The 60,948-nt window shown below is 46.2% G+C and overlaps 4 protein-coding genes across 6 annotated transcripts in view; 1 reads left to right on the forward strand and 3 right to left on the reverse strand.

Annotated features, from left to right (window-relative positions):
• dhx29 (DEAH (Asp-Glu-Ala-His) box polypeptide 29) overlaps positions 1-6,161 on the reverse strand; it is a 15,122-nt gene extending 8,961 nt beyond the window's left edge. For both annotated transcript variants that reach the window (XM_080017318.1, XM_080017317.1), the window contains exons 1-14: positions 5,897-6,161; positions 5,143-5,216; positions 4,798-4,911; positions 4,559-4,688; positions 3,942-4,081; positions 3,703-3,852; positions 3,464-3,590; positions 3,213-3,377; positions 2,824-2,989; positions 1,845-1,965; positions 1,343-1,747; positions 962-1,228; positions 293-436; positions 1-153 (exon numbers count right to left, since the gene is read on the reverse strand). The exon at positions 1-153 is cut by the window's left edge and continues 24 nt beyond it. In XM_080017318.1, the coding sequence (XP_079873444.1) occupies positions 1-153; positions 293-436; positions 962-1,228; positions 1,343-1,747; positions 1,845-1,965; positions 2,824-2,989; positions 3,213-3,377; positions 3,464-3,590; positions 3,703-3,852; positions 3,942-4,081; positions 4,559-4,688; positions 4,798-4,911; positions 5,143-5,216; positions 5,897-6,047 (2,307 nt within the window). In that variant the 5' untranslated portion in view covers positions 6,048-6,161. The remainder of the gene's footprint in view (positions 154-292; positions 437-961; positions 1,229-1,342; positions 1,748-1,844; positions 1,966-2,823; positions 2,990-3,212; positions 3,378-3,463; positions 3,591-3,702; positions 3,853-3,941; positions 4,082-4,558; positions 4,689-4,797; positions 4,912-5,142; positions 5,217-5,896) is intronic.
• Positions 6,162-7,799: 1,638 nt separating this feature from the next.
• mtrex (Mtr4 exosome RNA helicase) lies at positions 7,800-22,466 on the forward strand. The gene is made up of 25 exons (XM_080017788.1): positions 7,800-7,860; positions 7,946-8,008; positions 8,127-8,239; positions 8,565-8,739; positions 8,833-8,923; positions 9,057-9,181; positions 9,295-9,393; positions 9,530-9,650; positions 9,745-9,876; positions 11,393-11,472; positions 11,976-12,086; positions 12,908-13,009; positions 13,919-14,044; positions 14,703-14,853; positions 15,290-15,462; positions 15,553-15,621; positions 15,837-15,962; positions 16,060-16,170; positions 16,278-16,466; positions 18,946-19,109; positions 19,311-19,416; positions 21,160-21,216; positions 21,351-21,513; positions 21,608-21,712; positions 22,116-22,466. The coding sequence occupies exons 1-25, from the start codon at positions 7,807-7,809 to the stop codon at positions 22,166-22,168; spliced, it is 2,859 nt and encodes a 952-aa protein (XP_079873914.1). The 5' UTR covers positions 7,800-7,806; the 3' UTR covers positions 22,169-22,466.
• A 187-nt stretch (positions 22,467-22,653) lies between these two features.
• On the reverse strand, positions 22,654-33,625 carry plpp1a (phospholipid phosphatase 1a). Of its 2 annotated transcripts, none has more exons than XM_080017789.1 (6): positions 33,269-33,625; positions 31,155-31,309; positions 28,015-28,298; positions 25,597-25,654; positions 24,003-24,179; positions 22,654-23,912 (listed from the first exon to the last, which is right to left on the reverse strand). In XM_080017789.1, the coding sequence occupies exons 1-6, from the start codon at positions 33,324-33,326 to the stop codon at positions 23,796-23,798; spliced, it is 849 nt and encodes a 282-aa protein (XP_079873915.1). In that variant the 5' UTR covers positions 33,327-33,625; the 3' UTR covers positions 22,654-23,795. The 2 variants fall into 2 exon arrangements, with proteins under 2 accessions (XP_079873915.1, XP_079873916.1); XM_080017790.1 differs by lacking the exon at positions 31,155-31,309 and adding an exon at positions 29,430-29,581 and having other exon boundaries at positions 33,269-33,623.
• A 1,611-nt stretch (positions 33,626-35,236) lies between these two features.
• Positions 35,237-60,572, reverse strand: csgalnact1a (chondroitin sulfate N-acetylgalactosaminyltransferase 1a). The gene is made up of 8 exons (XM_080017391.1): positions 60,483-60,572; positions 50,724-52,104; positions 48,720-48,936; positions 46,161-46,262; positions 40,988-41,166; positions 40,801-40,895; positions 40,484-40,565; positions 35,237-37,912 (listed from the first exon to the last, which is right to left on the reverse strand). Exons 2-8 carry the CDS (start codon positions 51,505-51,507, stop codon positions 37,626-37,628), a joined length of 1,746 nt encoding a protein of 581 aa, XP_079873517.1. The 5' UTR covers positions 51,508-52,104; positions 60,483-60,572; the 3' UTR covers positions 35,237-37,625.
• Between the last annotated feature and the right edge of the window lie 376 nt (positions 60,573-60,948).

The raw sequence follows: 60,948 nt of genomic DNA on the forward strand, positions 1-60,948 counted from the left end.
AATAGTGACGACGGGGCAGTTGCTGAAGTAGCTGGAGAACTTGTGACAGTCCACCGTGGCGCTCATCAGGATCAGCCGCAAATCGGACCGCCTCATCACGACGTCCTTCAGGATGGTCAGCAAAAAGTCAGACTGGACGCTGCGCTCATGCACCTGAACAGGGGACGGAGGGAGGACAAATTTAAGGGTGGGGTGACGAGGATGCCTGCGAAACGGACGGGAAGGAGTGACGGCAGTGTCTTCTGACAACGGTCAAGACACGTTTTTAAGTGTGTGCACTCCGGTCCAGTACCTCATCCACTATGATGTGTGTCAGGGAGCTGAGGTGGTGGTCCTGCTGGAGCTTCCTGAGCAGAACCCCTGTGGTGCAGTAGAGCAGACGGGTCCAGTCCCCAGACCGGTTCTCCATCCTGATCTGGTACCCACACAGCGACGTCTGGAGCAGCATCATGACAATGGACAACGTGACATCAGACAGTTACCTTAATTGATCAAACATTTTAACACACTTAGTTGTTCATTTAACTTTGGCATACTGTACTGCTCCCTCTATATATTCATTGTGTAAAACATTCCTGTGTTCACATTCGTTGGCTGTGTGGCTATATGTAAATAGCCCCACCACTAGAAAGAGGTAAAACTTGATCTGAAATTCACTTGAGATCAAGAGCCAGATTGGACTTAATACTACCTAATGTGGGTGGATGGGACGGTGGTGTAACAAGCTTTCGCTTAGTATTTACTTTCAGTGTTTGCTGTATTAGCGGGGAAATCGCAATGGCAGGACACGTTGGCAGGACACGACACCCCTGTCCTGCACCACCCGTGAACTACAGCCACATGCATGAATCGTATCATACAAATATCAAATCAAAACTTGCATATCTCATACATCGGCAAAACATTTGTTTTGCATGGAAACGCGAATGTGCTAGTGTTATGTCTTTTTCTTCATTTTCACCTTGGAGCCCGGCCCCTCCTCACAGCCCAGCTCCTGGCTGACTCTGCTGGCCAGGCTCATCGCTGAGATCCTGCGGGGCTGCGTCACCACAATGTTGCAGGGGCGTGCCGCCTCGCCCCCCATCAACAGCTCCTCCAAGAGGAACTGGGGTATCTGCGTACTCTTCCCACTGCCGGTCTCACCGGCCACCACAACCACGCGGTGGCGCTGGAGAGCTTCCAAAACACGATGTCGGTGTTGGAAGACCGGGAGCTGCTCTCGATCCAGCTTGAAGGCAGAAAAGATTTTTTTTTTTTTCCAGTTTGTGCACTTGTACCAAGGAGCGCAACAGACAAGTAATGTGAAAGTAATAAAATGCAATGCACATCAAGGTGTATTTACCTTCAGTTTTTGGGCTAGCGGGGATTTCCGCAGCTTCATCAGGAGCTCTCTGAGCACTTCGGGTGTTCCTCCCTTTTCCCTCGTCCTCCCTGAATCTCCTTTGTCACCCTGGTCCCCTCCGTCCTCCTCTCCAACATCCAGTCCAGCCAGGCTCTCCCAGGACTCCTCAGGCTCATCGTCCGCAGCCGACTGCTGCCCCAACTGGGCTTTGGACCCAGGCCTTTGCGTGGGATTATAGGCCTGGCTCTGGTTCTGATGCTGCTTGAGCTTGGTGAGGAGCCGGGAAATGAACTGGTCTCGGGGCTTGTTGGCGGCGAGGCGGCTTTCCTCCCGTTTCTGCTGATCGCTGTCTCTCCACTCCAACCACACGTCCCTGTAGGTGGAAGGGAGGAGCTGGTGCACTGACTGATGGAGAGAAGGAGGACGGGTAAGGCTTAAAAAACAATTAATGTCCTAAATAGCACAGATACTCTGTAAATGAGGGCCATGTGGGAGGAATTACCTGTCCTTTGACCAGGTTGTAGAGAGCCAGCGTGGCGCCCAGGTGCTGGGCCTGCATGCTGTCCTCAGTAAGGATGGTTGGACACACCTCCAGCACATCCTCCAGCTTCTGAACACGCACCCTAAAGTATAACACCAGATCTTACTGAGGTACATACGGATCTTCTCGACAACCGAACAATAGTTTTAAATGGAAACGTGGCATGTTTACAACACTATGTAAAAATATATAAGGGAACAAAAACATCTTGTGAACAAACACCAAAGCTGAGTTGGTCTTCCAGCCGTAACTCCCATGCAGAGCAGTGCATGTTACACTTTGACGCCTGGGAACTTTTTTGTGTATATCTGTATATCTGAGAGTGCACAAGGTACAACAGCCAACTATCGTGAATCCATTACTAATGGATGAATGGAAACAATGTTATCAATAATCTACAAGTAGGGCTGCAATGATAAGTCTAGTAATCGATTTTTTGCCAATTATTAAATTAATTGGCAACTTTTTTGATAATTGATTAATTGTTGAGCGTCATTATTTCAGGAGAAAATTCCCAAATTCCAGCTTTAAAATGTGAGTATTTTCTGGGTTCTTCAGTCCTGTATGACAGTAAACTGAATATCTTTGGGTTGTGGACAAATCAACACACTTGAGGACGTCACATTGGGCTTTGGGAAACCACCTTTTCAGCATTTTCTGACATTTAATGGACAAAACAACAAATCGATTAATTGAGAAAATATTCGACAGATTAATCCATAATGAAAATAATCGTTAGTTGCAGCTCTATCTACGGGACACGACACAATGGCTACATTCAAAACAAACTTAAAAAGTATATGTGAATGTATCAACAAGATGCTGTCTGTTTTTTTTTGGTTTCTTAATTTAGTTTATTTCCAGAATAGGGGTCAAAATTGTCAATATTGTTACAAAATTATACACACGCAGTTAACAGAGCAGAAAGACAAACACTTACTTGCATCTCCAGTATCTCCCGGCAGCCACCTTGTGAAAAGCTGGAGGCGGGCTCTTGGGTAGGTTCTTACGAACCCAGTCAATTAAAAACTGTTTGGGAGACTTGCCAGTCCAGCTACGAGCCGTGTAGTCAAAATTGCGAATGTCCTTGGGCTCATTCTTTTTAACTGCAGACACATCCACAATTAGCGGTTATAAGAGTTCACTGATATATGGTGTGTATATACACACACACACACACACACACACACACACACACACACACACACACACACACACACACACACACACACACACACACACACACACACACACACACAATACATGTAACATTAAAAACATGTATCGTAGTGTAGTCGGACAACTACGATGTTTGAGTTGGAGATGAACCTTTATCGGGAGGAGGTGGAGGAGTTTTCACTTTCTCAAATATGTCGACCTTAAGGTCCTCTTTCTCCACTGCGGTGGGAATTGGTTTCTTCTCCTTTGGAGCCACGACATCCACGACCTTGATAGCGGGGTTGAACACTGGATGGGACTCCAGAGACTTCATTTCTAGAAGCGGAATCGACGTTTCATTTACCGTCATCAGTCAAAGGTGAGGGTGAGGATGAGGTTTTTTAATTGACCTTTTCACAGACCTTGCTGTATGATGCGTATCCTGTCCTGTGCCATTCTTTGACCTGCCTTGTCCTTTTTGCTCTTGGCACACACTGCCATTTCCTTGGTGTCATACAGCTGGGCACTCAGCACCAGATACCTTTCATTCTACACACACAAGAAAAAACAGCCTTACACAGCAAACAATGGCAAAACACATTGGAAGATATGACTAATGTATAGTTCAATAATTCAGTATTTTTGATCCCGCGCCTCTTACTGGGTCAAACTTGACATCTTGTTCAGGATCGTGACCCGTCTTTCCGGGGGTCGTGTCCAAAATCCCCCCCTCTTCCTCCTCCTCACTGCTCTGCTCTGCATACCTCAGGATCCAGTCCTTCACGCTGACCTCCTCGTCCTTTGCCATGACCTAAACACAGCCTCACGCTCATGAGCTACAGCTCATTATTAGAAGCGATCGATCCATCCCGACACCGTTTCCGACACACACGAACATACCTTTTCTGTTTCCTTAGGAGGTTCGCTGGGCGCCTTGGGGCTGGGGGATGCTGGCTTCTGCTGGACAATGGGTTGGAATTTTGGCTTGGTCCTTTGGTTCTCCTCCTGCATCTGCTGGCTGAAACCCTCCGGGAGCTCCTCTGATGAATTAAGAATGAAGCAAAACCTACCTGAGTACGACTGAAAGAAATAGCATGAGACATATCCTGGAGTGTCCCATCCAAGACCGAACAGAGTGAGCGAGAGCAGCCGTGCCGTCCTTCAATACTAAGGGAAATAAAGTGCAGGCGTAAAAACGAGGGATGTCCCAGCATCCATTGAGAGATCAAAACATTGCAATGGGGAGAGTATGGAGGAGTAGGAGGAGGAGGGGACAACCCTTCTGTAAATTTGCCAAGTGTAATAACATTATACAGATATTCAGTTGAATCTCCTTTCACCTCGACACTTCACTTTGAGTGGTCATTATCGTCACACCCTGAAACCTTCAAAACAAATGTCACTCAAAACATGGGGGGGGGGGTGTTTAAGGGCCAAATTTGGTACTGGGGGTGTGTTTCCTCTGTGTACATCGCCGTCTCAATGACAGTGCTGGTAGAGGGAGCGATCAGTCTTACCATCCTTAAGGTTGAGGCACAGCCAATCGAGCGCAGAGTGGAGATCACCTCCATAAAGAACACTGCTTTTCATCGCCTCCTCGATGTGTTCGGTCTTAAAGTTGAACTTCTGCAGAGCTGTGTATAGGTCCTGCAATAATAAAAGATAAAACCTTGAAAAAAAACTTAAAAAACTGGTCACATAGCTGGACCGTATGTGTATATAGATTATAAAAACAGTAATATAGAGTATTATTTACCAGCAATTTCTTATTGGTGAGTCTTCCGGATATCGGCCCCTTGTCTCCATTTTCTTGTCTGAAGTCATTGATCAACTTGATGATCTTCTTTTCCAACTCAGCTTGAATGAAAACCTGTTGGATGGAGGTTTCAACGACGCCAATCGTTAACATCATGTAAAATTGACTCGATGAATTCAGCTAATTTGGATAAAATGGACCGAGCTTATTTGTGTATTTCTCATGCTTTGGGTTTCAATGCGGATGTAATAAAAGTCTATCAAGGATTAAGTTAATGATGTGAGTGTGACTAATTTGAGTGAGCATCAAGCAAATGTTAGGAGAAACATTCATTGAGCAACTTACTTTAAGAATGGATTTGTCAGCGACGCCCCCAGTGTCAACCTGGGCAGTGTTGGCGAGGCTGTAGGTCCTTGGACCTAGAGGTCAGGAAGACGCAGCGGCTTAAGAATTTTGTTGGAAAATTAAATACATAGTAAACATACTATGCAGATTCGCTGAAAAGGGTGGGAATGGACTGGAATGGGAACTGAAGGGACTATTTGAGAACATAATTTAAATTATTTAAGTTAAGGGCACATAATGTTATACTGTGTAGAACAACGGGTCCAACATGGTAGAAGTTATAATTGGGGGTGAGGCAGTGGAGGGCAAGCGTGGAGCTCAGTTCACATCCAAAGAGAACAATAACAACAAACTTGTAAGAACAGAAACAGGAAAAAAAAAATGGCAATACGCAATAAACACAATAAACCTACGTATTGACAAAAATACGAAAGAAAATGGCTATTACAATAACAATAAAAATAACTTCAAAATAGAATAATCGACAATATACAGTGAATCAAAAAAAATGAACAATACACCTCAGAATCAAAAACACAGTTTTCATAGCTATAGCGTGGATATGCTGTGTTTAACACATGATGTGACATGTGTTCATATACTGTGTATCCCTGTAGTACACATGATGGGAGGTATGCACATGTACTATGTAGAACACATGCAGCTCAGGGATAAGAACACGTTGCGGTGCAATGAGATGACTTTATTACTGGTTCTTGTGGTTTCCGTGGGCCTCACGGGGGGCGAAGATCACCTTTGGGTTTGTTTTCTTTCACTGGTTTCACCGGCTTGCTCGGCTTCTTCGCGGCGGCGGGGTCCTCTGCCACGGCGCTCCCAGCCGGAGAGCTAGCCGCCGCCGGCTGCGGCGCCGTGGCGGCGGCTAGCCTCTTCTTCTTTCCGCCCATCGGGTCACAACGCACTCGTGAACATCGGCAGGATACTCAGCATCGGTCGGCTCGTCTGCGATGGACCGCAGCGACGACCGTCCCACGCAGCAGGAAAGACGAACACCGCGCGGTCGGTGGTTTTGGACCGGTGCGGTTGCCGTAGCGGAAGAAGAGACGCAAGACACGCAAACGATTCGTTAGTCGTGAACGAATCTGCTAAATGAGTCGGGCGCGGGAGTCGCTCCGGCAAAATGCGGGCGAGCGAATGGCTCTTAAGACTCGCAAATAATAATAATAATAGTAATAACAACAAAAACAACAATAATAATAATAATAATAATAATAATAATAAAGCATTTGTCATAATTTACATTTATTCTGACTGGCACTAAACCAATTACGTCAAGTATGTTGAGTGACTCGTCAAAAACCGAATCTAAAAACAAAGTCAAACCTTTTATGACTAAGCGGAAGTAAAAACCCTTTTTTTTTTTTCCTCGTTCGCGTTGCATTGTGGTTAGCGGGCACCGCGTCATACCCGTGTGGAAACATGGCGGACGCGTTTGGGGACGGGCTGTTCAGCGTGTTCGATGACGACAGCGCCGTGTCTAACAACAAGACGCCGGCCTCTTCGTCGCCACACGCCGGGTAGGAAAGGAGCGAACGTGTCCTCTGCGATGGATTTTGTTTGAGCAGAAGAGGGAGCTGGAAAGGAGCGGACCGGCTCGGCTGTGCGCAGACAAGCGCGCTCGGAGCATCACACATGCGGCTCTGGGTCCTTCTGAGCGGGGCGGGGAGCGCTGCTTGACGCGGCTTATTCAGCGCAAATCTCCTTTATTTGCGTTGTTTTGCACAGCTAGCAGACAATTCAACACATCTGGGATATTTACTTCGGAGTCGTGCGGGCTGTAATGGATCCTACCGGGCGTCTGCGTGTCCTTAAGACGTCTTCGTCTCTTAAATTCGGTTTTATTTTATGTACAATTATGAAGCCTTAAAAGCCACGAAATAGTTCCAGATTTGAACTCGTCAAGTCTTCATTTCAACATGAACACTTCTGGTTTTATTTATTCCACATTTCACGTCAAAATGTCTCAAGTTCTTCTGCATCAGTCCTTTCTAATCTGATACTTACCTCTGCCCTGCACCGAACATTTAGTAGTACTCACCAGCCAAACCGAACTGAATAAGAGAGATGATTTGTAAAAAAAAAAAGAGTCTACGCTTGTATTACAAATTCGCTTAAAAGTATTGGAATATGTGGTAGTTGTGAAAATGGAAGCGCTGCTCTGATGTTGGTACGTTGAGTGTGATGATCTCTTCTGGCAGCTCTGACCTTACTCCCACTCTGTCTGTTGCTCTGTCAGCACTCAACCCATTGATAAACATGATGTGGACACCGCCAGGGCCAAGAGGGTGGCCGAAAACAATGGCGAGGAGGAGGAGGAGGAGGAGGTGGTCTCCAGTAAGAAACCCCGCCACGACGCATCCTCCCATGACGTAAAGTAGGTTCAATCCCCACCCTCGTGTCGAATGTGAGAAAGTTGTCGCAGTCTTATCAATGTCCCTCATGTATGTTATCGTCACTGAACAAGTGATGTTGTGTTAGTAACGCAATTGAAGACACTTGTCTCTTGTATGTATCATTGCCAACGCATTACTTCAACTATTTTTATTTATTATTTTCTTCCTTTTTCTTGCTTCTTTTCACAAAATTGTGAGATTGATTTGTATGGTTCAAATTGTTTTGACTTTTCCCCTCAGTCTTGCAGACTTTATGCCCCAGGTAAAAATTGAGCAAGTTGAGACTGTGGAAGGATGCACTCATGAGGTAAAGGACCTTAATAGTCTTATCAATTTTAAGTCTTCATGTTTTGTAAATTCAATACCTTTAAGCTTGGATTGCCTGCAAACAGGTGGCTCTGCCTGCCAGTGCCCAGTACGTGCCGCTGAAACCCAGAGTTGGAAAAGCAGCCAAGGTACAAATGTTACGCTGGAAACAGTTGGAGAGACTGCACACAAAGTGCCAGTATGAAACATTAGAGCAGAATGCTGCTTATTTAAAGTCATTTTGAATCTTCCTTCTTTCTCTTGTAGGAATACCCCTTTATCCTGGATCCATTTCAGCGAGAGGCTCTCCTGTGTATAGACAACAACCAGTCTGTACTGGTATCTGCACATACCTCTGCTGGCAAGACTGTCTGTGCTGAGTGAGTGCCGTTGCTGTAAAGGCAAATTCTACCCTTTGCCTTAAGCACTTAAAAAATGCCCTAATTATTCGGTGTTGAAAGTGTCTCTCTCATGACACGTAAAATTGGGAAAGAAACTTTCAAAGTGCACATTGATAAGTTCTGACGGTGGAAAAAGGTGCTTGTGTTTGCTTGGCATCCCATACACGTTGTCCCCCAGGCTCACAATCTTACTAAGCCGATATAGACTATAGACCACTGTGAACCCAAACAGAATTAAGCTGGCAAAGAGAACTGCATAGATCCCTGAGAGCTTACTGATGTATCGCCTGTCCCCTCCGCGTAGGTATGCCATCGCATTGGCACTGAGGGAGAAGCAGAGGGTGATCTTCACCAGCCCCATCAAGGCCTTATCCAACCAAAAGTACAGAGAAATGTACGAGGAGTTTCAGGATGTCGGACTTATGACCGGAGATGTAACCATCAACCCCACCGCCTCATGCCTTGTCATGACCACAGAGGTGAGACGGCGGCGATGGCTTGAAAGTGTGGCGCGCTGGTGGTTTGAGCTGGGTTTATTAAGTGAGTTGTGACGTGGTGTCCTGACATTGTAGATCCTGAGGAGCATGTTGTACAGAGGCTCGGAGATCATGAGGGAAGTGGCCTGGGTCGTCTTTGATGAGATCCATTACATGAGAGATGCAGGTATGATCAAAAAATAATAATAATAAATAATAATAATAATAATACATTGACACAATGATACCCACTATGTCCATATTTGTCATGATGATGAAGAGATAAAACAACATTTCCCTGTCTTTTTTGTGTGTTTCAGAGCGTGGAGTTGTCTGGGAGGAGACGATCATCCTACTCCCTGACAATGTCCACTATGTCTTCCTGTCGGCCACTATCCCAAATGCCAAACAGTTTGCCGAGTGGATTTGCCACCTTCACAAGCAGGTGAGTTGGAAAAAGCTTCACTGGAAGAGTCACTCCATGTGTGGTTTATTTGAATTAATTCAGTCTGTTTATAAATCGTTAATTATGAATATTCTTTCCCCGTATTCCTGTAGCCCTGTCACGTGGTCTACACAGACTACCGTCCCACTCCTCTTCAGCACTATGTCTTTCCAGCAGGGGGCGATGGACTCCACTTGGTTGTGGATGAGAACGTGAGGACATTTACAAAATAACACTTCTCGAGTGTATGTCTCTGGGTGGTTGTTTTTAGAAAAGTCTCATTTTGGAGTGATGGGTACATGAGAGTGACTTTTTTTTCCTCATCTGCTCTACGTATCTGCTCTCAAGGGGGACTTCAGAGAAGACAACTTCAACACGGCCATGCAGGTGCTGAGAGACGCTGGGGACTCTGGAGGCGGCACCGGGGGGGCCAAGTGGGACCCAAAGGGACGTAAAGGGGGAACGAAAGGTGTGTTTGGCAGTGCGTGTGGCTGCTGTGTTGATGGGTGTTGTGTTAAGTTCTTCATTTTTATTTAAAGAGCGTGTTTGATACTCTTCCCCAGGTCCTTCCAGTGTGTTTAAAATAGTGAAGATGATCATGGAGAGAAACTTCCAGCCTGTTATCATTTTCAGCTTCAGTAAGAAAGAGTGTGAAGCCTACGCTTTGCAGGTATCCAAGCTGGACTTCAATGGCGGTGAGTGCATCTTTGCCTACATGGGTCTGTGTTTGTCTCTTACACTACCTTACTTACTCTGTGTAATATGGCCAATCTTAACAAAGACATAGCATCTGTGTTGAACTCTAAACATGAATGGTGTGGTTTCGGTTATGGTAAGGGTCAGGGCTTATTTTTTCCCGCATTGGACTCTGCTGCTTACCATCTGACCTGTCTGTGGTCAAGTTCTTCTTCCTCTGTTTTTTTCTCTTTAATAAAATAGGCCATTAAAAAGACCTTTGCTAATCCTGTTTGCTGCTCTGTTTACATGTTGTAGTGGTGTGTTTCGGCCCAGGGCCAGGGAATGAGGGGGGTGGGGGGGGGCAGCGTAGCGCCATTTGACATTTATTTTATTGAAACGTCCAACCAAACTGTAGCACGTGGGGAAAAAGGGAAAACAAAAAGGCTCGCTGGAAAATAACAGAAGAGTCCACATGTATTAATACATATATACATAAGTTCAGGGCTTAGTCCTGTCGGTGCAGGTTTCATTCTGCGCAGCGTCTCCTCCAAGCACCCATCCCTGGTCTGGGATCGGAAGAATCAGGGGATGTCCTCCCTTGATCCGCCCGATCCCCAGCAGCTGGGCAGCCACAGGATGGGAGCCTTCACCACCTGTCTGCAGTGGCGGCTTGACCACGCCCACTTGGTCTACCACACATACATTAAATACATCAAATACATTATTATTTTTTCCATATTCATGGCAGTAAATGATGGCTTCATCTTGATCTAAGTGGCACACATACTAAGGGAGGCTTAGTTAGTTCTGACACACAATGCACAATGTGTCTGTTGAAGGGTCTTTTTTTTATCTATTGGTTGAGAGTTGTTTGTATTCTGTCAGCAAACATCTGTTCTAACAGATGAGGTGCAGTGTCTACCCGGTACCAGGTTTTACTGCAGACTACAGGGGTTTAGGAGGCTTATTATGAATGGACATCAGCTCTTTATTAATCTGTTAATAATGGATGTTGTTTATTAGATTTTCTTGGGAATTTTGCCTCAAATAAATCATTTGAATGTTGTATGTGAAGCTGTTGCTTGTGTGGACTCAGAGTCACGCTGGGAGCCACGTAGGCCCTCTCCCCCTTTCCCACTTTAACTGTCTCTCTTCTCTGCGTGACACCAGTTCAAGTCTTGTCTCTCTCACACCATTTGACACATAAATTCAGAGCTTCGTTTGTGGGATGCTAATGATTCCTCCGACTCCAGGGACTGACTGGTGCTAGGAAGCAGGTTTAGAATGCTGCTCCATATAAATAAAGGACAGTTTGGCACTTTATTCAGATTACACTGATGACAGTATGCTCACTAAATGACAATATATTCTTACAATTGGGAGTTGTGGTTTTTATAAACTTTCTTTGGTCTCGTATATTTGTGTCTGCATCGTTCCTCGGAATCGCTTTTATTTTAGTGATTAGTTTAGTTCTGTGGAATAACGCTCACGTATACTGCTTCCCTCCCTTTTTTATTTATTTTTGGGCTTCAGATGAGGAGAAAAGGCTGGTTGAGGAAGTGTTCAACAATGCCATTGATTGTCTTTCTGATGAGGACAAGAAACTGCCACAGGTCAGAACAGTTTTTGTATTTCTCTCCGTGATTGTTTACATCATGTCATTTATTGTCAGTCCAGTCCGTCACACTTTGAAACAATAGTTTACTCTTCCTTTGGGCCTTGTGATACATTAAAACACCCCTACTACCTGATAGCCATGTAGTCTGAGGCAGGACAATTAAAGAGCCTTGGGGGAAACAAACACATACATGCCACAAATGTCACTCCTGTAGTGATCACGTGCAGTGTTCATGGGATCCATTCACCGAAATCAACCTTGTCCTGAGGAAGAAAGTGTTTATATTTGGAAGAAATCTTCACACGCCATAAAAGGCACTCAAGTCTGTTCAATTAAACTTAAAATGTGTTCTGGCAGACATACAATTGTCATTGTTACCCTTCCTGTCCCCAATGGTCTTCTCACAGAAATCCATTCATTTTTACTATTGATGTTCATTCATTAATTATAATAGTGGTGATAAACATAAATAAAATGGGTGATGTGTATGTTGTCCAGGTGGAACATGTGCTGCCTCTATTGAAGAGGGGTATTGGTATTCACCACGGAGGCCTTCTACCCATCCTGAAGGAGACCATAGAGATACTGTTCTCTGAAGGTTTGCTCAAGGTAAAATAATCACTGTACATCAATCACAGCAAGTTGCTCATTTTACTATTATGTGACCTATGACCTAGGGTGGGATGAATTACTGCTGCCTAGACTAAGGCTCACTAGGTTTCTCAATATTTATATTATTGTTATAAATCAAACGGTTTTTTTTTTGGGGGGGGGGGGTGGGGGGGGGGGGGGGGGTTTATTGGTATTGATATTCAGTATTTTTTATTCTTTGGCATTCAGAATCCTACCAACCTAATACTTCACATTTCTTGTATCTCTGGTATTTGTTACCTCATTTACTTGTTGGATTGATTGTTTGTTTTGTACAGATCTTGGAACAGATTTTAATCAAGTTTTTGTTTGACAGGTTCCTCATATCACATTTTGAGATTCAGATTGCGACTAATTATATTAATTAAAGTAATGGCATCTACTGTGTTTATCCACTAGGGGGCTCCAGCGCCTTAACTAGTTTACTTCACCATGGAGCAGCATTTTACCAGACTCTTATAGTATATTATTACCCAGTGGGGTTGTGACGAAAACGTGCTGGCCTTTGATACTTGCGTACTCCACTTAGTGTCTTATTAGTTGTCTTGTGCAGCATTTGTGTGTATTAAAGAAGCTTTACTAATCCTGGAGGTTTAAGGATGGCTACATGCAGTTCGCTTTGACATAGCTTCAAGAGTTTGGGATATTAAGTTCCAGCAATAAAATACTTTTTTTCTGTAAAACTATCAAAAAACAACTAGACAAGACTAATAAGAACTGATGGGGAATATTATTGACATAAGGACGTCAATTTCCCATGACGATTCTTTTTTCCGCAGGCCCTGTTTGCTACAGAGACCTTTGCAATGGGTATCAACATGCCGGCCCGCACTGTCCTCTTCACCAGCGCACGCAAGTTTGATGGAAAAGCTCACCGCTTTGTAAGTAAAAAAAAAAAAAACCACAATCTGTGAGTTCCTACACATGTAATAATACACATAATAATGGGAATTTGTTTTCTCATAACGCCTTTTTTATGTATATAAAACCCTGGAAACTCTTCTTAAGTTTGGTCCAGTGGAGCCACGCTGCTGAGAGGCTTTATAAGGCGCGCTGTCTGTCCCGTTTATATTGTCACATAAACAGTCACATATTGTTTATTGTGTCCGAGGCCATGGATCAAACTGCCCTCACTTAAAAGGGACCCTTCATCTTTTACTCCGTGCATGTAAACCTGCAGTTTAGAGGCACACACACACTTGCTCATAAACATTCGTGTGCACATGGTTGCACAAAACCTCACTGCAAGAACATTCGACCGAGAAGTTCATCAGGAACATCTGGAGCCTCGGACGCTGCCAAGCTCCACGCAGGCACGCTCACTTGCAGCACTTTTCTCTCCTTCTATCACACTCAGTTCCGGTGTCTGAGTCAAGAGCCCCGATGTAAACCGGGGTTATTTGAACGCAGATATAAAAGGATCTTAATTTTTTCCATGTTTGTTAGCCAAAGACGGAAAAACAAAATGTGGTTTTATCAAATCCTTGTGTGGTGCCGGAAATACTGGGATTAGCTTCAAACCATGGTATTATTTTCTATATAAAATTAAAGGTTACTAGAGATTCACTTGTACAGGCCTGGATGGACTTAGCTTTTGATATTTTGCAATCCACTATAATGTGTCTTTTACTGCAATATTCAGCCATGGTACGGTAGTTGTCATTTAGCCGGATTAGTTTGCCTATCTGGCGGTCGATCAGAACAACAAATGTGCACTTTTATTTCAATTAAAATGGCAGCCTTTGCAAAGCCACCCCTTTTGTGTTGTTGTCTTTGCCCGTGTGGTCTAGATCACGTCAGGTGAGTACATCCAGATGTCCGGCCGCGCCGGGAGGAGAGGGATGGACGAGAGGGGGATCGTCATCTTCATGGCGGATGAGAAGATGAGCCCCGCTGTGGGTAAACAGCTGCTCAAGGTATGATGGATACAGTGCGATAAAGCTACCACTGGCAATTTGCAAGATGTCGTCGTTTATTTGACTTTGAATGTCCGGACACTTGTTAGCAATCGACGCATCAGGTGGCGGTTATCACTTCCTTTTTTTCAAGAGAACTGGCTGTACAGTTCTGCTTTCAGAGTCTCGTCCAAATGTTCACCAGAGAACACGCTGTGGCCTTATCTAGCCGGACGCCTGTGGGTGGCTTGTAATTAATGCCGGGATAGAACAATGTCTCTATTCTTGAGCCGTCGATCCGAGATAAAATGTCCTAGTTTCGATCCCTAACAAAGCAATAAAAAAAGACACCCACACACACTTCCAATACCAAATTGGATAGGTGCTGGATCAAAAAAGTCTGCAAGATCTGCACACCAAAATAGCTTCCGGTTAAAGGATTTATTCAATGCGGTGACCTTTCAAGCACCTCAGACTTGTGATGCACCAGAGAGTCGTCATCTTTAAATTCCCTTGTTACCCCCAGTTTCCATCCCCTCCTGCTCCCCGGGTTCAGACGGTTGTTCTGACCCATCACCCCAATCAGAGTGATGAGGTTGTTTCCCCGTGGAGTTTTATGAAGTTCCTATTTGTTGGTTTATCTGTTATCTATCTGTCCACCCCCTACTCTGTGGTGCAGGGCTCTGCAGACCCCCTGAACAGTGCCTTCCATCTCACCTACAACATGGTGCTCAACCTGCTGCGCGTGGAGGAGATCAACCCGGAGTACATGCTGGAGAAATCCTTCTACCAGTTCCAGCACTACAGGGCTCTGCCCGGAGTTGTGGAGAGTAAGTCGGCCGACGTGGCGACTTTCTACTGAATGTTTGCATTTTACCTCGTATTTTTCAGGATTCCCCCGTCCAAGGCAAAAGTATCATCCAACCTCTTGGTGCGTGATTCCATCTAGTTTTAAAGTTCTCATTAGAGGAGATTAGAGGAGAGTATTTCTCTATACATTTGATGGTTTGAGCCAGCTGGTGGGTTTTCCCTGATGTCACTTATGCATTGTAACAACTTGCATCCCATCCCCCAAAAATAACCAATCCTGACAAAATCAGGAATGAATAATAATTAATTTGTTTTAATCATATTGTGCATACCAAAACATCTGGTGTTTGCACTGTAAAAATGTGAATACTGCGTCGCCTCACTGCCATGAATGGACTTTGGCGACCGCTCGGGCTGTCAGCCTGAAGAAGTCACGTGTCTGGTTTCTCCGCGTAGAGGTGAAGAAGTTGGAGGAGCAGTACCACGGCATCGACATCTCCAACGAGGAAAGTGTCATAACTTACTATAAGATCCGGCAGCAGCTGGCCAAGCTGGGCAAGGAAATCCAGGAGTTCATTCATAAGCCCAAATACTGCCTGCCCTTCTTACAGCCCGGGCGGCTCGTCAAGGTATGGTTCTCGCACGCCCAGACACAACGAGTGAAACGCATTCATAACCGCTGCTCACGTTTATAAAGAGGAGGCTGTGGCGTTCAACAGGTAAAGCACCGTGACGCTGACTTTGGATGGGGAGTCGTCGTGAACTTCTCAAAGAAGTCCAATGTTAAGGTATGTTCATTTCACACCACCACATGCACGCTCTTTATGTTGCTGTACGTACTGAATGCGGAGGGGAAGCCCCGAGACACGCCGGACCCCTGGAACCGCCCGATCGGTCACCGGTTTACGTTTTTGCCGGTTTGCGTCCGTGTTGCGCCACGCGGCCACCTTCCCCGCAACGAAAAAATGGATTGGCATTCCCTGTGTTTCGTTTGGCTGTCTAGGCCGCGGCCGACGCGGAGCCGCTGTACGTGGTAGAGGTTCTGGTCCACTGCAGTAAAGAGAGCGTGAAGGATGCCGCCACGGAGGCCGCCAAGCCCGCCGCCCCAGGGGAGACGGGAGAGATGCAGGTGGGCCGCCAAGTACCCCCTGTTGTGAATATGCATTCTCCATTTTGGGTGTGGACGTTATTTAAGGCGATTTTCATTTGCGTTATCATTGTACCAGGTGGTCCCGGTGATGCTGCATCTCCTGACCTCCATCAGCTCTGTCCGTCTCTACATTCCCAAAGACCTGCGGCCCTACGACAACAGACAGCTCATGCTTAAATCCATACAGGTACGAGCACGACAACCTCGAGGGAAGCGAACTGTGTAAGAGGAACGACAAACAGGAAACGGGAAACCCTGTTCACATTGTTTGTTCCCCTTTCACCTCCCTCTCAGGAAGTGCAGAAGCGTTTTCCAGACGGTGTTCCTCTGCTGGACCCAGTGGACGACATGGGCATCAAAGATCACTCGCTAAAGAAAGTTATTCAGAAGGTGGAAGCCTTCGAACACCGCATGTACTCCCACCCTCTGCACAGTGACCCCGCCCTGGAGTCCGTCTACTCACTCTGTGAAAAGAAAGCCCTGGTGAGGAAGTGTGTGTGGGTGTGGGTGTGTGTGTGTGCGCGATTAACATCACAATGCTGATTAGCTAAGTCCTTACATTTAGGAAGTGGCTGTACCAGTACAGACAAAGCTTCTGTAAGTTTAACTATAGAAAAGTACAGCCACAGTTGTTGACAAATATGCTTACCATATGAAATTAATTTGGGTTATTGATGTAATTTTAAATTGAGGACACAAATTACAGTTGGCCTGAATTTGCTTTAAACAGATTTGGAGTAATTTATGAATTACGTCAATATAATTGACCTTATCAATCTGTTGTTAAAATACAATTATGCAGTAGCAAATTAAAATAATCTTTAATATTCCTCTGATATTAAAAACATATTATTGGGAAACATTAAGATAGCACTTCCTGGAGCCTGAATTTGGGCAAAATTAAAATTGTTATTTACCAATGGTATTCTAAATACTACTAAGAAAAACACTCCTGGAAGAGTGCCATTTGCTGGTACAACGAAGGAATCCATGAAGCATTGTTTGTATTGTGTTGGTGTGGGTCTGTCATGTTGGAGCAGATTACTCTGATGTGGTGATAGTCAGGGATTAGCCTTCACTTCTATTAGTATCTCCAATCCCTGGATGGCCATCTGGGAAAGAGCTGAGGCGACACCTTCTAAAACACGCCCACTTCAATATACCACGCCCACAGCTAACAAATCGGCCGCAACCTCCTGTTTTGAAACTGAAACGTTCAGAAAGCTGTCTACCGTTTCTCAGCAGTAAGTTAAACGAAGGTGTGTGTGGGTGTGGGTGTGGCTGGGGGCCAGATAAATGAGCGGGGAGGGTACTGCATTGTGTGTGTGATTCAATGACGGAAATAATTCCATAGAAAACAATAGCGTGCATTTATTGAGTATTTAAACTACATCCCTCGGATTGGACCAGATGCTACGACCTGTGGTTCTGTAAGCCCACTCTGTAATCCCTCTCCTCTCACTCAACATCCACTGATAGGCAGAGCACTGAGCGCTACTTTACTATCCACCGAAGTGTAACGCTGCATTGTGAGGTAAAATGGGAAGTGGGAGAGTTATAATAAAAGCACAAAAATGTGACCGTAATGTTAGCATACAAAACATGAGTTGCACCGATCGATCGGCCGGATGACCGGAATTGGCCGGTTTTCACCGGCCGATCAGCGTCAGATATATTTTCAGAATCTGTGGCGGTCAAATGTACACGGCCAATACCGTTCTCATGAACTGTACTCCTAAAGATACTCCCATACTCCAACCCGGTACAAACGTAATGTAATGTAGTTAACGCTCAAAAATGAGAGTGAAAGAAAGAATGTCTGCTGTTTGGAGGTACTCCAAGGTAATCAAAGAAGATTAGATCAATTATTATCAATTATGATTATGATAACCTGTCAATATTCTAACAATGTGCAGACTGTGTACCGCTGTCACAGCGTCACTCTGCTCGTGATGAAAAGTTTGACTCTTTTTTTTTTTTTTTTTTTTTTTTGGTTATTTTTTGGTTGACGAGTCACTCAGTAAAACGAGTCGTTCAATTCTATTCCGCTGATTTAATGCACAGTGAGCGAAGGAGGACTTCAGTGAACAAGAGTGTGAAGGGTTCATTCATTTAGTTAATTTGTTTATTTTTTTGTATGATTGCAATTTATTTGCAAATTTACCATATAAATATAATATAAATGTATATTTGCACTTAAAGTTAAAAGGGACTTTGATTTGAAGTTTGAACTGGACATCTCCGGTTAGTTATATGTGGAGTCCTACTAAAACTCAGTGAGAGTCACAGGTTGAGTTATACTGTAATTAAGTGACAGTCCCATATCCTGTTTTATTGGAACTCAGTGACAGTTCCGTGTTCTATTATTGTTCCATTAGTGAATAATAAACCGGGTCAAAATCAGCAATCTCACTATTGTGGTCACTAAAAATTGCAGTGTAGTCTGTATGTGCAGCTGTCCTGTCACGTGAGGGTCATCAGATCACATGATGTGTTTGTCGTTGACGCGCAGCAGATCTGGATCTGCAGGTCAAACTTAAAGAAAAAAAATAAAAATAATAATCTGGAATAGGAATCAGCCAAGGAAATTGCAATCAGTGTATCCGTCGTTGGTAAACATGTTCAGTAACTTTACGACATGATGCATTTCAAGGCGTATATCCTAATGACATAAATTACTATATATATATATAGATAGATATAGTTAGTTAGCCGTCGTAGCTTGCATACGCTGTGATGAGCCTCGTTACGAGACGCTACGGTGTGACTAACTGATGGAGTCATTTAGCTGGAGTAACTCAAACGCAACAGAGACCCTGTTACACTGTACACACAAAGTATTTTCCCAAGGTTGGCAGGCCCTTCAATGTGAAATAGCTGGTAGTTATTAAAGTGCATTTAATGTACTTCTACATAATTATATTCGGGCTGAAATGAGTTTACTCTGTGTTCTTTGTCTCAGATCGCAGCGGACGTCAGGTCTGCCAAGCTGGAGCTGAAGAAGGCGCGGACGGTGCTGCAAATGGACAAGCTGAAGTGCAGGAAGCGGGTCCTGCGGCGGCTCGGCTTCGCCACGCCGTCGGACGTCATCGAGATGAAGGGAAGGGTGGCCTGTGAAATCAGCAGGTGTGAAGGAACCCCCGCCCGCGAGGGTTTCAAAAATACCCCGATTAGGAGGCAGGACGATGGGCGGCAAAAACCAAAACACCACGGCAAATTATTCAAATTCTGTTTTTGTTTATCTCTGTATACATCGACCTTTGTGAATGTGATCGGACTCGACACGTGCAGTTTTTTTTTTTATTTGTGCGGTGCTTGTCTCTGCAGCGCTGATGAGCTGCTCCTGACTGAAATGGTGTTCAACGGCCTCTTCAACGACCTGACGGCAGAGCAGGCCACGGCGCTGCTGTCCTGCTTCGTCTTCCAGGAAAACGTGCGTGCGCACACACACACACACACACATACACAAACACATACACACACACACTGTCATTCCTTTAAGGTATTTCCCCCCCGTCATACTCGTACACACACACACACACACACACACACACACACACACACGTTCTTTTACAGCGCGCGCGTGCTGATAGAGAACCTGTTTTCCTCCCCACATATCTGAGCTCCTAAATGCCTTTTATGGCCTCCAGTCTTCGGCTAAAACAAAAAACTTGAGTTTGAAATGTTTGTCTTTCCTAATGAAGTAGTTTGACTTAAGGCGTCGCTCCCCGCGTCCAAGCGTTCCAACAAACCGCGGCGTTGGCTCCGTGCAGCCGCCTGCTCTGCCCGGGTGCTGTGCAGCCGCTCACTCCAGCGCCAGAACAGAGCTTTGGACTGACAGAACCACTTTGCCTTATTCCCTGTGTGTTTGTTCTTGTTCTGCTCTCTCTCTCTCTCACTTTCTCTCTCACTCTCTCTCTCACTCTCTCTCCCTCCCACTCACTCTGTCATGCACACGCACGGTGCATGTGGCAGCTGCTGCTCTCCATGTGCTGTTGGTTTAGAGAGCAGCAGCTGCTTTCAGCATATTCGTTGCGCTATTTTCTGCCTCTGGATCTGTTTTATTCGCCAGCTGCATTTACATATAATGGGAATTCTGGTGAGGTTTTGTGCATTTCTCCAGGCAATTGGCATAAAAAGCTAAATATTATTGGAGAATAATAATACAATTAAATTGAATAAAAAGTGAAGTAAAGATATATACAAATAACCAAAAAACGGAAAAGTCTTGCCTTGACATCCTTGTACGCTGGAATTATTTCACAGCACAATGGAAACCGCTTATGAGGGTCAAAAAGCTTGGGACAGAATCATTCCTTTAAAAATGCTATAAGTGTGCAGCAGTGGTGTCAAAGCATAACAGAGAGGGAGCAGCCGTTTCTCATTTCTCACCCCAAATTAAAAAAAATATATATATATTTTCCTCCGTTTCCGAAATTGAAGGAAACAAAAAAAGCCCCGTGCGTCCCATGTCAGGCTCCGCAGAGCCATTGATACTTTTAGACGGTTATTTGCATTAGAAATAAAGGAAAAGGGAAGGGGGGGTCATAATAATCATCCGCTTATAGTGATCAATTTGACCCGGACGGAGGTGATCACTTTAAGTGGTTCCCACTGTGTTTGAGTGTAATGAAAAGATCTGCACTTTTCACCGAGGTAACCAGTTTTTTGTTTTTTTTCTTTGACGCATTAAATTCCTTCAGCTGTGTGCGCATCGGTGTTAACAGTCAAGTGTCGAAGAAACTTGAAACAAACATCACATGACACACATCACACATCATTGTCAACGTGTCCTGGAAGATTTCAATTTCAAATATTATCAGTGTTTACTGAGCTTAAAATCAACTGATGAGCCGGCTCTTATAGAGAATGACATCATCAAGGCGTGTAGACGTATAATATTTTTTATTGAATATTCAAAATTAAATAAGTCCCGTCAGTTTACGCCATTTCAAAAAATTTAAAAGAAATTAAAATGACGAATATCACTACTTGAAATCAATTAATTTCCGTTTGCGAACAATAAGTAACACGTGCGGATACATTAATGTTTTACTAAAATAAAATTTGGATCAAATCAAAAACGGAATAAATACGGTCACGGGGTAAGTCAGTCAAATAAGTCACGGGGCCCATTAAACAGTTCTCGGGTAATATTGTTATGGTTGCCTTCCAGGCCAGCGAGATGCCAAAACTGACCGAGCAGCTCGCCGGACCTCTGAGACAGATGCAGGTATGACTTCAAAGAACCGTTCGTACTAGACCCAAGTTGTTATTTTTATTATTATTATTCTTTTTTTTTTTGCTTTAAAAACTTCATGCGAGCGTTCAGCCCAACGGTCCCTCCTCCGGCGTGCTCTTCCTCAGGAGTGTGCCAAGCGCATCGCCAAGGTGTCGGCGGACGCCAAGCTGGAGGTGGACGAGGAAACCTACCTCAACCAGTTCAAGCCCCACCTGATGGACGTCGTTTACACCTGGGCCAACGGAGCCTCCTTCGCCCAGATTTGCAAGATGACCGACGTCTTTGAAGGTGTGTGTGACGTCACGGCCGCGCATGACGAAAGAAGATAAATACCGTTTTTTGTATTTAATATACAGGTAAAGCGGTGTTTGTCTCCCCGTAGGAAGCATCATCCGCTGCATGCGTCGTTTGGAGGAGGTTCTGAGGCAGATGTGCTCCGCAGCCAAGGCCATCGGCAACACGGAGCTGGAGAACAAGTTCGCCGAAGGTGAGAAACCGTCAAAACCGGATTTAGAAACAGAAAACCCAAACCTCCAACCGCTGTGGGTCTTGGTTCCGCTAAACTGCTGGGGGGCGTCGCATCTCTGCTTCAGTAGCTGACGGAGCAGACGTTGACCCCGCGGGGTCACAGGACACTTCTGCGATATTTTATGTATTTTCAATGAAAATTGTGGGAAATATAGGTTTGAAATATGATCATTTCTATCAACCCGTTTGGAGCTACCTCCTGCGCCCTGTGACTTAATAAAAAAGAGCCTGAGTGATCATGCTGGGCCACGGGCCCCAAAAAAAGAAAAGGGTTGAGAACCCAAGAGGAAGCGCTTAAATGTTTATATTTTCAACAATGTTCACCGAAGTTAAGATGTCCCCTTTTGACTGTGTGTTTGCAGGGATTACCAAAATCAAGAGGGACATTGTTTTTGCTGCAAGTCTTTACCTGTAAAGTGCCTTCCAGCTTCCCGATGCAGAAAAGACCCGTGTCCAGGCAAAGTCCTTCCCCCGTTTCTGACTTCTCTCTGTGTCCAAAACGTGGGTCGCTTGCTGCAGCGGTGGCTGGAAAACTCATTTTTCTAATTTCTGTCGTTTCTCTGTGAGATGATTAAATGTCCATCTTCATAAGCAATGGATGGATCCTAGGAGCTCAGTGTGGGCTGTGTTTGTGAACACCGAGCGAGTTATTAGCCCTCAATGTCTTCCATCTTGTTGAGTATGTGCGTGTTTCGTTGAGTTTTCCGAACCCTTTGAACAGCGTATGTCATAGAATTAGGCGATATCACGTTAGAAAGGATTCGCCTTTTTTTTTTTTTTTTTTTTTTTATGATACAAAATGATAGTTTTTGATTTTACAGTTTTTAATTTTAGGAACGTGAACTTGAAACGATATGGCTTTCATTGTAACGCATAACTATAATTTCCTGTTTGAAGCGGTTTGTCATCGCATCAGCAAAATGGCTTTATTTTGGTTGTTCAATAAGCAGAGCATCAACCAGGAATTGTAAATATTTGTAACACAATTTCAATAAAAAAAAGGTGTCTGTTTGGGCATTTCACTTTTTACATAAATTGTAAAAAAGAAAAAAGTCACGTGTTTTTTCTTTAGCTTGTACAGACATTGATATTTATATTAATTCTGAGATACACATGGAGCAGCAGTAGCAGTCCAGCCAAGGCAACATGGAATACAAACTAGTTTTTAACTAAACAACGGACAATATCGAAATCGAGCTTCCACTTCAATCATTCGGAACGAGTATCGGAAAATCATTGTCCCGGCGTTCAGCAGCTCCGTGTGGGTGTAACCTCCAGCATACTCCCGATTACTACAAAGGATTTTTCTTCCTTGCCCTTGAAGGAAAATTACAGGATTTTAAACCTTTTATTTTTCCATCTATGGGAGTCAACCCGAGTCACTTAAAGATTCTGATGCAAATCACGCGGGTTGACTCCCAAAAATAAAGTTTAGCTAAAAAAAAACAACCAAAAACTCTGGGGAGTTTTCCTTTAACTTATTTCACTCTATACTTTTTCAACTAATTGTTACTCGACGCAGAGTTAATTATGACAGCTTTAGTGGAGGTGTGGACACCAGGGCAGGAGACGCAGAAAGCAGGACAACGTTCACAGGTTAGCCTCCTCCCGCGGCAGTGGTTAGACCCTTCAGTGGAAGCATGCAGCTCAGCAGGTACACGCTAAATATGGCTCCATCCCGGCTTTTGGGCCCCCCCCCCCAGACAACTTTTTAAAAAGTCCACAGGTCTGAAATGTGCGGATAGGAGTGACGTCCCCTCTGTACCTCAAGAGAGGGGGGCTTAGTCATGAAGGGCCGCGTCTTAAAATGTATTTTAGGGAAGCAACGCCCGTTTCGCCCGGATGCGCGCTCACCCGCCAGCGTGCAAGACTTAAAAAGCAGGGGGTGATTGAAAGCATTCGTAGTAATACTGTTTTTTGGGGGTTTTTTTAGGATTCCATGCAGGTTATATGATGAGACCGTCTGTAGCCGGAAAGCTGGGGGTCGAGGGTGTGTTGGGACAAGATAAGAGTCAGGTTCTCTTAAGTTTTTTCGGTGGCGCTTAGTTGGGGCTGTCAAAGTGGTTTCCGTTCGTGGGGTTTTCCTGCAGCGTGGTGTGGGGGATCTCCACCTTCATCGGCTCCACCCGCTGCTTGAAGAAGTCGGACACGAAAAAGACCTAAAGGGGAGAAAGAGGGTGTTTGTCTCGGTTCGCGCGAGATGTACTGTCTATCCCGCCGCGGCCGGCGCCAGAAGGGATGCCGCTTACCACCAGGACGGCCATGAGGGCGCCCTGCAGCAGCCCCGTCAGGACGTCGCTCCAGTGGTGTTTGTAGTCGGAGACCCGGGACAGCCCCGTGTACACGGACGCGGCGACGAGGAAGAACTGGAGGGTGGGGCGCAGGAGCCGCGCCCACTTAGCCTGGAGCCTGGCCTGGAGGTACAGCTGAGACGCGGAGAATTGAGAGGCGGTTACCGACTCGTTCTCCGACACATTATGCAAAAACACACCGCGGTCGATACAGGTCGTTCCTCTCTTGGCTGCAAATACGAAGAATAATAACCGTCATTAGCGTGTTTCCTCCTTTCCCCCCTCTGGGTGTATTCACACTGTTCTAAATATACTGTCCCTGTGAAGCCACTTGAGACTCACTGTCTCTAACACTATGACTATAATTTTACCACTATAATAAAGGATATAGTTCCAAATTAGACCGCCTGTTCCTGTGTGTTATGTAATTATTCGAATACAGTGGTACTTTGACTTACGAGTTGATTTCGCTCCGTGACAGAGCTCGTAATTCAATCAATTTTCCCCATTGAAATTAACTGAAATGCCATTAATCCGTTCCAGCCCCCAAAAACACACCCCAATTTTTTTTGTTACGTTTTTAAGTAAGGACAATGTATTTATAAATAACAAATATTGTATAAAAACATAAAAGAGAATGTAAAGGAAAAAAAAAAAAAAAATTCTATGATTTCAGGCTTTAATTCAATCCTCATCCGCTTCTTCTCAGCACTTACTTACTTAGGACCCATGGTTCAGAAATTATTTATTTTTTTGGCAAAATAACTGCACAAAAACCACAAAACGCGGGCACCAAAAACACAAAAGAGATGCTTCCACGGTCAGGTAACCACGTGAAGTGAAGGAGTGAGACGCGGGATGCTGGCCACATTCGCTCGCCACGCCAACTAGCGGCGGCGTACCTGAAGCTCGCTCCTCGTAACTCACATTTTTGCTCGCAAATTAATACAAAAAAATCGACGGAGCGACGGCTCGTAACTCGGAAAACTCGTATGTTAGTGCATTGGTAAAGCAAGGTACCACTGTACATCCTTTTCTACCCCTGAGGAGAGTTATTAATTCTTAAAAGCCTCCACGGACTAGACTATGGAATGTAATACCTCAGTAACTTCATGTACCGTATTCCTTACTCTCACCTCCATTCATGACTAACTCGTGGAATAGTGATCTGACAATCCTTTCTGAGGTTCTCGTAATAAGAAAATACGACGCGATCTGTACACGTCAGCATTTCTGCAAGGGGGCGGGGGGGGACTACAATCTCTCATATTTTCCAGTGTAATAGAGACGTTATTCTGTGTTTTCACAGTGATCGATGAGGACGACTGCACGGAAAGGCGGGCGCTGCCGTCTCCTGCGAGTTTGTGAGTCATTTCTTCTGAAATGGCAGTAAATGAATTAGCCTGTATCACAATTACCGTTGTTCTATTTATATCCATGGGTGTGCGGTGAGTCAGCAATCCGAATGTTATTGTTAATTATTTACAACCTCCGTCGGAACACGGCGGCTCATATTTATTGACATTGAACTAATGCGACACAAGATACTTACTGCCAGGAACAACATGCAGTACATGGAGAAAGAGGAGTGGCCTGAGTAGAAAGATAACCTGCAACAGATAGAACATTTAGAATACAAGTGAAATTATTTGAAATAAAAACACAAAAAAGAAAAACGGGGATCGGGAGGTCCCACGGGCTCTTTTCGTTTTCCCCGACGTTCCTTTTAAAATGATGACGTAAGAGAGCCGCTAGAATGCACGACGTCAATGTCAATGTTCCGGTCGCCGGGACCGTCCTATCCAACCTGCTTTGGTTACTGTGCACGTGGTGACTTGTTGGGAGTCTTAACATGTTTTGCCAAGCAACTGGCATACTGTAAACACACACACACACACACACACACACACACACACACACACACACACACACACACACACACACACACACACACACAGAGTATAATATTACTGCACAGACTATTGTGTTCCATCCTGCTCTGCGTGGATCCTTTTAAAAGTCGAGCCGCAGTGTCAGCCCAAGGCCTCCACAGCTTCAGAGGCCTGGTGTCGTTTTTATTTTATTTTTTTAACCCAGTCAGTCGTCGACACGGCTCACAGGCTGGGAGACTCTCACTGCCTGAATGAATAAGATGGACGCAGTTCGGGGGGGAAATCGATTCGATCTCCGGTATTGCAAATGAAACGCTGGCATAAAGGTAAAGTCCAATAAAGTCGCAAAGGGGACAAAGTCTTTCCAAGGTTTTACGACGATGAGCGTCGGTGGCCTCAAAGTCCAAAGTAACACAACACAGAGTTACAGCGAAAAACCCCTTCAGCGAAAGACGACAGGCGTGTAAGAAGACACGCAAACATGCACGTTCATTCCAACCAAATCGAGCATGAATCGACATCGGGGTGTTTGATCACGGATTTCCTCATTTGCTACATGGCATGACTTGTCATTAAAACACCACATTCAACACACTTTGTGCAGCTCCAGACGAGGGCCTCCTCCCCCTTGCGGAGCCCGCTGGACCCACGTGAGGGCTCCGGTTACGGTAAGACGATCTGCACCGGGTCGCTCTCCGTTTCTCTCCCGCTGCGCTTAAAGCCGGCGGACCAGACGCGCACGGACGCTGCCAGCGGATATGACTTGGCCCGGGAAGACCCCGACGGAGAAAGGAATTTGAGTGTTGTCAAGGGGGGGCCCCGGATCGGTATTTTGTTCCCCTTTGGCTGTTTCACCTGAGTAGAGCTGGCCGCCAAGGACGGAGCGGGAAACTTAAAAAAGTCCCGCCGTCGCTTGGCGGTGCAGCTCGACTGCTTTACTTTCGCTTCTGGTCGTCGCGCCGGGTTAGTGAATCCGCGGCGGGGGGGGGGGGGGGCTTTAAACTTTCGTGAACCCGGAAGTTCCGGCGTGACGCCCGACGCGTCGCCGACCGAGGAAATCTGCACGTTCATGAAAGCGACCAGGCAACAACACGCAAGCCAGCGCGAGACAATAAGTCAACCATTAACCACGTAGCTTATGTCGCTTTTTCCATCTCCCGTTATGCAAGCAGGGAGGTCATGTGAGGCTGACGGATGGGTCGTTGAAACGGGGGGGGAAAAGTCCCTCGTGAGATGCATCATTGGCCTCTCGTCGCGTTGTAAACACTCAGTTGATCGTATCCCGTCCTGCGGAAATTCGACTTTTGTCAATTATTTAGCGCAGAACGGTGCGGCTGTTTACAGCGTACGTGGTGAGACGAATATATATATTTTTTTTTAATATTCGACTCTTATTTTATTTCAAATTGTTTATTTCCTCCTTATCTTTGCCTTGTTATTTTATCTTTTTATGCCCGCTACGCAGTTGTTGCCTGTCACGCCCCAAGAATTTCCCTGTACCGAATGACCTTGTGTTGTACTGTACACTTGACAAATAAAACACTCTGAACTTTGAACAATGGTCCCACGTTAGAAAAGTTTTTTGTTTTTTTAAATTACAATCATGATGTCAACATTTTGAATTTAAATGTTACGTTCCATTATTTACTTAAATAAAATGCAGTGAGTGAAAGTGACTGGTCGAACAAACCCTCCCGAGCAGCCTTCAGTGCGCACGGCAACCACCGGCGTCACTCACTTTGTGCTTCTATAAATATCGGCTCTAAATGCTGCCGACTGAATCATAGCGAGGCGTGGACATCCTCCCCTCCCTCTGCAGTTTCCTCTGCTCCTCGCAGATAAGGGACAAGGAATCCGTGTTATTATACTGGAACCTTTTACCTCCCGGTGCGTTCATGCAGCCCCCCTGCGTCCGAGCCGCTCCCGCTTTGTTGGTTTTTACCGGTTCACTTTACGTCAGTTGTTTCGAGGTGCAATGCTGCGAGACGCCGCCACGCTCTGAATCAAAAAGTTCCGATTGACACAAACCGCAACTATCCCACCTTCACCGATGGTTTCGATAAACAACCCCTATTTACCTGCCCTGGTTGACCGCTTCCTTGTTCCCGGTGCAGGTAAAGGCCTCGATGTACCCTCCCACCGTGCAGTTGATTTGGCTCCAGTCCGGCTTGCAGACGTCCAGGAAGTGGGGCCTGAGGCGCCCGATGGAATATTTGGCGATGTCGGTCAGGGACTGGCTCATGGCGGCGCCGAACAGGAAGGTGCCGACGGCTTTGTAAACGCACGCCATGTAGTTGTTGCCGAACGACGACCTGGATTTGACGCACTTCAGATAGACCCAGAGGCATTCCCCAAAGATCATCTGTGGCGGGAGGGGGAGGGAGGAAGGTCAGAGGTCGTCGATTCATGAAAATATACATTAAACACCAAGCGCTCAACATGGAGACTTCATCAGTCGTGCAATGCTCTCCAGTAACTGTGCACACACTTATAAATGGATCTATAATGTTTGTGTTTGTCTGACAGAACGGACAGTTTTACTTGTCGGGGCTCCACATTTCTAAATACAGTAGGTGTTGGTAGAGAGGCATAAACCAACCAGGTTTGATAAAAATATGTCAAATATTTGAGACGTATGTCCATCTGAGAGAATTCGATGAATCCCTCTTCCGAGATTATTTACTTCCGCTTACTCTACCGCATTAAAATGAACAGAATTAAAAGATTAATATGCTAAAACAAGATAGATATATATATTTTTTTTTTGCCAGAGAGTAATGTCCACTTAAAAGTTGTTTTTTTTTCTGATTTAAAAGAACTTTTAGCGAAGACTGATTTGGATCCCAATATATAAACATTTTCACCCGCTTCATATATTTTTGTTGCAGTATCTAGTGTTGATCTGTGATGATGTCTGACGGACTATTAAGTGTAATAATCAGTATTAAGTGCACATACGGTATGGGGGGGATGGAGTACTAAGGTCTGCATGACGATTTATTAATGATAAAATGTGCTTCGGCCAATAATAAAATGAAATCATGAAGAGAGCTCTTTACGAGGTGGATAAACATGGAGGAGGTTCCTCAGCGTTGGGGTGGGGGGGCGCTCCACCGTTTTTATTTGAGCCTGTTTTACTTGGTGCCCTGAGCTTTTACACTTTAAAGGTCACGTCTGATTTGGAGGAAGAGTTGGCCTGTAAGTCCAGCCTATGCTCTGGTTTGACATCCACTACACTGATAATTTAGACATATGCATGTGGGGGGAAAAAAGTGACGTAAAGAAAGCCGTGAAATAGTCACACAAATAGCATTAATGGATGGAGCCAGCTGCTGAACTACATTATTAGAGCGTAATGCATTTATGAGCAAACAGGGGTGAGGAGAGAAACGGACAAACTGCCGACAACTAAAAGAAGCCAAAGGGAGGAGCAACGAAAGAGGAAGGAAAAGGGAGGAGGCGTGTTAGTGGAAAACTAATGGGATGCACTTACAGTGAGTACGGAGACGGGAATCATAATGCCCGCTAACAACTGATAGGAAATGGTGTCTTCTTTAAAGGGGTACTTGATCGAGTCATCGTTACAGAAAAAGCCTCGGTGGAAAGGTTTTTGCCGGCCTGTGAGTATTGCGAACGGTAGTCCAACTAGCGGAGAGGCAGTGAGAGAAAGGGGGGGGGGGGAACAAAAAGAGAACAGGTTACTCGAGCAGATCCCTCAAATCGCCGACCCCCTCCCCGGCGGCGGGGCTCGAACCGCGGCCCGTCCGGGCAGAAAGTCACCGGGAAGGTCGGTTTCCACAACTCGGCTCAACTCTTCTCCCTTTACGAAAACACACGTAGGAATTCAAAAATAAATAAATCCCACTTTCAGGAACGAGAGACGGGGGGGGTCATTGCTCCTCCTGATGAACAGAGAGTGTTAAAATAAGTCAGCGAATGTTGTTCACATAATAGCCCCAAATTCACAGCAGGTTATAAAGTCTCAAATGGCTTCAGTTATTCCACTTCCAAAGCGGTGTGGCGTCTCGGCTCGTGTAGGACGGGGGCCGTTGTTTGGAAACACCGCGGTCCTGTCGGCGAGCGACATGTGATTACATGTCGCTCGCCGACGGGATCGACTCTTAAGCGGCTGAATCTCCCCCGGAAAACACAGATCCCCATTGTATCGTCCTTCATTTCTCTGTTGCTGATCTCCGGGAAAAAATATGTAACCGTCCCTCCCTCTGCTTGTGAGCCTTCAACTGTTTTATCTCCTCCAGTAAACTCTGGTTTTCACATGAAAAGCTACTTCAATTATTGTCATTTGTAATGTGGTTTTAAGAACCATGTTACCAAATACATATACGACATTTGAAAGTGTGTGTGTGTGTGTGTGTGTGTGTTTACATGACTTTATCTTGGCCCAAATCATTCTAAAATGATTTGGGCCAAGAGGTGGGGGGTGAACCATTTTTAACAGATGCATAATCACGTGCAAACTCCTGCTTTTATCACAAGTTAGTAGACACACACACAAACACACACACACACACACACACACACACACACACACACAAAATAATTTCTTGTGGTGCCAACACAATTTCATTTTGGTATTCTCCACAAAGATTCTGCAACAACTTAACTTATGCCAGCGTTCCTGGAGAGGGTTCAAGCTATTTTTTACTACTGTTACTGTTTTGTCCCAATTAACAAAGACGCTTCCTCTGTTATTGTGACGGCGAGACGCTCTCACACATCGTGGACTGTTGTTGGGCGATCACAACCAAAACCAACCTCACCATCCGTCCGTCGTCCTGCAATTACACGCAGCTTGATGCTAGAATACCGAATAAATGTTGGTGAAATATACTAATTGCTTTGTTTTTTTTTGTTGTTTTTTTTTTTTAAGTGGACATCCTCCTTGGCTCCCGCCATTTATAATGATAGAATAGAACTGGGTGGACATCCTCGGTGTACAAACCTCGCTCACCCTGTGGAAGAATAGCTGAACTGTGGAGACCCAGACAACCACCCTCAGCTTCAATGTCAATAACCGACAGCTGTTCTTTGGTCATAACCATGTGGCGGCCGAGGTTATTTTTAACAACGGATGGATGGCGTTCCCTGGTGAACATGCTCTAAATTGGGTGGGAGAAAAGCGGGTCGTGTGCTGCTTTTTTGCCGTGTGTCTGTTTCTTACCCCCACAGCCCGCAAAGCGGTCTCTTGTTTACTTACACAGCTAATGGGCAGGGCGAAGCCCACGGTGTAGAGCACCGTGGAGGTGACGGTGCCATGGCGGAAAGGGTAGCTGATGCTGTCGTCGTGACAGAAAAAGCCCCTCTGGTAGGGACGGATCTTAGCGAGGTTAAAGGCTGCTAGAGGCAAACCGCCTGTGGAGGGAGAGAGGTCAGAGGTCATGACAACACGGCACAGAGTAGATCAGACGGGCGGAGGGGCGCGTTGAAAGGAGAGACCCCGACCCTCCCGCCAGTCAGGCATGTGGAGGACAGCAGTAGTATTAGTATTAAATATTAGTATTAAATCGGACGGTTATGGTTCCTGGCGACCGTTCAACAACCTCGCTGTCGGGTGGGTTTTTGAACGGAGAGCATCGAGAACGTCTCGGCCAATGGCGCTTTGGACCTACGCCTATCTCAGCACTCCCTTGAACAAACACTATAAAAGATAACAGTCGATCCCGGTCGGTTTGGACGGTTCTAAGTCCTGACTCCGGCGTTGCCGTCCCCCAGTGGGAGCTTCATTGACCGGGGTCTCTGTGCCGCGCCGTCCAAAGTGACATGACGTACGTGCACAGTGTCATAAACATTTTAATAACGGCACATCGGCAGGACAGCACTCACAAACACACACACACACACGCGCACACACGGTAAAGAAAACGTTGTACATCTGTGCGCGCGCCGGCGTCGGCGTCCTCTGCGGTCAAGAAGCCGCAACAGCTGGAAAGCCCAGGGAAGCGTTTGAAACAACACACGAGAGCCAGCGCCACATTCCCCAAATCACTTTGTGACGAAGCAAGAAACAGCTGTTGGCGTCCCCCGCCGGCGCACACAATTTGATACTCGATACGTGTGTGTCCGAACACACACACACACACACACACACACACACACAAAGAGAGAGAGAGAGAGACGGGAGAAACAGAACGACAGAAAGGGACTGACGTAAACAACACTTTAAGTCATTGTTGAGAAACACTTTACGCAATGATGTCTTCACTGGAGGTTTTTGGAGCGTCCTCAGTAATAACAGTCATAGGGGGTCACGACATTTATGCATTTGTATACTTTTTGGAAGAGCACGAGCCTCAGATGTGAAGGTTTAGAAACGGACCACCTCAAGAACACCGTTGTAACTGCGTTGGGTCTTCGACAGGCCTGCTGATATGATATTATATGGTTTTATCACCTTGTGTTAGACATACGTCATGACATTCGGAGCCGTTTGCATATTATATTACTATGCAAACTGACCTCTCGCCAATGAGGTTTTGCTAACTCTGAAATTATTTCGTCGATTGCGGATATTCAAATATCAATCATCTCCTAAGCTAAATATGTTTGGGGGGGGCGGGGTTGTGTTTTTATATTTTTTATGATAAGACCCGCAGTTGTCACATTAGAGTTGAAGAGACGGAGCGGGATAAGTCAGGTCCCCGCGGACGGGGACATCTGCACAGCGTGAGTCACCTCCAATCTCCCTTATCATTCATAAGCAGGGTTAAAAATCCGACCTTGGCCTGGGCGTAACCCGCAGGCCTCACATTCAATATCCAATGTGTCGTTATTGCCAAATACGCGACAGCCCCGAGGGCGAGGGGACACTACTTTGAGCGTGGTTTATGAATCATCGACGGAAGGGTATGCATCGCAAAGGGATGGGTGTAGCGTTGTACCTCAAAACAATTGTGTTAAATCATCAGATAGTTTCCAGCACCACACACACACACACACACACACACACAGAGCAGAGCTTATTACACAGTACTAATTCATGTGTGTGTGTGTGTGTGTACGTGTGTGTACGCGCGCGCGTGCGGTAAACAAAGCCCGGTAAAGCCTGTCTGACATGACAACGCCGCAGGAAACGAACGTTAATACCATAATAACCCGTCTGCACCGCGGCTTGGGGAGCCGCGTGGAAAAGACAACGGGAGGAGCACCGTCGTCGTCGTCGTCGTCGTCGGTTTGTTGATTCACACCCAACGCGTCGAGGGACGGGGGACGGGGGACGAGGGGACGAGGGGGGACGAGGGTCCACGTAACCCGCAAAGTGTCGCGGAGGCCCCCGGGGGTTAAGACAGCTGAGCACACGCGTGGGATACACACCTAGGACCAGACACGCCACGTCCAGCAGGATGAACGCGATCCCCTTGGTCTCGAACATCGTGCGAGCCGCTCCCCCCCGCAAGAAAAAAAAAAAAATCAAAAGTCAAAAAATAAAAACAATGAATAAATCGACACCTCCTTCAGGTCCGCAGGGCGCGACGCGTCGAGCGCGGTGTTTACGCTCCCCTCCCCGCCGCCCCACCCCCGCCCCCCACTACGACACCACGGGGAAGCTCCTGGGTGGAGTGGGTGGGGACACTGCAGTGCACGCACCGGCGCGGCTCTTCCGATCGCTGCGGTCGGTCGCGGCGGGTCGGAACCGCGGTGGCGGTCGGAGGAGGACCCGGCGTCACACTGCGAAAGGAGCGGGGCGGCGCTGGGACCCGGGGGCGGCGTCGTAATAGCGGCGGGGCAGGCGGGACTCTCCCGGGCTCAGCCAATCAGCTGCACGCTGGGAGAGGCCACGCCCAATGGGTGGAGGGTTAGGGTTTCCGACTTCCAGGTTTGAATCTAACGCTTTATACCATTATTATATTATATTATTATTATTATTATTATTATTAATAATAATAATAATAATAATAATATCATCATCATTATTATCATGACTGTTGTTATTATCATCATTATTATTATTATTATTATTATTATTATTATTATTATTATTATTATTATTAATAATAATAATAATAATAATAATAATATCATCATCATTATTATCATGATTGTTGTTATTATCATCATCATCATTATTATTATTATTATTATTATTATTATTATTATTATTATTATTATTATTATTAATAATAAAAATATCATCATCATTATTATCATGATTGTTGTTATTATCATCATCATCATCATCATCATCATCATCATTATTATTATTATTATTATTATTATTATTATTATTATTATTATTATTATTAATAATAATAATAATAATATCATCATCATTATTATCATGACTGTTGTTATTATCATCATCATTATTATTATTATTATTATTATTATTATTATTATTATCATTATTATTAATAATAATAATATCATCATCATTATTATTATGATTGTTGTTGTTATTATTATTATTATTATTATTATTATTATTATTATTATTATTATTGTATGGCTTTTAATTCAAGCAGAGCTTTACACCCTGATTTCCCCTCCTGGTGTCTTTTTTTTTTTTCCCTTTTGTCTTTTATTTGCATTTCATTTCTTTCTACATTCTTTGCATTTACATGATTTGTGTACATGGTATAAAAGCCTGTTCAGTGCTTTGGTCAACCCCTGTTAAAAGGTTCTATATACATAGACTTTCACTTGACTGTTGTATTATTTCGGCCGACCAACAGTTCTCACTTTCAGTGTGAAACTTGAGCTTGTTCTCAATCTATTCAGATCCGTTAATTGGTACATGAGCTTGCAGCACAAGAGCTCAGCTGCGTTGATTGTTTGTTGTAATCATTCTCTTTGCGATAAACCTCTTATCTATCAAAAATATATTAAAAGGAAGTCAACCCGTTTTTTCCACCTCGGGTGACTGGATCACTTGACTCAAGTAAGGTCTCTGATTCAGGTTCATATGACTCTATCAAGTGGGAGTCACTGAATATATGTTACATTTGCGCAAGAGGGGGCCACCTTGTTTTTGTTCCTACTTGTCCTCTAAATATGTATGAATGTATGAATGTATGAATGTATGAATGTATAAAGATTAAAGCAGCTGTTTCCCCTGAGTTTCCATGAAATGCTACCATCTACAGGTAATTATATGAATAACACTGTCGATTTATCATTTAAATTGATGATATCCAAAACTCTTCCAGAAAAAGGACATTTTGACTGTATATAATTACCGTATAATGTTTGGTTATAGTCATGTGTGTCACCTCATTACAACAGTACCTGGATCAACTACCAAAATAAAATATATACAATGAAACTCCCCTTTATTCAATGACGTAAAAAAAAACAATACTCAAATGATAGTTCCAGAAAAAAAGTGTTTCATGTTTTATAATAATTACCCGATTAGAAAAAAGATGTCTGTTGTTAAATACCTTTGGTCATCTAATAAAGGGTCACTTTAATAAGATTGTAATAGTAAAAATGAAGTGCCAGAGCAAAATTTCTAAACAAAAACAACAACAAAAAAAAAAAGATATGACAAACAGAACCTTATGTTAAATCTTTTTCTGGCATCAAATGGTGGCGTCGTGTTTTATCTAACGAGTCCATTCTTTGCACTTAATGTCACATTTTCTCTTATTATGGTTATCACCACTTGTATTACACCTGGCTTTTTAGGTGTACCATCTGTGTTTGCATGTGTATATACATGCACAGACTAAATGAGAACACATTGCAGATTTCTACATGGGTCCTGGATATCAAAACAAACAAAAAGGAAAAAAAAATTCTCTGCATATTTATAATTAAAATTTGATTAATTACATGTGGTCTTGTGTGAAATGGGAGTGTGTGGTTTATCTTTTGTGTGCACAGAGGTTACATGATCATGATATGAGCATAACAAAAATATGAGTTTCAATAGACTCATTCAGACTTACGAAGCCATCGTCAATATTAGCTTGAAGAATAGTATTACTGCCGAAAATACTCATTACCATATCTCAATTTTACCACAAAGCTGTAGATATTAAACAGAATATAATATCATGTTAATCAGCCATGTTGCACAAATACTGGAAGTCATATTATCCTGCAAACAGTAAACCTATTGCTAATCAAGCCAGTATTTTAAAAATAAGCCCAAAATACAATGGATGATAACATAAAAATAAAATTGTAACTGATAAATATCCTCTTTAGAAAACTCCTGGCATTTTAATAACATTAACAACTTTTTACTCTGATTTTCTGGCCACATTAACAAAGGTTGTACTAGTCAATGTGTTCTAATACTGTATGAGGAAAAAAAAAGTTCATATAAAAAACATGAGCATGGATGGTGAATGGCAAGAAATGCAAAAAATAATAAACATAATCAATGAAATTGATTATTGGTTCATTAATAACGCTTTACAAGGCTTTTATCGAGTCCTTCATTTTATACAAGAACATGTAGTTCATTATGTGTCCAGAAGGGGGCTCCAGTGGCGCAGACAGTGCGAACAGCAGGTAAATCCTCAGTTTGTTAAACGCTCTGCAGAGAGAAGGCACATTGTGCACTATAATGGAGTCTTTCATTTCATATCTTAAGTCATTTCATGTACCAACATCCTTCGTGCATGCGCTATTTCTCCTCTTTCAAGGGGACCTATTATGCAAAACCCACTTTTCCAGTGCTTGTGCACATGGGTCTCTGATGGGCCGACTGACACACAAACTCGAAAAGAAGACAACCCAGTCAGTTTATGAGCTGTCTGTTTCAGAAAACATGTCCTAAAACGAGCCGCCTAGCTCTGCTGGCCTAATATACGTCATTGCAGTGTTATACGTCACTTCAGTAGAATCTGAACCGCCCTCCACCTGAAGAACTCCACCCACGAGTGGAGCGCCACTGCACCTGCAAGCACCGAAGCTGAGAGCTCATCATGGGTACTGCCCTGGGCTGCAGAGAACAGCACAAATCTTTTAAAAGAAAGATGAATTAATACCAACTGTCTGTGACAAAAATGCAGATAAGGCAAACCTAAGTATTTAAAGAATAACTCTGCTATGTGTTCTGTACTGTAGGCTGCGGCACATGATCTGTTCCGCGTTTCTCCAAACAGAACCGTAGATTATTTCCTTATTTCTTGCCTCAAATTTGTTCAGAAACAGATATTATGAGTGTACTGATGAGGTGAAATCAGTGGAAGTTTACAGAAAAATACAGCGGAATCCGGAGCAGAGCTCGAACCCCATTGGCTCGCAGAACGAGGGGCCTTGGGAGGGAGGCTCCTCCCATTGAAACAACCCGTTTTTCAGACAGGGTGGATCGGACGCACGTTCGAATGGCTCAAATGCATAATCTGAGTGGTATTTTCAGCAAAAAAAAAAAAAAACAACAACTTTAAAAACACGTTTCCGGGACCTCAGAGAGCAGATATTAACTTAATGTTCTCGCTTTTGTATTGAACTCCAGTTTGGCAGCAGTTTGGATACTCTGGTTATTGCCTGCAACAGGAGATGGCACAATAAAAAATGTTTACAGGTGGCCTTATCTGATTGGAACCAGTTGTTTGAAGCTGAACAACTATTCACACGTCGCTGGTATTCCACTTTGGCAGTTAAATTAAGGGGAGGTTAAATAACGCCGTCTTTACGTCCATGCAGTCTCACATCGCTGCAGAGTGACGTACGTTTTTTGGGGGTTTTTTTCTTCTTCTTCTTCTTCTTCTTCTTTTTATGTCTTCTGAGAGTTCGCCAGTTTCTGCTTGTGGAGGTGGTCTTCGATCTCGTGGCGGAAGAACAGCATGCCCAGCTGCCCGTGCGAGGCCTCGTTCATGGCTTTGGACTGCATGCACATGCGGTACTGCTCCGGAGGAAGCTCGTCGGCGCAGCGCTTCTCGTGCCACAGGTGGAAGAGGCCCCTCGACGGCGCGCGGACCACCAGCAGGTTGCTGTGGAGATACTTCCGGTACAGGTGAACGTCTTCGCCACCCCAGCCCTTGATGTCCACGTCGAACCCACCTGGAGACAAGAAAACAAGCAAAATAAGTAACAAATAATAAATACAGATGACTTCACTTTCTGGCTGTGTGCGGCCGTAGAAAAGACGAGTCACAATTAAAAAAAAATATATATATATATACAAAAGGTAGATCACACATCTTGCGTCTATACTTTCTGCTTTGTTGATTTCTTTGAATGCCTCCGAATTATTAAGAATTTGACTGCAAAGTAAAAAGCAGGTGTCTCAAGATGTGAGCGCAAAGGAATCAGGATTTCGCGCGTCACGAACCTGTTCCGTCGCCGGACGTGTTCGAACCTGCGTCGCGTAACACGTGCGGAGACTCAAACCACTTTGCTCCCGCACTCCCTGCCCCGCCTGCCCCGCCTGCCCCGCACATGCTTGGCGTGTTTCTTGATTGGGGCCGTAAATAAGACTCTCTGTATCCGTGTTGTTTGTGCCAACGACTGGCTTCGGGGTTGAACATAACTGAAATAGCCAGAGGAAGAATCTTTTTTGAGAATAGTCTGAGAATGATTTTTCTTTTTTGTTTTTCTTTTTGGCTCGCAGACAATCGCCGCCTGTGAGCCAAACACACATGGGAGCTTATCCCATTTAAACATTTTTTAAGAAATGTGTTTACCGTGGGCGCGGGGGCTAGTGTCCGCAAGAGGCCGAAACGTTGAAATGGTGTCGAAGTGAAAACACCAAAAAGAGCTGCCCGTGCCGCCGCTTAAGAGCCGACCTGATCCTGTTCCTTTTGCTTGACTAGAAGAAAACGTGTGTGTGTGTGTGTGTGTGTGTGCGCGCGTGCGTGCGTGCGTAACACCGTGCGTGCATTTAATCCATACGAACAGAAAACCTGCAGAAAACAAGTCAAGTCCTTTTAGCAACAGCAATCGTGTGTTTTTACCCTTTTATTTATATTCATCCACAACTCCTCTGTTGTCCTCTGCCCTGTGGTTTACAAAGGCACCCCGACACCCCGGCGTATAAAAGAGCCCACAAAAATCCCAAGTAACCATGAATCACAATGTTAAGTCTCTGCGGCTGTTTGTCTTATCTTCCGTCCGCTGCTTCCGGGGAGAGCGACGCCTGCGCTACCTCCTCTCCGGGCCTTTCTATATAATTAAGTAAAACAAATAAAAAAAAAACAACACGTGCGGTCGGGCGATGGAGCCGGAGCTGCAAGACCGACAAAGACGGAGAAAAACAATATTTAAAACCCGTTCGATTCAACGCAACCCGCTTCCTGCGCGCGTCAGACGGCGAGGCCCGGCCGCCTGTTCACACTAGGTGGCGCTACACAGACCGACCACAATCAGGGAGCTGTAGTATTTATTTACCTTTTCCCCCGATTTGGCAGGAGTATAATACTAAGAAGAACCGGCAACAGAAGCGAGAAAACGTCGGTGCCTGTCGCGTCAGGCCGCTCCAACCCTCCTTCTCCACCTCCTCACACTTCACACCAGCTCCCTTTACTCCACCTCTACGCTTCTTCTTTGAAACCACGACCGTGTCGCCGACTTCACCTGGCGCTCCGCTCCTGCGTTCATCACATTTGACGCCGCCGCCCTCCTCTGCTTTTTTTTCCTCCTCCTCCTCCTCCTCCGCTCATTTGCTCCCCCGCGCAGTAATTATCGATGTGTATTGACTTGTATCTCCCTCGCCATCCACGCCCTCTTTCACACCAACGCCGGCTCTCTGTTGTTGTTTTGTTTCCCCCCTCCAGTCTCTTTATCGCTTTGTTTTAAATTTGAAATAGCGGCTTTTTTTTTTTTTTGGCCTTCGCTTAAAGCGGAGTAGTTCGTTCAGATTTGTCATTGCTGTGCTTCCTGCCTGCTTTCAGTACAAGTATTTAAAGCGTTTGGCTTGTTATCAAACCTTCCCTGCGCATTCTAACCAGTCGTAGGTCCTCACACACAAACAATACTGCCACTAGTACTTTTATTACTACTATGACTACTACTATTTCTTATGATAATAGAGGAAAAAAAACAACAATAATACCATTAATAATACTAATACTACTACTAATAATAATCCCTTTGCTACATCAGGGTAAAAGTTGAGTTTTCTATCTTTTAAAAATAATAACACTATTACTTGTATTACTAATACTTCTTCTTATAATAATAATAATAATAATAATAATAATAATAATAATAATATGTTTTACATACTCCAGGCCAATACTGTGTTGTGTTATCCTTTAGGGTTATTCAAGCATCAATTGTTGTTTAAGTTTGTTTTTGTGGCATCTTGTCTATGTCATTGCAAAATGAAAAATGTTCAGGGATGTTTGGCAATAATCAATCATCAGCTATAATCTGTTTTGAGTGTAAAATGTCATAACCCCGTTGTTAAAGGGCTTAATGACAATGTAGTCACTTATAATGGAAAAGACAGATTATATCTATGTTTATTGTATCTGTCTATTATATGTTGGAATTCAAGTGTTTATCCACGGCGTTATGATATTTTGAGTTAAAAACATGAGCAACAAACTCCAATAGTATTGATGCAGGGCAGGAGGACATGTACAATCTATGTGTGCCTTATACGATGCGTTGTCGTGAAATCCCCCGTACCTATGTTGAGGAAGTCCGACCGGTACTGGCAGGTCATGCCGAAGCCAAAGTCCCTCCAGAACCCCGTGTCCTTCTTGATCACCTGAGGAGAGGAAATGCCGGTGAAATTTATGGGGGGGGGGGGGGAACTAACGGTGACACGACATCAAAACAAAGGGCGGCGTGGTTCCGGGAAACACGTATCCTTCACAGACCGCAGAGGAAATACTGCTCAGTAAATATTTATACCGCTCAGAACTTATTTCCCATCAGCGGCTGGCAGCCTGTGCCTGTAAATGTAAAGGAACCGTAAAATGGATGACGGCGCGCTGCGTTACCAGCTGTTGCTCCACAGACGGGATGTGGTCAGGACCTCCATAGATAAGGTTGGGGTTGTACTGGCTGAAGAGCACGGGGTAGAAAACCTTCTTACCTGCAAGACGGAGACAGAGGGGGCCATTAGATATTTATTATCAGCGTGTGTGCGTGTGTCCCTTTCTTTCGTTGCTGTCGCCCAGTCCCCACCGGGCTGCGCGTTGAGTCGGCAGGTGTTGAGGAAGTCGGCGGTGAAGTAGATGTCCACGTCGCAGAAGAAGAGCAGCACGTTGCCTCCCTTCCACGCCCGGGCCCCCACGTCCAGACCCCGGCCCCGGGAAAACTCCTCGTCCAGCTGGAGCAGCGTGTAGTTCTTGAAATTGGACTCCCTTCAGAGGAAGGAAAACCGAGATGGCGATGAATGTCACCAGAAATGCGACGCTAAAAACTAAAACGAGAGGGAGTGGGGGGAGGAGTAAAGAGATTTATCCAATGAATGTGACATGACTTCAATCATTCATCTGGAAAACAAACCGAACTTCTAATATTGGAACAGATGACATTTTGCTCTTTTTTGTTTGGCGAGTGGGAGGAAGGCGTCCCGTCTAAACCCCGATCACCAAAGTGAGTTGGGAAAGCATCGTCTCACTCTGGCCTCCTGGGTGGCTAAATGAGATAAGATCAAGGTACTTTATCGAATATCCTGGATGCAAGTGTCACAGCAACATGTCAACTTTACCCCACTTCCATTCAATGCGACAGTGCGCACCGCGGCGCTCGTCGGAGGTTCCTAGGTTTTCGAATTCTAAAAGATTTGTTTTTAAATCTAGTCTTACGTGGGAAAACCCGTGTTCCTCTTATTACATTTACATTACATTAAGTCATTTAGCAGACGCTTTTATCCAAAGCGACTTACAAGGGAGAATAACATTCAAGCTACATTGCGACAGAGATTAGTGTAACAACAACATTCGTGTAACAATAAATACTGCAAGGTGGTGCTAAGTAATTGTAGGTTAGGACAGGAGGTACTCACTGAAGAGCTGGGTCTTCAAGTGCTTCTTATTCCCATCCTGACGTCGTTCCATAAAGTGATTTTTATTTATTCATTTATTTATTTTTTACCTAGTAGGGACGTGATCCTTACTTCCCGCACACGTACGGTACACCAACACAAAGTTGCTTCAAAAGAGAACAGCTAATTTCCCAGCCTCACTCTCCCAGGCAGAACAAACGGGATCGGGCCTTCATGACACACGGATGACATCACATGCGTGCAAGCACGCACACGCACACGCACACGCACACACACACACACACACACACACACACACACACACACACACACACACACACGGTAGGTAGACAGAGCAGACACACAGAGCCAGACATTCTCAGATTTGTTCGAGGGAAACAAGGGTGACCAGGGGAAACATCCACAGTGTGTTTTGGCCGTTGGCAGATTGAATCATCCTCCTCTCTGCCCATACACTTTGTGTGTGCATGTTTGTGTGTGTGTGTGTGTCATTTTGAGAGACGTGCGCGGTGCGTGTGAAGGACAGGGCGAGCATGCCAGGGTGTGTTTATTTGGAGTACCGTCTACTAGCTTTTCCCGTCGTCTCAACCTCTTCCAAATAGTAATGAAGTCAAACCTTGCAGCCGTCGCCTGCCGCGATGGAAAGAATATGCTGCTTTGTCAGGAATTCATCGTTTAAAAGGCTAAAACTCTACTAAGTAACGAACCCCAGGGACCGGTCTTGAGGAATAAAAAAGTGTGTCTTCATGTTCCAAACATTTTTGGGGCTTTGAAGAGGATTTTTTATTTTTTTTAAATGACAGCCTTATGCGAAATACTTGTAGCGTTTCCTGTAAAATGTGTGTGTGTGTGTGTGTGTGTCTGTGTATGTGTGCGTGTGTCTTGATGACTGTAGGAGGAGGAGGAAGCCGGTCTCCATGCCTTCGTGAAATCACCGCAGTCTCACCTCTGTGGGTTTCACCTGGGCTGACAAGCGTGTGTTTTTTCCCACCCATTGGTGGACAAAGCCTTTAGTAGTTGAAATTTGGTTGAAGTTAATGTCAGGATAATAGCTCGAGATCCACGAATATATAAAAAGGTTAAAAATTCACAACGCTGACAAGGTACGAGCATTCGAAAGAGGCTATAACGTTGAAATCGCGCATGTCTGTGTGTGTAACATTACACGTGTATTTAAGTCACACGAACCCAAAAAAACCTGCAAAAACATCAGCAGCCGTCCTCTCTCGAGTCCTTTTACATAACAACAGTATTTTTTTTTTCCTTTTAGTTATATGTATCAGTAACGCCTGCGTTTAATTAAAAAAATATACCAGCCCACATATAAAAGAGCCCACAAAAATCCTAAGTATCCATGAATCTGATCCATGAGTCTCCAGGGAGAGCGACGCCTGAACCACGTCCTCCTCAGGCCTTTATGTATAATTTGATAAAAGCAAACAATATATGCTGTTGAGCGATGGAGCCGGGGGGGAAATCGGTGGACGGTAGCTGTCGAAACCCATGCAAAGACGAGAAAAAAACCCAAAAAAAAACGATATCCAAAAAACATCCGATTCAATGCCTATTACACAGCGATCTATAGAAAGCACAGAGGCTGGCGACCCCCTGCATCCCCTTCCTGGAAACGTAAGACGGTAAGGCCGACCGCCTGTTCACACTAGGTGGCGCTACACAGCGAGTTGAAAAGAGACCAGGGAGCTGTAGTATTTTCTTTTCGCCCCAATTTGGCAGGAGTATAATACTAAGAAAAACCAGCAACAGATGCAAGGAACGTCAGCGCTTGTCGTGTCAGCCCGCTCCAACCCTCCTTCTCCACCTCCTCACACTTCACACCAGCTCCCTTACTCCACCTCTACGCTTCTTTAAAACCACGACCGTGTCGCCGACTTCACCTGGCGCTTCACTCCTGCGTTCATCACATTTGACACCACCGCCCTCCTCTGCTTTTTTTTCCCTCCTCCTCCGCTCATTTGCTCCTCCGCGCAGTAATTATTAATGTGTATTGACTTGTATCTCCCTCGCCATCCACGCCCTCTTTCACACCAACGCCGGCTCTCTGTTGTTGTTCTGTTTTCCCCCTCCAATCTCTTTATGGCTTTGTTTTAAATCGGAAATACCGCCTTTTTTTTGGCCTTCGCTTAAAGCGGCGTAGTTCGTTTCAGCTTTGTAATTTGTGTGCTTTCCCGTCTGCCTTCGGCATTCGTGTTCAGTCACAGTATTTGACACGTTAGGCTTGTTATCCCTCCGCAGACTGTGGCGAAGGCGCAACCTCCGAGACCATTTGCGGCAGTTTGGACGACCTCCGGCACAGAGACACAGACGACGGGGTTGGAGACACCAGTTTATTGTAGAGAGTGGGCTAGTTGGAACAAGCCCAGGAGCAGATAGAGATGTGTCATGACAAGGGCTCCTCTCCTGAGTGTGTGTGTGGCGATGGGGGTTTTACCTGTTGCTCATTAGACCAAACAATGAGCAACAGGTATGCAGCCACTCTGATCCTGGGTCCCCAATTACCTAGACCAAGGACAGGTGTGGCGGCTCAAACCACACCACCCCCACACCACACTATTTATTTTACATGCTCGGCTGTGTTAAAGCTTTGCTAATTGACCGTTTCCCATTCTAACCAGTCGTAGGTCCGGGTAAAAAGTAGGAACCAGCAGGCTCAGGAGCCCGTACGGCAAGGGTGGAGACATCAAGTCCAGTTGGAAGCCATCATAGCATTTTTCAGCTTCACTTCACTCCACCGAAATCTCGCGGCACAACCAATAGTAGAGGTTTCAAAAAACACATTTTTTGTTTGTTTGTTTATGTCTCGTGGACTTCACAGGCGTTACTGGGGCAAATTTAATTTGCGGCGATGGCACTGTGGAAACAAATCTGCCCGAATTTAATGATCCACCAGATGCTGCTGGGAACCGATATTGACGTGTGTGTGTGTGTGTGTGTGTGTGTGTACGTGCATGCGTGTCTTCCTGTGTGGGAGCCCTCTATACTGCAGTGCCGCGTTAGTGTGTCGGCTTGTCTGTGCGGTTGTATGTGTGCCAGAAATGGATCTACCGTAGAGAAGAATACACAACACATCTCCCCATTTATTCAGACCAAAGAAACCAACCGGTCGTTCAACGCGCCTTGTTTCATTACGGCGGTAAAATTATAGCTTGGATAAGTCCGTGTGCACATTCACCGATCGGACGATTGGAATTGCATTGGCTGTGAGCAGAATATAAATAGCTTAACAAGCAGAAAGAGCCAGATTTGTCGGACACTGTACCAACCATGCCCGTTCTCTCTCTCTCTCTCTCGCCCGTTCCTCTCCTTCTCTTTCACCCCGTCTCCTTCTCGCCGCTCCCTTTCAGACCTTCACAGTCGTTTACCCACTCGGCTATTCACCCGCTTTCTAAAGAATTTCTCTAAGCGGCTTTACGGCGGTAAAAAAGGAACACCAAAAAAAAAACTAAAAAAAAACAACATATTGACGGTGTCTGTGTGAGCCGCGCGGCGTATCCGCTCGACACAAAACCGAAAGTGCGATTCGACGTGTTTCCTCCCATTCAAACTGAACTTCTGAAGAAAACAAACGACGACAAAAAAGAACCTACAAACTTCACCGTCTGCTGCGTCTTTAATGTGGGAGACACGGGCACGGGCGGAGACGGAGTGCCCTGCACGGCGTGAAACCCGAAATGCTCCGACTTATTCCAAACTGTCAAGCTGGGAAGAGAAGGGAGATCCCCATGGCAACCGCACAGGGGGAAATCGGCGGCTCAATTAAAAGTGGATCTGACCTCTCCGATCGCTTTGGATCCGAGGGTTTTTGGGGTTTTTTTTTTCGCGTGCGAGCGGGGGCCCAGCTCACAAAATGAATTTTTGTGTGAGCCGGCATAGAGAGGTGGCCGAATGTGTGGCACGCTGATCCATTATTCATACGGCAACAAACAAGTCAGGTTGCAGCGCTGAGGGAGAGGAAGTGTGTGTGTGTGGGTGTGTGTGTGTGTGTGTGTGTGTGTGTGTGTGTGTGTGTGTGTGTGTGACAGAGAGAGAGATAGAGAGAGAGAGAGAGAGAGAGAGAGAGAGAGAGACAGGAAGGGGGAGGGACAGGAAAAGATAGAAGAAAGATTGCAATGTGAAGAACAGCATAAGAGCAGCGGTTGTTCCGTGTGTGTGTGTGTGTCTGTGTGTGTGTGTGTGTGCGCGTGTGTGTGTGCGTGTGTGTGTGAGTGTCCGTGGGAGAAAGTTTGTAGATGAGTCGGCCGAGCGGCAGCCGTGTTTTCTCCTCACTGGTCCGTTATTTATCTCCGTTTTTGGTGTCAGGGATCTGGTGCCGGCTGTGATTTTACCCACCTGGACGTGTTCTCCAGAGTGCTGCGGACCTCACTCATCTGCTCCTTCCCAAAATACACCACTGTCAAATGGACGCGACCGTCCTGACGCACACACACCTCCCTGTGAGGACGGACACACACACACACACACACACACACACACACACACACACACACACACACACACACACACACACACGGAGTGAGGAACAATAGATGAAAGCTGTCTTACATAAAGCTCCGTTAGGGGAATTGTAGGAAGGAACAGCGCTGGCGTTGGGGGATGTTTAAAAAAAAAAAAAAAAAGAGAGAGAGAAATGAAGCGGAGGGGACACACAGTGGAAGGACACTGCAGGCATTTTAGGACAGGTGAAATGGGCTACACACACACACACACACACACACACACACACACACACACACACACACACACACACACACACACACACACACACACACACACACACACACACACACAGGGAAAACCTTTTTGCTTCTGTTACAATCAGTCCCTTTGTATTGTTGTCTTCTGTGTCTGCGATGCAGTGTAAAAATTCTTCCAAAAGACAGGCATGCGTTATGGATATTGAAGGTTTTTGGCTGACACGTAAATAGCCATGTATACACGCAATATACAGTATAGAGTAGATTCAAGAATCAAGAGGTTTATTTGTCACATACATATACATACTTTAATACATATATGCAGTGAAATGTCTTTGCAACGCACCCGGAGATTATGCACAATTGTTACTAAACCGAACATAATAGCTACTTAATTCCTACCTAGCAACTAACTGAAACTAACTGATTCCTAAAAACATAATGCAGTCAGTAAATAGAATAATATAAATACAATTAAATAAAAATTAAATAAAAATACATATAAAATAAGACTCAAATAAAAATAAAATAAAAGTATATATATATATATATATTCATTTATACATTTCTGTATCTCTCGTTTTTTTATTTTGTGGTGCAACATAAATGCATTCCAACATGCAGTGCTTGGATAGGATGTCACGGTGCATTTAAAACACACACACACACACACACACACACACACACACACACACACACACACACACACACACACACACACACACACACACACACACACACTTTTCCTGGCTTACCTTCAATATAGATGAGGTTAAAGTGTTTACTCAGCAACCCTGCGAGTCTTTTTAAAGTAGCTCGACTGGCCGTGCTGCTGTGTATTGAGCGCCGCTGTTCTACCCAGGGAGCATTTTAACGTGCGGTGAGGCTGCTGCTTAGCGAGATTTAACAAGTAAAAATAGCTTTGATAAGCGGCAGCGAGCGCATTCCGAATCACATTCATCTTTTCCCCCGAGCCACTCAAGTGAAAAGCAAACAATTCGTCATGTAGGTGTTTAGTTTCCACCGTTGTGAATCAAACCGTAATCACTCCCCCATTACCCTTTTGTCATATTTTGTCCCATCTGTGCATATTTCGCCACGGAGAGTAATTATAACGTGACGCCTGGTTTTCCCGGAGGGATCCAAAAACCCGGTTGGAAAAACACAATTGCTCTGGTTTCAGCTTTCCGGCTTTAGAGAATTTGAGTAATTATGTAAGAGCCTCATTGGAAGACCGAAACGCTCAAATCTCACACAAAACGTGCTTATTTGCTGACAGCGCCTACTGACCTACTGAAAGGCAGTATTCTGCGTGCGCTACTTTACATTGATATTTCAAACTGCTATTCCAGAATTCTCCTTCCCGCTCTCGGAGAAGTAATGATGAGATGGCAGAACACGGTTTTTGTTCGTTTGGTCTTGTATAATAAAAAAAAAAGCGGCGCTCTTGTCATCCCACAGGTTAATCATCAACCCGTGGGATTAGTCACATAAATAAAGAGTGGCTTCGCAGGTTGAGGATCTCGACTCCCCTCGCAGATTACTGCATCTTGGATGCGGCGGTGTACACAGGGTATTTGTATGCCAAAAAATGTAAAAAAAAATTAAAAAGTAATTGTTATTGCAGACACAAAACCTTAAGCCTACATAGGAAGGTACCCTGAATTAGAGGAGTCGAGTGTCTCTGTCTTTAAGAAGCACTTGAAGACCCAGCTCTTCAGTGAGTACCTCCTGTCCTAACCTACAATTACTTAGCACTACCTAGCAGTATTTATTGTTACACTAATGTTGTTGTTACACTAATCTCTGTCGCAATGTAGCTTGAATGTTATTCTCCCTTGTAAGTCGCTTTGGATAAAAGCGTCTGCTAAATGACTAAATGTAAATGTAAATGTAAATGTGTCCTTCCCGGAATCACATCAGAAACCAACTTCCTTCCCGCTGGCGAATAATTATCTCATACACTTTTAAAAAACAATTTATTATTTTGAGAGCGCACAATAGAGCTGTAGAAGAGCAGCGATGGTTCTCCACTCCTCTGACGCCCTTCCGTCCCCCACCGGTCGTTCATCCCGCCACAATCCTCTTCACCGGCGCTTGTGTTTCCTGTTTGGAGCCACGTTAGAGAGGGGAGCGCGTCGCCCACGCGCCGCAGAGCGCCCCAAAACTGATCGAGACCCAGAAACGTACTGACCTGAAGTTGCGCATGAAATGTTTGAACTTGTCCGTCCGCCGGGAGAGCGGCACGACGATGTTGATGGGCACGTCGGCGGTGTCCACCCGCTCGTTCTTCACCTTGATCAGCGGGCCGAAGGGACGAAAGAGCACCAGGCGCCGGAAGTCCCTGCTGGACGCGCCCCGGAATGTCAGCTCGTACATTGTCCCTTTGTCTCGCTCCGTTCGAGCGATACCTGGAGAGGTGCCGGAGAGAGCGGTGAGTACCGTGGGGGGGGGGGGGGGGTCTCTTCGCAACGTGTCCGTGCAGTAATAGCGTGATATGACAGCGCCACCAAACTGGTTTTTTTGGGGGGGGGCAATAACTAAAAAAAAATACCTGAGGATTTTCATGTTTCAACATTGGCTTTGTCAAACAATTCTTATAATAACTATAATGCGTCAACCCTACATTGGACGTACTCAACATACTGCCCTTACTCCAAAAGCGGAATTGGAGAGAAATGATCAATAAAAAACGCTTTTAAGTTTGAGGTGATTATCGCTGTGAGAGAGCATATTGATCTGTTTTGTGTTACATATCTATTCATTTTCTCCGTAGCGCTCAGCCCCCATAACTCCCTTTTCACGGTCTTACAGCGTAAGAGATGTACGATACGATGACAGCCAAACTCGGGGGTACGCATATATAAGAGAATTTCAACGAATACGGGATGCAAATGTATGCAGACATAATAGAGGTGTAGGAGTGTGAGCTGGAAAAGTAACCCGCTCCCACCCATCGGTTCTCATCCGTCCCTCTTTGTGATATTGTTTTGAAGACAAAGGCTGCTGTTTATTCATTCTTTTCGGGGCCTGGTTTACGCCGACATATAACGTTTTGTTTTTTTCCGCTCCAAACGCCGAGCCCCCGAGCTTTTCCCAAAGAGCGCGCTCTCCCAGCATTCACGGCACCGCCGAGCATCCCGTCGCCCCGGTATCTGCTGGCGTTTCTCTGCCAAGGACAGATGAAGAGTGCGTCTGTGGGCGTGGACGGGAGATACAAAGCAGAGGGGCAGGCAGGGTATTTCAGACCACAAAGGAAAACAGTCTCTCCGGACCGCGCCAGAGAGCCACGGAAACAGCTGTACAGAAATGCGCGCACGCACACGCGCACGCGCGCGCACACACACACACACACACACACACACACACACACACACACACACACACACACACACACACACACACACACACACACACACACACACACACACAGGGCCCGTGGGAAAATGAATTTTAAATGGAGAGGGAAGGTGGAGAGCAATAAATGAAGCAAAAAAATAAATAAAAGCGCGCACGTCTATATGTCTGGCGGCCGCTCTCTTATTTTCGATTTCTGAGCGTGTCCCTTCAAAACCGTCTATTTGAGTAAACAGATGCATCTGCCCGGAACAGCAGCGCAATTACAGAGTTTTGCGGAAGCCGCTTTACTCTCGGCGACTCTTCGGGGTATTTCTTTGGTCTCGGCAGGGGAGCGCGTCGGTGCAGCTTTGAACGAGCCCCAAAAAAAGGTCATTTCAGGCAGCGTCGGCATCTGTGGTGTTCCCCAGTTGTCCTGAGATGATGTCAAGAAGCCATGCGCGTATATACGTAGTGACATAAACAAGACAATTTTAAGAACACATAAACAACCAGCCACGCACACCGTCTGAGAGGATATAGCCGAACGGCCTGGCTTCCTTATTTTGTCGGTCTCTTGCTCTCTTCCATTCTTCCTCCCTCCCTCCCTCCCTCTCCTTCCCTTTCTCGGCTTTCCCGTCGCCTCACTCGGAGGGACGGCCGCGACTCCGAACAACGGGAGGGCCCGAACACACAGCGTCCGAAGGTAGCCCCGTACTCCTTCTACATCTTGCTTTTGTATTATCTTTTAATGTGCTCCGCAGACAGGGGGGATCTGTGCGGCTAGTTAAGGGAGGAAATGCAAAAAGCAAAGGGAATTCATCAAAGTGTGGAGGGCGGAGAGGGAGAGAGTTTTTCTCACCTTCTACGAAGTCAGACGGCGTGTAGACCTTGCTGGCCTTGTCCGCCGCGCCCCTCCTGTCTTGATGGAACGGGACTGTGTTGAGGCTGTGGATGGCCGTCTCCAGTGCCTCCCCGAGCTCCTCCCTCCTGTCTTTCCTAACGGGCTTCTCCTCGGGGTGACGCGTGAGGCCCATCTCCAGCTGGTACACCCTCTGCAGGGTGAAGCTCTCGAACGGCACCACCGCGTACTCACTCGGCAATCTGCTGCCGACGTTCACCTCGGCCCTCGACAGCTGGCTTGTCAGGAACTCTTGGAGGTCCGCCTGCTGGCTCTTGGCTCCCTGGGCCTCCCCGAGACCGCCTCCCAGGACCCCGGCTCCCTGTGCCGGCCTTGGGCCCCCTGCCCCGGCCGTCTTCTCCAGAGTCTCCTGCACTCCTTTTAGCTGCTGGCTACGCTCCTGCAGGGCCTCCTTGAGTTGGGCGATCTGTTTCTTCAGGGAGGTGATGTGGAGGCGGTGCTGCTCCTCGCGCTCCTGGAGGAGGGCCTGGTAGGACTGCGCGGGACCCCCGCCCTGGACAAACCCGGCCCCGGCCCCGCGTGTCCCACCCGCCCCGGCCCCGGTCCCTGTCCCCCCCAAGGCGGGGTGGTTGTGTCCGGCGCGGGGCAGGGCATGGCTCAGTGGGGGTTCGTCGGAGCGCGGGGGGTTGCACGTCATAACATAGAGGAGGGACAGGGTGCAGCAGAGAAACAAAAGAACCCCGCCAACACGGGAAACCCAGGCTAAAAGACCACGGCGCAGCATCACAGACACGCTCGCGACGCCGATGCTTACAACTCAGGATGTTCGGCAGGAATCAGCTCAAATACAACGGGGCCGGCGACGCGGGACAAAAACGTCAGATGACTTCACGAACCAGCCGCTCCAACAAAACTGTTGGAATGATGGATTACTCAAGAGCAGTGAGCAGAGGGGGCCGTGTCGGACAACATCGCTGACGTTATCAGTATGAGGTCATACGCCCAGGCACTAAGTCACTAAAGTACGCTTTTTAAATACACTGTATGTTATACCCTCCGGTCTATTCTCCGTAAAAGTTTCTTACGCTGTCACCGGTTACATTATTATTTATCCGTGACTCGTCGTGTGCTCCTAGCCTCTCAGTCTGAAAAAATTGGCTGTCGCAGAAAGGCTGAGCGTGAGAAACGGCGTGTCCAGAAATAGGAGAGTGTCCTGACATGGTAGGGCGCTAATAAGAAGCCGAAGGTTTGCGAGTGCGCATGATGACACACCAGCCCGTACGGAGGCTGATGCAGAGGGCGAAGGGCTACGTTCCATGAGAAAGCAAATCCTCGCCGGTCCCCGGTGGTTTCCTCAGATGCTGCATAGTTTCCCTGAGCTCTGCGGGATGGGAGAGAGGGAGCGTAGCAGACAAACAGACAGAGAGAGAGAGAGAGAGAGAGAGAGAGAGATGGAAATCAACATCATTATTAAAGCTGGGCACTTTTTATTTTTTTCCCCATCCTATAAACGTTTTTTTTCAACTCAGGCACGGACGTCAATGAGTGCGGTTAATGTGTCGGTCTGCAAACAACAACGCCGGTCACATTTATTTATTTTTTAATCATTTCAATCACATTTTTGGGGCTTTCCCAATCGTCCAATCGTGTCAACTCTCTATTACAGGGGCGACGCCACAAAAATCCAGCCTTATTAGATGTCTGTTACCGCCGCGATCCGAGACTAAAGCGGTTAGTAAAAGTGGCGCTGTGTGAAATCCTGTTTTGTCACAGAGAATCAAACCTCCCCAGTGTCAGTGCAAAACCTCCTGTCTCTCCAGCTCGTCGTGCGTTAGATATCCCAGTTCCCGCCCGACGGGTGGTGGGAGGAAGCGAGGTCCCGGCGCTATCAGAAAAGAGCCCCAGTTTCACGGGGGAAGCTCGAGATACCGGCCAGCTTTATCAACGTGGTTCAGAAAGACGTGGGAACATCAACACAACAGCTGGCTGTAGGGGCTGGTGATTTTTTTTGCAATCTACAGCGTTTTGCATTGCAGAGCAGTATTCCATGCCGGTTTAGGTCTGTTCAGCTTTAAATTGACATTACACGTCTTGGCTATTTTTCCTCCACCCGGACTAGTAGCGCTCCAACATGTCGACCTCTACTCCGTCACGCCGCAATTCGCTTCATTTCAAAGTACAAGAGATCAGGGAACGTGCCCTGGAATTTTCGACGCGCTCGTTACAGAATGTCTCGCGAGGCAACAATTTCAACCTTCTAAGCCAAAGTAAGCATTCCACCCCCGCAAGCGCGGCTCCTCGAAAAAAAAAACAATGTCCCCGACGCGCGGACACGTGAAACTATGAGCGCTTAATTCTGCGGCGTATTCTCATGGACATATTTAGACTGTCTGTGTGTGTACAAATGAAATGAACTGCTGCGTCACAAAAAAACAAACGTATTCTCAACCAGGAAAAAGGTCATGTCCTGCAATTATAGTCATCTTAAAAAAGTGGGCGTATACTGTATCTACATTTGAATGTCATCCAGTATGACCCTTTTTGAGGACACTCTTTTTGGTTGTATGCATATGTTTATTAAAAGCAAGCAAATATATATATAGATATATATATTTTGTGGCTGTGAGTTAGTATGGGTGTGTGTAAGTGTGTATCAGTCTACGTCTCTGTTGACTCCCCACACAGTTGGGTCTTTGACCAGGCTAGGTGAAGCCAATCCTAAAGAAGGGATTAGTATATTGCAGGAGTGAATACTTGACTGTGTTCTAGCCGATGGTTGAAAAGGGGCAGACCGGGTGTCTCTCACCCGGCCAGAACTCCACCAATGAGATCGAATTCTTGCGGGGAAAAAAAAAAAAAAAAAAAAAAAGCAGCGCTCCACACATGCCAGGGCGGGGGCCACTGAATACGGTATGACTGATTCGAGGCCATGTAAGCTTTTCGACAAATCACATTAGCATCTTCACAGTCTCGCAGCATTCACCTCCAAACCTCACAGAAGACACGGCACAGCAATAAATAGTTTACAGCCGTGGTAGTTTTCCCATGAAGGAGACGTAACATTCCCATATTTATGGGCCGGGAGGAAAAGCAACCTCCTCGAAATGGTTAAGTTGTGTCGTTTGAGTGACTTTATTCTCCCTGCCTCGTCCGTTCAGATCATGAGGAAATAGCGCTCCGGCGATATCAGCGAAGGTTGACGAGCACATTTATTAATGAAATGAAATTACCCCAATACCCGAAATGATCACATGGAAAAGATTGTCTACGGCCAAGCCAATCAATTTTCTGCTCTTCAACTCTTCAGAGGGGTTGGGCAGCAAGGAGGCTGCTGGGAGATTTATGGAGTGCGACTGGGAGCCAAACCGCTGACTCTCGCTGGAATTGAATGACTCGATTCAGCCCCCTGGCTTTGACTTCCCACGAGGGTAGGCACGGCTGTCGTATGGCCGCGGCTAAGTCGCCACGTCTTCGTCGTGAAAAAAAAAAAAAGAAAAAAAAGTGGAAAGATGTTCTCCATGACATATCCATGTTTCACGCGCTTTCTCCTTCATGAAGCACTCCGTTAAGCGGTTCATACCTATATCATCTGCACAAGTCACTTGAGTCACCTCCTCCACCGACCCAACCGTTCCCTCGGCGGCGGAGTCGCAGCGTTTTACGCCACCACCTTCTCCTGACCTCATCCGTGACGCAATGTCCAGGGGTGGCATTCACGGGGAACAGCATATTTCAACAGCAATTACCCAAAAACTGCCAAACAAAACCCACATTCGTGACGACATCAGGTAATGCAACGGCAGCCTTTTGAAACCGCGCACCGGCAGCCTTCCACAATCTGGCCCCGTCCGGCCAGCCTGGTTGGTAACACCCCGGACCCGTTTCCCCCGGAGTTGTTGATCACACTCGGCCAACGCTTCCATTACAAATCTTGCGCAACTGTCCCTTTCTAGTTCAATTATGATTCACACAACAGTATTTTCGCTACAAAATGTGGGGGTTTTTTTTTTAACCGCCAACAACCGAGAGAAGATAGATGACCTCAGCTTCCTGGAAAAAAAAAACAAAAAAAACAAACAAAAAAAAACAACTTTAAAACACGACATATTTCAGTTAGGGGAAGGAAGGACAGGAAACAGACAGAATGAAAGATCAAATAAATGACAAAGAGAGGAGAAAACAGAGAGTGGATACATCAGCAAGATGGATAATGATCTAGTAGAGTGATGAACAGAGAGACATTTTAATTGCTGATCTCGAGGAGCATCTGGTTTAGCGATGGAAATCACTTCCTGCACCTCCTACTGCAGCTTCTTGCCCACAAGGCATCGACTGTGCGTGCGTGCGTGTGTGTGTGTGCAGCATGTGTGCAAGGACACGTGCGTGTGTGTGTGTATGTATTTCCCTCCGTGGAAAATATTTAAATGTCTTTTCAATACCTGATTAAAAGTACATTTCTGCACGTGTGCGGGCGCGTCTGTGTGTGCGCGCATAATAGAGCTGGGGTTTGTTTTTGTTTTTTTAAGAGTGCAGAAAAATAATAAACCCATTGATGGGATTGTCGTGTTGGATTGAGCGGGAGTGAGCTTCGGTGGTGAGAAGTCGGGGTAAAGCTCGCCGAAGGAAGAAATGAACAAAACGACGCACCGCATCGACCAGAGCAGACCTGACTGCAGTCACAGCACGGCTGCAGATATGACACAAGAATGACAACTTCATAAGACTGTGTGTGTGTGTGTGTGTGTGGTGCGCGCGTGTGTGTGCGTGCGTGCGTGTGTGCGCGTGTGTGCGTGAGATGCAGTTGTTTCCAAAGGCGAGCACGCATGTCTCTGTACTACAATAAATAAGAGGACAGACTCGTTATGTGTAAGAAATCTTGGATGTAAATATGTGGCCTTACATGTAGTCTTTGGCATTTAAAGTCGTGGTCTTATCCCGACGTTGGTCTCAGGCCATGGCAAAGTGGTTGAAAAATTTTAAATCGCCGTGAAATAAAAACTGGCTCTCGATGCAAGTCTGCAAAAAAAATTTGAAAAAAAAAATAAAAATAAAAAAAAGCGGGAAGAAGAACCCAAACGGGAACAACCGGGTATTTGCAGGTATTTGCAATTCCTACAGATAGCCCAACAATAACAAACCCCTAATTACCCTGTGGTTACTCCTTTCCGTGTTTGTTTCCCTCCTCCCTCTGTTATGTATTTGTTATGGGTCAAGGCTGTTTGTGTGCATGCTGAGTGCGTCGCCTGAGGAATGTCCGGGCTCCTGCGACTGATCTGTCTCAACCAGCCCCCTGGCTACCTCACTGTAAAAACATGAAGAGTGCCCTGGAGGAAGGTCACAGCATGGAGGAGCATTACTGGTGGCCTGGACCCCTTGAACCAACGGGAGGAAAGGAAGGGAAATGAAAAGGGAAGAGGGGGAGAGCGTGTGGGGAGCAGAGGAGGGGGAGAGAAGGGGAGAGGAGAGGAGAAAATGAGAGGAGAAAAGGAGAGGAGAGGAGAGGAGAAAAGGAGGGGAGGAAAGGAGGGAAAGAAGGGGAGAGGAGAGGAGAAAAGGAGTGGGGAGGAGAGAAGGAGAGGAGAGATGGGGAGAGGAGAGGAGGGGAGAGAAGGAGAGGAGAGATGGGGAGAGGAGAGGAGAGGTGAAAGGGAGAGGAGGAAAGGAGGGAAAGAAGGGGAGAGGAGAAAAGGAGTGGAGAGGAGAGAAGGAGAGGAGAGATGGGGAGAGGAGAGGAGAGGAGAGGAGGAGAGGAGAGGAGAGAAGGAGAGGAGAGATGGGGAGGGGAGAGGAGAGGAGAGAAGGAGAGGAGAGATGGGGAGAGGAGAGGAGAGGAGAGATGGGGAGAGGAGAGGAGAGGAGGGAAAGAAGGGGAGAGGAGAAAAGGAGTGGAGAGGAGAGAAGGAGTGGAGAGATGGGGAGAGGAGAGGAGAGGAGAGAAGGAGAGGAGAGATGGGGAGAGGAGAGGAGAGGAGAAAGGGAGAGGAGGAAAGGAGGGAAAGAAGGGGAGAGGAGAGGAGAAAGGGAGTGGAGAGGAGAGGAGAGAAGGAGAGGAGAGATGGGGAGAGGAGAGGAGAGGAGAGGAGACGAGGGGAGGAAAGGAGGGAGAGGAGAGGAGACAAGGGGAGGAAAGGAGGGAAACAAGGGGAGAGGAGGTGAAGAGCAGACAAGAGAGGAGAGGAATAACGATTGAGAAAGATATCTGGTGGAGGCAGAAATGTAACCCTGCCATTGTTTGACAGAGCTATTTCCTGTTACGCAGGAAACAATCGCATGAGATGGTATCAGATGGTATCAGATCACATCAGATCACATCAGATGGTATCAGATCACATCAGATGGCATCAGATCACATCAGATCACATCCGATGGCATCAGATGGCTGCAGATGGTATCAGATAATGTCAGATTGCATCAGATCGTGTGAGATAGTATCAGATCGTATCGTATCAGATGGTATCAGATCGCATCAGAACGCATGAGATCCCATCAGATCGTATCAGATAGTAATTAGATCGTATCAACTCGTATCAGATCTTTCATTAGACAGAAATTTCTCAATTTTAAGATGCATCGCGATGCGGATGCGGACGACTCTGCATCATTGCAGTGACAGAACATACTAGAGATTGGAAATATAATTAGGCCTACATGAAAGAAAAAACCCGGACCCTCCCAACAATTTCGAATTAACAGATTTTATTGTGATTAAAATAACAGCATACACAAAATTGAATTATCTCCATCTTGATCGGGAAGCTCCGGTGACGAGGGAGATCAGGTGCTGGACCGGCCAATCGGAGGCCAACGCTGCAGGACGTGCGGCGTGACGTCGACTGGGCCGCGTTTCGCTCCGGCCCCGATGATGTCAGAGAGTTTACGGAAGTGGTGACGAACTTCATTGCTAAGCTAGTGGAAGATGTGGCTGCCACGGTTACGGTGCGACACCGTGGGTTGACAAATCCATACGGGACGGACCGAAGCGGCGTCCTACCAACCGAGCAGGGCTGTGAAAGACACAAGGCGCCGGTACCGGGAAAGGGTGGAGTGTCCGTTCCAGCTGTCTGACGCCGGAAACATGTGGCAGGGATTACGGACAATTAGAGACTGCAGAGGCAGAGCTACCACCACGACGAATGCTGACGCTTTCGCATTGGCCCCCCTGGTTGGCACAACGGAGCCCAGTTCCGCTGCCGGAGGTGAGCGCACTGAGACAGGTGAACCCCAGGAAAGCAGCCGGTCCAGACGGCATCCCCGGACATGTTCCCATGTTCTGGCGCAGGCCTCGGTGCTGATGGTTAATCAAGTGAGCTTGGACTGGACGGCTGGACTCAGGTGACAAAGACAGTGATCAGAAGACGAGTATTTTTTAAGTACTGGTACAAAGTTTTAAGAAGACGCACCAGGGGGCTGTTCGAGAAGAGAGCCCCGATGTCTGGGGCCGGCTGGTTATATAGTGTCTGAGGCGGCCTTCACCGGCGGATACGGTTACTGTGAATGGCGTAAAAGCTCAACATTGCTTTGTGACACAAGTTTGACATTCAACAAAGATCCTTATGTTCGGGAAATTCTGGGGAACATCGTGTGCACCCGCACGTAAGCACAGAGACTGGCTGAGGGACTAAATAACATGACCTTATATGGTTACATGGAAAGTACAGAGCAGTTATAACACAAAAAAAAAGGAAATGGAGGTGAGTGTGATGACCCATCTTTACCAAAAAATGACATCAGTGCCCGGATAGAAAATCGGGGACGCGATACATTGAGATGCAATTGGAGATGCATCGAGGATCGACGACAGGTGAATCGTAATCGAATCGAACATCGCGAGGCCAGCGAAGATTCACACCTCTGGTATCGGGGGGGGGGGGGGGGGGGGGACGCTGCACAAATGGAGGAAAGAGACAACGCCCAAAAGAAAGACAGCCGAGACGACGGAGGATTTCCCTTGAGAAACGGCAGAAAGGAGCGAGGAGAGAGAGAGGCCGAGGAAAGGGTTCTCCGGAGTCTTCAGGTTCCCTCAGGTGATTCTCCTTCCCGCTCATTAGGGGCCACCTTCCCCGTTGCCAGACCCCGGAACCTCCTCTACGACCTACCAACGGGAAGGCCCTTAAAAACACACAACACTCTTCTATTTCACCACAGTTCAGCCTGTGTTAACATCGCCTCTCCCCCGCTCCTTGGTCATGCAACGTCGCCGCGCTCGTGTTCCACCACCTTGAAGAGCAAAGGCGGCGCTAAGTGCGGGGCGGCTTCAATTAAATCCGAAACGAGGGAAAGCATAAAAAACGGGATGAGAGCCAAGAATAATCTGAAACCATTTACAAGAACAATAGTCCAGCTTCAAAACAAACCACGTTCATTCCAGCCGCCACCCAATTCCACATGTTCTATAACACATGCGGAGGAGGATGCTCCCTTTTTTTCCCGGTCGATCACAATGAAAAACCCACAACCATAAAAAAAACAAAAAAAACAGGATACTGCAATGCAAGTCAATTCGTTGTTTCACGTGAGTGCAAATGCGCTTAGATGTGGGAGATTAATTACGAAACAAACTAAATTGAACACGGCGAGTGGGAAAGAAGCTAATCCCCAACACTGAGATGGGGCGGAGATACAGAACGTTGCTCCACACACGTGCAATCACGTTTGCATTTCCCCCCAAAAAAGCAAGAAATACGAAGGTGCGCGTACTCTGATTTCGAGAGGCGTTTGTTCGTGCGGTGCCCGGTGCTTGTGACTGTATATTCATTTGTAACCCTATGGACCCCCCAGGAATCCATTTGGCGTCCTCAAAATGACGTTCGGATAGCGCGGGCCTCGGAAGAAGTCTCTGCCCGAGAATGGAAACAACACCAACTCGCGTCGCAGGGTTTCACCCGTGTACTAAAAACCTGCAGATGCAGGCGAACTGGAAGCGAAACCTCCTCCATTGACATTTAAAGACTCTCTCACGGATTTCTGCAACCGTGACATCACCCGCTGTATCTCATTGTGTCTTGTCAATAGCAAAGGGCCATTACATCATCACCACTCAAATGTAATGTTATTTGATGCGTGTAACATGAGCGATGGCAAACTCTGCTCCAGCTGCCAGTGTTAAATGTGAGGGACCCCATTGATTCACACGCCAACGCATGTTTATACACCATGCGTTCTACACACACACACACACACACACACACACACACATGAATGAATGCACGAATGAATGGCCACAAACAGAATGAACTGTGTATCTGGCGTTTTATGTAGAGTCACCACTGCCGAACTACGCGAACGACCACACAATCTGCAAAAACAAAAAAACAAAAACAAAAAAACACAAGTGGTAAGTTGTGAATCAAGCATTTCAGTGAAAGGTGCTTATTAATCAGAGCGCTAAGCAGGATTAGAGCCAATTCCCTGATTGAAAAGGGGGGCAAAAAGCGCGGCGAGACGGACGCGGACGCGGACGCGGGGGGGGCGGCCGCCGAGTTCCCACGCCACGTGACTTTGTTGTCAAATTGTCAGCACTTCTGACAGTTCGGACGTTCTGGCACCGAGCTAAGACAAAAAACAAACAAACAAACAAACAAACAAACAAAAAAACCCTCGGGCTGACTCCGAAAAACCGCACGTTTGAGCATCATTTGAATCACCGATGAATCGAAAGCGGCGTTAAAACGTGAACGCCGCGCCCACGGCGGGCTCCGCGCTGCTACGTCCCGCGCGACAGTGGGCTGCGACCGCCGCGGGTTCAGAAGCCGGACTCACCTCCTGGTCCCGGCGGCTCCGTCGGTGCAGCTCGGTCCGGGGGTCGCTCCGTGGGTGTGGAGCGACGGCGGTGGCCGGGTGGGTGGGTCGGGGGACCGGGATGCGTGTGCGCTCGGGCTCGGTGAGTTCGGGAGGGGAGCGCGAGCCGACGGCGAGCGCGGCCCCGCCCCCCTCCGTCCCCCTCCTCCTCCGTCCTCCTCCTCCTCCTCCTCCTCCTCCTCCGCCTCGCTGCTCTCCCGGGCAGCCCCGGCATAAAGGCGGCGTTGTTACCTGGCGGAGCAGCGCGCACACTGCCGCCTTTCATGCCGGGGCGGCTGAATTAACATTAAAATTCGACATTAAGACACTTCTCCAACCCACCCCACCCCCCCCCCCCAAAAAAACTGAGCGCACAGGTCAGGTCGCACGTCCATCGCTGGAAGATGGAACAAACACGCCGCGTCAGAAATGTAAAAGAGATATCAAA

This window comes from Zeus faber, assembly GCF_960531495.2.
Source record: "Zeus faber genome assembly, chromosome: 17".
Lineage (NCBI taxonomy): Eukaryota > Metazoa > Chordata > Actinopteri > Zeiformes > Zeidae > Zeus > Zeus faber.

Coding starts and splice junctions, on each gene's coding strand:
- mtrex (XM_080017788.1), top strand. CDS start 7,807: ATGCCCCAGGTAAAAATTGAGCAAGTTGAGACTGTGGAAGGATGCACT. Junction 12,087..12,907: donor TCTCTGAAGGTTTGCTCAAG/GTAAAATAATCA, acceptor TTTTTTCCGCAG/GCCCTGTTTGCTACAGAGAC. Junction 15,622..15,836: donor CAAAGAAGTCCAATGTTAAG/GTATGTTCATTT, acceptor TTGGCTGTCTAG/GCCGCGGCCGACGCGGAGCC.
- plpp1a (XM_080017789.1), bottom strand. CDS start 33,326: ATGTTCGAGACCAAGGGGATCGCGTTCATCCTGCTGGACGTGGCGTGT. Junction 25,655..28,014: donor GAAGCGGTCAACCAGGGCAG/GTAAATAGGGGT, acceptor TATCTGTTGCAG/GTTATCTTTCTACTCAGGCC. Junction 23,913..24,002: donor CCCTCATGGCCGTCCTGGTG/GTAAGCGGCATC, acceptor TCTCCCCTTTAG/GTCTTTTTCGTGTCCGACTT.
- csgalnact1a (XM_080017391.1), bottom strand. CDS start 51,507: ATGCTGCGCCGTGGTCTTTTAGCCTGGGTTTCCCGTGTTGGCGGGGTT. Junction 41,167..46,160: donor ACTCTGGAGAACACGTCCAG/GTGGGTAAAATC, acceptor CTTCCTCTGAAG/GGAGTCCAATTTCAAGAACT. Junction 40,566..40,800: donor CGTCTGTGGAGCAACAGCTG/GTAACGCAGCGC, acceptor TCCTCTCCTCAG/GTGATCAAGAAGGACACGGG.